Genomic DNA, 69,862 nt, shown 5'->3' on the forward strand with positions numbered 1-69,862 from the left:
ATGGGTCATTTAAAAATGGCGACACTACGACACTACCGGACACAATTGTTTATTGCCGTTTTTAAAGGAGTACTGACACGAAATTTCTCGCTTTCAGTTTTTATGCTGTAAAGAATACCTATGGTCCCAGTAATTACGAAAATCGAACCGAAAGGCGTCAGCCACCAACATATAATTAATTATAGCACGTTTATTGCAACCACTTTCAAATTCGGTCGCCGCGCGGGAAAATGGCCGTTCGAAGGAGAGCCTGCAAGCGGACTGCCTGACGTCACGGTCTCCGTGACGTCATGGTCTCCGTGACGTCAGGGACGTTCGCTGCATCGTCTGCTACGGATTGCACGCGGTTCACACTAAAGCGCTGGACACATGTACGATTTGTACACTCGATTCGCATGCGACTGATCGTTACGACTGTCACCACGACTAGTCGTACGCGTGAATTTGAGACACATGACCCGATGCGTGCATGCGATGCGTCGTCGGCGTCGCTCCGCCCACCGTTTTTGCTCCATGGTCAACTACGACTATCGCTGAGCTGAATTTGTAGATCCCGCGCGTTTAATTGCAAAAAATGGATAAAGCAGGCAATCGTGAAGCGTTTCCTGCCTTCGGAAACAGTTCGCGCACACGCCGGCCGCGCCTGCCAGCTCGGACACTCAGCGGCTCGATCCGGCGCAGACCACGGTAGCAAGACGGTAGCAACCGCTTGTCGCTGCTCTTCTGAATCAATCTGATCGTTAAAATGAAGTTCCACATGCGAGAAAGTAGGTGTTAGTGTGGTGAAAAATTGTGCTTGGGATTGTTATCAGGGCTTATTTTAAAAGCGGCGATCAGATATCTGCCGCGATGCAAGCGTATACGCTGACCGGCCCCCCGCGGCGCGCGGCGGGCGGTGCGCCGACCGGTCGAGAGATGGCAATACCTGCGCGGAAACGTGAAGTGCGCACTTCGCAAGCCTTGCTCACAGCGGTACCGCAGCCAAGCCAAACCTCCTATCGAAGCGAGACCGCCCACAACAACAGCGCAGGCTATCGCTTCCGGTTCCGGAAACAACTGTATGACGTCATGCTGAATCGGCCGCAAAATCGCGGATAGCCTGACGTCACACCCTAAGCGATTTCGCTAGTGCTGCCGATTTGTAATAGTTCGCGGCCAGGGCAATTAAAATCGATTTTTGATGCGTTTCCAGCCTCGGATCGCTCCAAAAATTTCTGTGGGTAATCTGTACAAACTACTGAAGCCAATTATATCGTTATTTAGGCCTCTAAATTTGGTGTCAGTACTCCTTTAAAGGAGTACTGACACGAAATTTCTCGCTTTCAGTTTTTATGCTGTAAAGAATACCTATGGTCCCAGTAATTACGAAAATCGAACCGAAAGGCGTCAGCCACCAACATATAATTAATTATAGCACGTTTATTGCAACCACTTTCAAATTCGGTCGCCGCGCGGGAAAATGGCCGTTCGAAGGAGAGCCTGCAAGCGGACTGCCTGACGTCACGGTCTCCGTGACGTCATGGTCTCCGTGACGTCAGGGACGTTCGCTGCATCGTCTGCTACGGATTGCACGCGGTTCACACTAAAGCGCTGGACACATGTACGATTTGTACACTCGATTCGCATGCGACTGATCGTTACGACTGTCACCACGACTAGTCGTACGCGTGAATTTGAGACACATGACCCGATGCGTGCATGCGATGCGTCGTCGGCGTCGCTCCGCCCACCGTTTTTGCTCCATGGTCAACTACGACTATCGCTGAGCTGAATTTGTAGATCCCGCGCGTTTAATTGCAAAAAATGGATAAAGCAGGCAATCGTGAAGCGTTTCCTGCCTTCGGAAACAGTTCGCGCACACGCCGGCCGCGCCTGCCAGCTCGGACACTCAGCGGCTCGATCCGGCGCAGACCACGGTAGCAAGACGGTAGCAACCGCTTGTCGCTGCTCTTCTGAATCAATCTGATCGTTAAAATGAAGTTCCACATGCGAGAAAGTAGGTGTTAGTGTGGTGAAAAATTGTGCTTGGGATTGTTATCAGGGCTTATTTTAAAAGCGGCGATCAGATATCTGCCGCGATGCAAGCGTATACGCTGACCGGCCCCCCGCGGCGCGCGGCGGGCGGTGCGCCGACCGGTCGAGAGATGGCAATACCTGCGCGGAAACGTGAAGTGCGCACTTCGCAAGCCTTGCTCACAGCGGTACCGCAGCCAAGCCAAACCTCCTATCGAAGCGAGACCGCCCACAACAACAGCGCAGGCTATCGCTTCCGGTTCCGGAAACAACTGTATGACGTCATGCTGAATCGGCCGCAAAATCGCGGATAGCCTGACGTCACACCCTAAGCGATTTCGCTAGTGCTGCCGATTTGTAATAGTTCGCGGCCAGGGCAATTAAAATCGATTTTTGATGCGTTTCCAGCCTCGGATCGCTCCAAAAATTTCTGTGGGTAATCTGTACAAACTACTGAAGCCAATTATATCGTTATTTAGGCCTCTAAATTTGGTGTCAGTACTCCTTTAAAGCGCAGATATTTTTATAAAAAAAAGTAAAATTTTTCTACCTCAGAAATGCAATGTGACAATTTTAATTTTTATGTTTATATTTTCAAAACATAAATATGTTTTGAATATTTTTGTCAAGTTGCTCCGAAACTACCAAGGCGACACGTATCATGTGGTTTGTGGTGGTGTGTGGACGAAGTCCGTGAGGTCCCCTTTTCTTCCGCTTGTTCTCACGGCCTTGTCAGGAAATAACGTTCGATCAACAATGTATTCAAGTTATATCACCGCGTATCGTGCCCGATAGTGGTGCCGGGTGTGTTTAGACGTATTTGTGTGAAGGAACAGAACATTGGGTCAAGGATAGGGGAGTCATCCCAGCGATTTCTTCCTACTCGGTAAGCGTACACATCAATCGTACCGATTGTTTACACTGCGTTCACACCTACACTTCCGTCGTTGTCATGCGTTGCAATTTCAGCGTTAGCTACTGCGCCAAGGGGTAGTTCGTTCGAGGTTAAGCACCGTTGTCGAGGCGATCTTAGTTTCAGTTTGTAGCGGAAACGTGTCCGTTCGTTAATGCATTACCATGAAGACTCCGTACCCGAGCCGCACCTACCCGCTGTAGAAAAATGATCGCCAGAAGTCGTGGCTGTGTCTGATATCAAGTATAAAGAGTCAGCGTGACCGCCGACTGTGAGAAAAAGCGGGAGCGCTGACCTTGTGCGTACCCGGAAAATAAAAGTGTCGAGTATACACCATTTGAAAGTTCGTGTTAACCAGGAAAAGAAAATCTAAAACCTAAACTAGTCGACAGAAGCGTCACATATTCCTGTGTGGCTAGCCGACTGGCGTCAGTACACGCAATAAGTTTTCTTGCTGTGTGCCAACTGCTTTGAAAGATCACTCAGTCGTTCCGAAACCGGCGACCTCGTAAAGCTGTCTACGCGACGTCGTTCGAATAAAAAGCGTCATTGTGTAGAAATAACGCGGATAGTTTCTGTAGGGCTTCCGTCAAACTAGCGTATGCTTGGCGCGAAATCTATTGCTGTTTTCCTTCAGCAGTCATTGACATCAATAAGTCCAATGTGTCAAAGTATTAAATCGTGGTATTGTAATGATGTTAGACTTCTGCCATCAGCTATTTCCGGTCGTATGCTTGATAACGTACCTCAAAATAAAAACAATGAATTGGTTTACCCGAGTGAGCATTAAAACTAACATCCATGGGGCCTATTCCTCAATGCTCGGCACTGCTTACGGAATGTAAAAAGTAGATCATGTTCAAACATACTTTGTTAGCTTGAGATACGCACATTTTGAACACTAAGGTATGTTTTTCTGCTATGGTGTCATACAAGTAGTGTTGTCACCACTTGTAAATTCTAGAAACCCCAAAATACAATCCTACTCTTTCTTTCTTCTGAAGTTTGCAGCTTTTCTACGTGTAGATTTGGTTCGCTCCATTTTTGCTACTCCCTTTCTAGTGCTCACACTTTGTCTGGCATTCAAGATATATGGTCATAACAGTCTTGTGCTTTCTTGGATGTGAGTACCGTACAACTATGCCACCAAATGAGTGACAGCTCGCGTGATAGTACTCATGTCCGAACCAAATACGTCGTAAGCACACATTACGGTTCTGCAAAACTTTAGTTGCTGGAAAGATTTGTTTGGAATGTATGTCGGTGCTTGAATCCATGCCTAGAGCACTGTACATGCAGCGCTTGAAGAGTTATCAGCAGATGTAATGTGATAGCTGTCACAGAAGGCAGTAACAAGCATGAATTCTTCAGGGGTTGTAAAAATCAAGTCATGTCTCCTTGTTTTCAAACTTGTACCATGCCCTTTTTGTTGTTGCAAACCAAACGAACCTGAACACGGGAAAAGCTTTGAATTTTGTTTCGTGTAAAAGACCTCAAATTCTCAGTCTGGAAACGAAACCAAGTGAGGGGCTTTTTTTCGTTTGCGGAGAAGGCCTCTTTTTTTTTTATTTAAATAAAATATTTCTTTACATACAAAGTCTGAGCACTCCCTTGCAGCATGATGTGAGTGTACAGTAATACAATAGTTCATCTGGCCTGTGGTACACTTGAAAGATTCATGAATGATTTGTGTCATGTACAAATTTCACACTTACACCAGAAGGCGTTATCAAGCATTATAACCGTGTTGTTCCCATTGCTTTAACATTGATAACTTCCACCTGTCGGTGCTTGTGGTGTTCTTTTTTTTCACCTTAGCATCAATAATTATTTGCCCAGCTTACAAGACAGGTAGCGAACTCTTGTTTAATTTTTCACCAGTGCCGTTTGGCTCGTTTTGCACTGCAGGAAGCCATGTCGTGGTTCAGCGACATTGCGGGTCGGGCGGAGGACTTCCTCACCAAAGTGGACCAAAAAGCGGCGTCGGCGCTCCAAAAGCCGCTTCTGCCCAATGCCACCAAGAACAGCTTCATGGCTTACGCCAAGAGCCCCACCACGCGCGCCGCGCCGCCGTCCGATTTTCCCACCACACCTCCGCCGCTGTCCTCCACCAAGTTCTCCTCGACTCCCAAGCCATCCTCTAGGGGCCTGTCACTAGCCGGCAGCTCGTCCAGCCCAAAGCCGAAGCGAGCCCAATCCGAAGCCAGCGACGAGAAACTGCTCGAGTTCCTCAACAGCTCAGAACCGGCGCCGGCGGCTCCGAAGCGAAGTTTGTCTCAGTCAAAACTCTCCCCCGAATCACCAAATGATGCAGATGACGCTGGTGGAGTGGGCGACAGCTCATCTCGGAAGGAACTCGGTGAGCTTTTTTATCGCAGAATGTATTCTATGCCTGACTTGAACAAAAGGAGTGGTAATAATTTATACATACATAATTATGTTGCAAAGCATTCCCACGGCCTGCTCCTTACTGTACTGGGTTGCTGCTGAAAGATGAGTTTAATTACGATCTGACTCTGCATAGAAGAAAATGAGGCTGTTGACATTTCAATGAGGCAGTGTGTTTATGTGGGTATAAACACAGCCATCAGTTGTCATCACATTCTGTGTTCTTGACGATTCCACCAAAGAGGAACTAGCCCTTTATTTTTTGTCATAGGGGGTTTACAAGAAAATCCTGTACTTTGATTATAGCAGCACATCGTTCAGTCTTGTCTGCCTCGACCTCACCTTTAAGTTGGCTTCTCTGTATGATGTCACAGCTGCACAAGAAAAGCCAACTTGCAGTAACTGTGGATAAAGTTAGCATGAAAGTATTACCTTGAGCACATTAGAAAGCCACTCCAAAATCAAAAGCGTGCATCAGCATCCTCCCTTAATCTTTGACAAGTTGCTAAACTTTAATCTCTGTTCTCCTGCTATGTATTGAATGTCAAGAAATGCTGTGCTGTCGTTTTACGCAACGCTGATAATGCTGAACATTTTTTAGTTCCGTGTCCTTTTAAGCACCTATTCCAGTCTAAATGGTGCATCAGCTAATACAAGGCTCATTCATGACAGAGGCAGCACCAGAGGCATGCATAGCTGAGGAAGGAACGAGCGTCTTGTCAGCCACGGATCACGACGGACCAGGCTCACGGAGGTCTTCACTCCAGCAAGAAGCACTCCAAGGCGCCGCGGCAGCTTCCGGGAGAAGCGTGGCTGCTGATACGGTGGAGAGCAGCCTCGCGGAAGAGAACAAGATGCTCCGGAAAGAAGTGGCGACGCTGAACCAGGAAATCGCGTCCGCTCTCGAGAGAGCAAAGAATGCGAATGCAGGCAAGTGTGGCTATGTAAATAGCTCGCGGAATGTTGATGGGGAATGTTTTCATAAGTTATTAATCTTATTATTATTATTACTATTTAATCGATGTTATTAAAAGCCAACTGCACTCAAAATTTGAAGCTTTTGAAAACATTATTTCCGTATAGTACAGTAGCTGACCGTTTTTTTGGACTCCAAAAATTCGGACTTGCTGGATATTACGGACTTTCCCCGAGGAACCGCCAGTTGCCCCATAGGAGTAATGACTTGTGGATTTTTCGGACTGCTCTTTTATTCGGACTATTTTTCGTTCCCCTTCAGGTCCGAAATATCGGTCGGCTACTGTAGCTTGTCTAAAAAGACTGCAAGGTACTAAATATGACAGCTGAAATATGCGTACCCGTGGTGCAAATGACCATAAAAAGTTGGCGATATTGAAACTGAAATTAAGAAAAGCGCAGTTGTTACGGCCAGGCTGAAGTGACGTTCCAGCCAGCGCAGCCGGCGAGCGAGTGGCCGCATGCGTCTGGCCGGCCAGAGCAAACCTGCGCGCAACGCTTCGCCCTCGCCACAGCGCTAGAAGTATATCCAGCAGAGGTTGACTGGTTCTCCTGGCTGGCCGTTGGAAAAAGCGCAGGGCTGGCCACAAGGTCACTTTCGCTTCATAGCTGTTTGCGCGATCCGCCGGCAGTTGCAGCATTGCCTGCGACGGAGCTTTTTTAAAGGAGCCATGAAGACAAAATACAAGTTGGGCTTATTAGAAAGACTGCTTGGTCCCGATAATAATGATACCAATATCATCGCAATCTTCGAACAAATAACGGAGATATTAAAGAAAACGTGTGAAGCAGTCGCGACCCCCTAGGCAATTCCCTCAACTTTTCTATGACGTCACGGAACCTTGCTTGTGCGATTGGCGGCCGCCTAACTGACCTGTTGCGACGACACACGACTGGACGTCTGTAATGGGGCCTCTAGTTCCATTTGACCGCATCACTTGAATGCTAACGTGCAGTTGACGCACTGAAAATTATGTTTTATTGTTGGCCCGTATGACGTCGCTCTTGCTCAAAACACGTCACTGTGGTGCAAAATTTGAAAGTTTTTAAATACTTCTTGCTTTTCTTTGTCAAAAAAAAAACATATTTTGTGGCTGTAATGGAGCTGAGTGAGATACTGAACCCTAGTTCTTTCAAATTAAACGAAGTTGTATTTTCTCTTCATGGCTCCTTTAAGCACTTATAACTTATTAACAACACATTTCACGTGGCTACCAGCCATGTCCCAGTTGGTTTGAGGCTACGTACTGGACGTTCAAAGTAAATATAGCCGAGGTGAAGTTTGAGTGCAGTTGGCCTTTAATGACAGTTTTTTACGCCCCTTAGGCCCATATTGTAGGAGGTAGTTTACAAAGAGTATTCACTACATCAATGCATCAATTAAAAATTAATAACACGATGAAATGCGTAGTTGAGCAGTACAGTAAAACCTTATTACAGGAGACACTCAGAGGACCTGGAAAACGTGTCTCTTGTTACCAAGGTCTCTTGTATGCAATGTTGCTCACATAGCGAACATAGGAAAACCATCCAACTGTTTTCATCCAGATGTCTCTTATTACCAAGTGTCTCTAGAGTCTCTTGTAGTGAGGTTTTACTGTACAACATCACCTTTAACAATGCGAGGTATCCGTAAAAAAAATCAGACAATATTGTCCATAGTGTCAGTGAAATTTGGGGCAAAAAACACTCCCTTCGATGAGTTATTGCAGTCATTAATGGTGTTGGGGAAAAAGAATGTTTGGATGCATTATTGTAGAAGTGATGTTCCTTAACCCTTTGTCTATTGTCTCAGCGTGCTGACATGCTGTGTGTCTGTTTTGCGAGTACTGCATTTGAAGCTGATGCAAGCACCTTTGACTTTGTCACTAAGTCGCAAGCAGATGAGTAGTAATAGAGGTAGCGACTCAGTGAACAGTGTGTCACTAATTCATAAGCACATGAGCAGTAATAGAGGTAGCGAAGCAGTGAACCAGCCAGGAGGTTTTTAACTTGTGGCTGTTTATGGTTCACCTTGTCCGATGTGTTGTCCTTGGTCTGTTTGGTGTAACATTCAGCGACCTGTCACATCGCTTGTGACCTCGTCTATGACCTATGACCTTGCTGGTGTGCTGCAGAGAAGAAGCACCTCCAGAACCGGCTGGACCTGTGGACAAGCCAAGTGTCGTCGAGCGACTCAGCCCTGCGGGAGCTGCAGGCGCGGGAGCGGGACCTGACCTCGGCGCTCGAGGCCAAGGACGCGCAACTGGCCGTGCTTCGTGTTCGGCTCCAGGAGGCCGACCAGGAGCTGGGCTCCAAGCGCCGCCTCGTGGAGGACCTCCGCGATGAGAACCAGAGGTAGGTCGTACTGGGGGTTGAGGTGGGATTGCAGAAGTCTCAATGTAGTGGTATAGTCTGCCGTCCGAGGCTTTCAGCAGGGTTCTTTTTTGTGATGAAAGCCTTGGGAAGACAACACACCGGTCGACTGCTGTGCCTTCTCATTGTACTGGTTCTTTTTTGCTACCACGGCGTTTTCCTAAAAACTAAATATTTGTTTTGATAGCTTTTCCTGATGTTATTATTTCTTTGCATTCCTTTTCAAATGTCATTAATTTCATTTGGGAATTTTAGAACTGTGAACAGTACTGTGCTCGCCTCTGATCATGTGCTCACTGCAGAGTGCAGAGAGCACAGCTAGAAGCGGTGTGCAAGTAGATGACACTGATATCTCTCTTTTAATTCTGTAAAAAAAGTTATGCATGCAAAAAAAAAATTGAATAAATAATTTTACAATGAAAAGCTGTGAGACCAGCAATTTAATTCTTAAAAATGCCTGATTGGCAAACGCGGTCAGTGTGGGGAAACGGTGCTACAGTTGACTGGCGTGCCTTTCTCTGCCTGTTTTCATCACTGGAGCGACACACCGTTGTAAAAACGCAAAACTAGCCCCAATGGCAGACTAGCCCAATTTCTCAGTACTATAGTGGTGGTACCAGAGAAGGAGTGGGGGTTCTAAATGCTTTCTCTTTGCGCAGGCTGTGAAGTAAAGTGTTGTGTGTGACGCAGAAATAGAAAAAAGAAAGGAATTTACAGGCCAGTTGTATTTCCGAGCAGCATGGGGTGTAATATGGGCGTATTAATGTTCATGTGAGAGAAAGACATCCTGCTCCTTATTCTGCTCCTCAGGAGTGGTGCGTCCCTGTTGTTACTGAGAGAGGCATCTTTAGGAGTGGAACACAATGTTCCACTATGTGGAACATCATGAGCTCTTTTTTTCATCTAGCAGTTTCCTGAACAAATGTGACTAGGAGGGGAACATGATGTTCCACCTAGGGGGGAACATGATGGTGCTAGTGGTCACACTGCACCATGGTGTAAGGGGGGGGGGGGGGGGGGCAGCCCTTGCTTGGACTCAAGCACACGTCCCATTTCATGATAAAAGAAAACACTATGGTGGAGGTTCAACAAGCGTTCTGCATGCATATTAACCCACATAGACTTTTATTAAGGTAAATGCATTGTCTTGCAGCTGTACGGCTCAGATGGATGACAAGAGCTACTGAACCTGAGGCAAAACCGAGGGGTGTCCAGTAAAGTTGGTTGAAGCGGTGGGGGCGTGTAACACTGTTTTGTTTCTGATTGGAGGCGTGATGTGGGCGCCATCCTTGCCCCTTCCCATGTGCACGCATGCAGGCTGGCCCGGGACCAGACGGACCAGTCCCAGGTGCAGGGCAAGACGGTGGACGCACTGCGCGACAAGCTGGCCCAGGCTGAGCAGGCTCTGCGCAAGGAGCAGGAGGCCCACAGGCTGGCTCAGGTGAGTGGGCACCACTCCTTCCCCTCCGCAGCCCCTTTCCCTCTTGGGCACTGTGATGGTATTAGGGGCTAGAACTTGAGACTTGCGTCGCACACACGAGACAGGCGCTTGAAAAGGGCTTACGAGACGGAGACTAACATTCACTGAGATGGCACGAGGTAACGAGACGGATCTTACAGTCACAAAGTGAATGCGTCACTAAAGTCCATCCTAAACTCGCACTGTTCTGCAATGGTGGGAAAAACTATCACCAGTTCACAGTTCATTTTAGAAAACACACCTGTGATGGATTAAATGGCTCACGTTGTCTGGTGCAGTCGATGAAGTCGGTGCTGCTATTTCCCGGTTTTCGGCGACTTCTTGGTGGTGGTCACGGGGTACGCAACGTTACTTAGTCGACGCCAGTGATTTAATGTGCGGTCAACGAACGGCTGGCACTGCAGCCTGGCTGGGTCTCCGGCCGTCTTTAACGACGGCCTCGGTGGACCACGGCTACCGCATCTTGCGGATAGCCCTCCTAACCGTGTTCCTCGAATCCTCCTCCTTCGTCCGCAGCCGCGGTCTCCTATTCCTCCTTCTCAGACGTCACTTTTTTCTACCGGCTATGCTGGCGGTTTCCTGGTGGCGACACCTAGGCAACACATAGTCCCACAGGGTGATTGTCCACGTTAAACAGTTGAACTTCGTCGTCATCGATGCCTTGTCCGACGCACACACCAGCACTGTCCTCTACCTCATCACAGGCACACACTCCTCCCTGCCACTAAATGGGCACACTTCGTACTCAGGTGGTTCAAAAAGGAGACGCAAGCGAGAAAGTTTTGGGGGGCACGCACCATTTTACCCGAACGATTGAGCACTTTGTTTTCTGAGATTTATGTAACAGATGTCAGAGAGAGGCAACCAGTCTTACTGTGACGGAAGAGTATTTGACCCAGGCCTGCCGGGTCAAATTGCGGCGTGGAATGCTTGCATTGCGATTTTTTCTGACATTACAAAGCTACGCAGCAGCGAGTCTTGATTTATCGACACACTGCCTACCGTTTTGCCCCCCTCCATGACAAAAAATATTTCAGCGAGGCAGTTTTTGGAGGAGTAGCAACAGCTGACGAGGGACGTGAGGGGTGAGGAATGACTTTCTGAAAACAGAGTATTGAGACGACGCCAGCTTGTGGTTTTAGCACACGCACTCAAAGGGAGGGGGGGTTGGGGCTTCAGCCTCTGGGCTGAACACTCGCCTTTCTTATCAGTGTCCTGCTCTAAGAACGCCCTGAAGGGAGTCTTGTAATTTGCTCTCTCTCTCTCTCTCTCTCTCTCTCTCTCTCTCTCTCTCTCTCTCTCTCTCTCTCTCTCTCTCTCTCTCTCTCTCTCTCTCTCTCTCTCTCTCTCTCTCTCTGCCCTCTCTCTTTATCTCTCCCTCCCCTCTTGCTCTATCTCCTTCCCTCCCTCTCTCTCATCCTCCATCTCTCTCCTCTCTCTCTCCCTCTCTGCGTTGCCATGCATCGCAGCTAACGCCGTTCTGACGCCTCCTCCCAGGCGGAGTCTATGCAGCGGCAGTTGAAGATGGAAGAGGAAGTGGCCAGCCTCTCGGAGAGCCTCACGCTGGCCCAGAAGCAGCTGGCCGACCAGAAAGGTGGGCGCACCCTGGAAAATCCACCTCGGCGTACGACTCTCAAAGTTACAGCACAAATGTAGGGCAACTGCCTCCACCCCTTGGGGAGTCGAAACTGAAGGGGTCGGGGAAGCTGTGGTGAAGCCCTATAAAAGAGCCTTCCCGTTATCTCGTATTTTCCCGTTGAGAAGAATTCTTCTGTCTTTTGTGGGCCTGCTTAACTCTGTCTCGTTAGGGTGTCAAAATATCCGATTTTGAGTGCTTCCACAAATTATTTCCTCTTGAGCTAGGGGACACATTTAACATGGCTGTGCATGGAATTGTAGCTTATAGATTGCTCTTTCAAGCCCATAACAGCAGTTTTGTGAAAGGTACAAATATTTACTGTTTATTGGTCAAATAGAAAAAAAATGCACAAAGAAGTATGCACGCAATACATATAGGCAATATTCTAGATATGCAAGTTGTTTCTGCATTCCTTAAGTATGATTCAATATGTACATCAACGCTGTACATCTCATGCAAAGGCAGAGTTGAACTGACAGAGAGACTCTTGATGATATGGGGCCATGCGTTATAATTGGTCCAAGAAATAAGTGTTGACTTTTGTATGCAGTGGGCAGTGTACCTAGAGAGTGAGGTACAGCTTCTGGGCTTTCAATTACAACAATCACAAAGTGATCCGTTACGTTCTGGTGGTCACAATGGAAGGAGTTTACATCACCCCTAATGTTGCCCTTAATGTTACCCGTAATGGTAACATTTGATGTTACCCTTAATGACCAACAAAGGCAAGATAACCGTTGGTCATTAAGGGTAACAGAGTGGATCCCTAGAGAAGGCAAGCGTGGCAGGGGGTGGCAGAAAGTTAAGTGGGCAGATGAGACCAAGAAGTTTGTGGGATAAATTGGTCGCATTTAGCACAGGACCGAGGTAATTAAAGATTATGAAAAGGCCTTTGCCCTGCAGTGGCCGTTGAGAGGCTGATGATTATGATGACGGCGGCGGCGATTATGATGGTGATGATGATGATGAATTGAGGGGGTAAGAAGATGTTAGGAAGAAGGGTTAGGTGATTAATGAATTGCACGCAGGGGGAATAATAGCAGGGCCTCATGATGATGTGTCTCTCTCCCTTCTCTCGTAGCGCTGGCCAGGGAGTCGAGCAGCCAGGCGTCTTCCCTGCGTTGCAGCCTGGACTTGGCGCGCCAAGAGCTGGCGGACTACAAGCAGAAGGCTCAGCGCATTCTCCAGGTAGGGGAACACACCACACCTGTGGGTGTCGCCTGGCATTTTTAGGAATCTGTTTCGTCCGGAGCGGTGATTTCCCTGCAATGGGGGTCACCGTTATGGGCACTCGAGTGCCCAGCCTTTGCAAGCCTACCCCTTTCGAAGCCTCTATCTCTCTCTGGAACTAGTTGTCGTTTTGTTTTAGGTGGCTTTTGGGGATTTTTAGGGCTGCTCCCCATTCGGCAGGACCAACCATACCTCATGTGCAACTTTATGATGCTGTTTGTGATTTGTGCGACATTGCAAAGCACTGATGGTCGTGCACTGTCAACCTGTACTGGGTAGGCACTGTTGTTTTGTTGTTGGAGTGAAGTGGTTGGGGGTATCTGTCATCTTGTGCGCAACTTCAGAATGCTAATGCAGTATGAACCTCTCCTTTATGTATCTGGCTGGGTTGTGTTGCGCATGCTCACTTCTGGCTCATGCAGTTGTATTTATAACGGGCTCTATTCCATCGTTTTGCAATTTTCTGCTTTGCCGCTGTGAGCAGTGATTACTAGTATCAATACAGCAGGTTCTTGATTGCAGGGGACGAGAATTTTTCACTCTTTAAGACGACTGAACTTCTTGCGGGACAGGGGAGCGGATATTCTGACAGATAAAATACTGCAACAGCGTTAAATTGTGCTCAGCCTTAAGAACTTCTCTGCAGCAGTGTATGTTGCGCACCTTCTTCTGCCCACTTAACTTGGTTCGGCTTGGTGAGCAGACGGAAGTCACCGGATCGCTCACTTAACCGCAGAAATGGCAATGTGCTTTACATGGCCTTCACATTTGTCACCCTTCTAAGCGTTCTTGATTCGCGGCTGCAGCGCTTAAATGTGATGGGTTATGTTCAGAACAAAATGGGAACAGAACAAAATGGTGGCAAGGTTCTTAACGAAAACTCACCGAGCTGCTGTCATGAAAACGGAAAGTGACATGAAAAGGAAGAAATCGTGCGTGTGAAGTCCAGGGTTTGACGGAAGCCCGTCTGGTCGGGAGGCACGTTGAAGTGAAAACAGAGGCACTGACCAAAAGAAACTACTAAAAACATTAAAAAACTTCAAAAAACAACCAACAAGACGTTTCGGCTTCGCTACAAAAGCCTTGTTCACAATGGCTTTGGGAACGAGGCTTCTGTAGTGAAGCCAAAACACCTTGTTGGTTGTTTTTTGAAGTTTTTAGCAGTTCTTTTTGGTCGGTGTCTCCATATTCACTTCAAAATCGTGTGTGTGGATGAATGCAGATGAGAGCACACTGACCTCACCCCACCACCGGTGCATTTCCTCCTCATTTGTTTGCATTCAGTCGAAGGAGAAGCTGATCGCCAGCCTGAAGGATGCCAACACCAGTGGATCGGCTCTGGACGGCTCGGATGCTGGCTTGAGTGCCGCTTCTGTAGCCGAGTTGGAAGCCATGACGCAAGAGTGCGAGCACCTTCGCAGCGAGCTACGACGGGTGCAGAACCACGCAGACTCCTTGTCGGTGGAGTTGCACGAGCAGGAGAGCTCCCTACGCAGGTATGCCGCCAACTTTTAAGTGCAGAGCACTTTAGGGCCGCTTCTTGTCATCGTAGCTCACTTGCTGGACCCAAGTGGAGCCACATGGCGTTCTGTCGTAGCGGCTGTCGTAGCGGCGTGACCCGGAGGCTTCGAAAGCCAAGCGGTTTATATAGTTATAAGTGTTAAAAACTCGTGAACTGCTGGCGCTTGTTATACATCTCTCCGTCATGTAGCGCAAAGAAAACTGCAGGTAGGTGGCAAAATATACGTAATTAACCGGCAGTGCCCGTGTTCATTTAGTTGGGTTGGTTTTTACGATAGTTAACAAAAAAAAAGTGGCAGTGCAACGCCTGCACGTGCGGGAGGAAAAGCAACAAGCACAAAAAGAACACAGCTCCCCCTGGCACAGTTTCAGGCAGGGGGCACGCAAGCACTGCGAAGGCGGGAAATTTGAAATACATTGGGTGGTAGCAGTGAGCGGATGACGGCGCTACAGCCCATTATGGCAGATCACTGCTCTGCGCTTCCGACCGCTTTCACATTTAGTGGAACGGCTTTAATTTTTTTATTTTCTATCCCTTGGTAGAAATTGTGTGATGCTTGATATATATGTAGGAGCTCAAAGAAAGGTTTCACCTTCCATTCGACATCAGAAATAGTTTCCATGTCAAAGGGGAGGTGAAACTTTTTCTTTGATGCCTAACGGGTATAAAAAATAATCTAACAGCTTCCTTGCACACAATAGGTCTTCCTGATCACACTGATGTAGCAATCTTGTAGAGTTTTCGCCTAATTAGTAATTAGTAAATCTTCGGAATGACTTTGTGAAGGCAGTAAGTCTTGTAGCTTAAAAAGTATAAAAAATATCCTTAAATCAATTTTGGCATTGCTTTTAGGATGGTTAATGAAATAAACGCTTCTTATCTGATTAATTTAGCTCATAAATAAAAAGTGGTTTTATTTACAACGTCAGCCCCTCCGTAATTGGTTGATTAATTGACCAGCTCACTGATTGAATGATCAGCTGATCATCGCCAACTCGATTCGTTGCAAGTTCTCAATTAGACATAATAAAGAAGACGCCGACTGCAAGAGAAAATAAAACAATGACGGTTCGGCCCCCCTGAATGGAAGCCTTGTTCACAGGCTCTCGTTTGGTTGGCCAAAACGTCATTGTTTAATTTTCTCTTGTGGTCAGCATCTTCTTTATTATGTTTTTTATAGACATTCCCGACCAGACGGACATCCGTCGAACCATGATTTTAAGTTCCCAATTGTTGCCCATTCTTGTCTATCTGGTGACATACGTGTCCAGAAAACTCGTTTCCAGCATGTTGATTTGTATGCCAATCACGATGAAAGCGGTGGGTGCATAAGCACTCTTAAAACAAGAAAAAATGAAAAGACAGGAAAAAGGGGGACGATTCATTGGGGTGTGTAATCCTGTATCACTGCGTAAAAAAAAAACTTGCACCTGGACTGTGTAAGTGTGGTCGCAGATCGGTCCATGCTGTCGCTAGTAACAAGACATCTTTCCAATATCTCTTAAAGGGAGCTGGAGTCGCTGCAAGAACAGCAGCGAGACCTCCTCAGGGACCTCAAGCAGGAGAGGCATCAGCGGCAAGAGGTGGAACTCGAGGCACGCCAGGCAGCTGAGGTGAGACAGCTATCGCTTGTTTTACAGTTGCCTGTGAGTGAAAGTGAGGCAGGTCAGATTTGTAGACCGGGGGATTCTCAACTAAAATTCTGCAGTCACATGAGCGCAAATTGGTGAGGTTCCCTACAGTGGTGTTCCCTCCCCTTTATGCACTATGCTCATTGTGCACGTTGTGCTGCTTTCCCAACTGATGTACACAGAGTGCTTCTTTTCACCACCAAGGGAGTGTCATTGTGCTTTGTTTGTACAATTTCTTTTTTCTACCAATGTTCGTTTACTTCTCTTTGCTTCAACATGACTCGGATGTTTGCAACAAAATGCAAGAGTTGTGCCTATCATCCTCTCTGGCTTTTGGGGAAAAAAAATTGTTTAATTTTGCCTTCTGAGGTGAATTCAAAAGCTGAATGTATGCGTGTGTGCATGTGCGTGTGTTAGCTAATCCCATTTTCTTTTTCTTTTCTTCCTTAAAAACCAGATTCTTAACATAAAACTCGCAGTTTTAGTTTGAATTTAGTTTCTGAATTACATAAATTTTGTTACTTTTTGCCAGCGCTGCCAAAGCAAACTCATCTCCTTCTCTTCTGAAAGAAAAAAAATATGTGCATGTTCTTGCAACGGTTTCCCTTTACAAATGTGAGAATATTCAGCTGTGGAGCTTGTATTTAGAGGGTGACAGCTGAAGGACCAGTGAGTGCCGCTGTCTTTTCTCTGGATCTACTTACTTCCTTTTTCTGCCACCTTGGCTGCGACTCTTGTCCAAAAGGATTGCTCTTGTATCTGTAGTGCTTCCATTTTCTCTGCATTAATTTACCGTGAAATTGGGCCCCGGCTGTTGAGGTGTGGAGCAGTTGCGTGACCAAGTTTTTTTTTTTTTTCTTCACCCCCTCCCTGTGCAGGAGATCACGTTTCTGAAAGAGGAGCTTCGGCGCAACAAGGAAGGCTTGCAGCAGAGGCTCAGCGAGCGGGAATGCGAACTGGAAAAACTGCGGAAACAGGTTGGCTCCTCTTTACTTTTGTGGTTTGTGAGCATTTTTATAACAACTGCAGTAAAGTTACAGTGATACAATCGTGGCTGGTACGAATTTCAATGTGATACGAATTCGTAGTATTCACCGGCTGAAGTGCATTGCTTTTTTTTACAATACAAAAAGCGTGGGTTGTTCCAAACGCATTGCTGCGGAGCTGCGAGTCGTACGAACGCATCATCAACTGCCGGCAGTCGCGGACCGACAAAAACGCAAGCTGCGCAAGGATCTGGCGTAGAGAGCATGATCTCTGGGCGGGATTCAAGTTTGCCGAGCCCAACCGGCTACATCACGTGGCTGCGCGATCTCTCACTGGTCACCTCCGTCGAGAGGGCCGGACCATGCTCAGCGCCAAGGGGAGGAAGGTAGAAAGCGTCCTTGAGCACACTCGAGCGAGCGTGCGTTTAACAGCGCGTTGACTTGTTTTCCATGGGGTGAGCGCAGTATGATCCCCACCCCCACGTAGAGTTAGCCCGACCCTCGCTTCTTCTTCTTCTTCTTTTTTTTTTTTTTTTTTTTTTTTTTTTTTTTTTTTTTTTTTTTTTTAAGGGACGCTTGGATGCTTGTTGTCGTTCTCTCTCTGCCTGTCTGTCTGTTGTTGACCGGTGTTGGCTTGCACTTTTCGTCTCGGGGAGGGTCCGCAATCGCGCACTTGCACGCCATTTGGTGGCCTTTGTTGGCACGCCGTTTGCTGCCGACATGACCAGCGATCAAGACGACGATGACTGCGGCAGGAGCCACGATGGGATGCGCACAACGACTGAAATGCATCCGGTGCTCGACGTGCAGTGGCAGGCGAAAACATTCGTAGAATCACGTGCACACAGTTTTACACCTTCCGGAAGTCGGTCGTTGAACACTAGTAAAAAGGAAATGCAGACGGATATAAGGAATTTTTTTTCTCCCACAAATAAATTTATATATTTCGTTTTGTGTATGTTTCGATGATACGAATTTCGGATGATACAAATATATTTCACCGGGATACGCGACATTCGTATCACAGAGCTTTTACTGTATTTTGGAGGCCCACCTTGTTGACATTCAACGGGCAGTGATTTGGTTCAAATCAAAATTGTAGGATTAAAGGAAAGGCCCTGGGGTGTTAAACTTGTATCCCCCCGAATCCTGTGAATGTTGAACAAAGCATTAGAAGGGGGGAATTCTGTTTTAGGATAATTTAGGTTACTTTGACCTTGTTTGCTTATCCGTGGTCACAATAAAAATAATGGTGTGAGTTAGTGCATGATGCTGTTTATTTTAACTTTAAATGGGCTATGTGCTCAAATTTTTTAGTTCGGCATTCTCACCACTGCTTATATAATATAAGGAACTTGTCATTTAATACGGTACGTTTTTTTCCCACTTCTTGTAAGAATTTAATTTTCGCAGAACAGGTTGGCTAAGTGCTTAATTTTGTCACAGTTTGATAATGCAACTTCTCAAGTTGATGCTTATTTTTTCTGTGTGCACAGATGCAAAGATGGGCGCTCTCCATATCTGGGGGGCTTAAAAAAACACTGCTTTTGTTCTTTTCAGATCATGACCAAGTCCATGAGCACGACAAGTGAGGAAGAGTTGGAGGCGCGGCTGCACGCACTCACCGAGAGCCTCATCCAGAAGCAGACCCTGGTCGAAGCCCTGAGCACCGAGAAGAACTCCCTCGTGCTCCAGCTGGAGAGGCTTGAGGTACGGCACAACTGGATTTGGTTGAGGGAAGGGCTACCCCTATGTTTACCACACGGGTAACCTTGCTGCGTCCTCACTAGTTGCTCTTATTACTTATGATTGCTTAAAATTAGGCAGCGGGGGAAACTGCCAAGTAGCCAAGGGTGAATGCGGCTGAGACGGCCGAGTGAGAATTGTGTGAGGCCTTGGCAGCTCTGTCCGTCACTGGTAATGCAACGTTAGGTGAACTCGCATCATTTACCCGTCACTTGCAGCGCCAACTGAAGGAGTCGCAGATCCACACCCCCAAGCCACACACGGCCATTCCTGGATTCGGACAGTCGGAAGAGTGTAAGTTGCCGCAATGTTCTCTGACCCACCGGACCATTCCGCCATGTTCCGTCATCACGGTTTTGTGATGGGTTGCAGTGGCGACAGCAAAACATGGCGGGTGAACGCGGAAACTTTCAACTGCCTTTGAGAATTGTCGTGTACATCGGCGGAACTCCTTCCAGTTCGAAGGGAATTTGAAATTTTGAAGGTCATTCGACTCGTATGTTTTTTCAAACGCTCGTGCAGCACAGGTATTACACACGAGTTTAGTTTAAATACCCAACTCAGTAGCTGGTGTTGCATGCATCTTGGTCGCTGACTTGCCTCAGGCATTCTTGCATGTACTACTGTTCATTGTAAAAGAACAAATTGCGCGGAACTAGGACAGCAGTCAAGTGCTTTACTAAGTGCTTTACTTCAAAGCTGTTCTCTATCACTTCGAAGCACTTACAAAGTTTTGTGTCCTTCCCAACACTGTTGTCCTTTCAGCTGACGACTCCGGGGGTGAGTCGTGTCTCTCAGTACGTCTAAAAGTGGCCTGCCGATGGATTGGGTCGGCTGGTTTGTGACTTTTGGCTTGTTTTTTCTTTTTAACAGATCCCAGGGCTCGGCTGCCGGGTATATTTGCTGAATCTCCTTTCGACAGTACTGTGACGCGCAAGGTGAAGCGAGCGTACGGCGTCATCGACTCCTTGAGGTGAGTCGCGGTACGAAGGTGCTTGCACATGTGTCCTTTCATTTAAATTCGCAGATAGAAATTCGCAGATCGATTGGACATAGCCGATTGTGGGAAAAAAGTAACTCCATGGTACTCTCCTGGTTCGCAAGTTTGCAATTTAGTCAAGTATGCGTGCAAGCCTCGCTTCTAAAAAATTAAAAAATACGTAATTCCAGCCATTTGAGTGGCATACACCCTCAAATCGGAAAACTTATTTGTAACGCAGTCTTGGCACTGAACTAGATTATTAAAGCAGCGTGGTGGAAAACGGGCTCTCAAACTTTGTAACAGAACGGTGCTTCTTTTACTTGTTTCGTGCAGCATACGTGCCGGAGTGTTCCTGAGGCGTTACCCCCTGGCTCGCATATTCATCCTGGTCTACATGGTAAGGAACACGTAGCACGGTTGCCCCAAAATGGCTCGATTTGTGTGAATTCTGTCTCGTACGCTTGCCAAAGTTGAGTTGCGAAGCAGAGCGGGTGATTTGTTCAGATCATGGTCACCCGTTCACAGCTATCATCTATCCCTCTCCGAGCTCCTTCCGAATTTCCGAATTACAGCACATTGTTCCAAAAGCTGGCCTCATGAGGTGTGTATGTATCGTGAGTGGGATTGTTTGTTTGCCGTTGTCCCTGCAGTTCTCGCGCGAGTCTCGAGCAATCTGTAATTCTCAAGTTTGACTGACGGATACAACGTACACCTGTTTATCTCCCCGTCTCCAGGGCTTGATGCACTTCTGGGTGATGATTGTGTTGTTGACCTACGAACCCGAGATCCATGGACCACACTCCAAGCAGACGGCAGCCGCCATTTCCAAGAACGCCTGACCATCGTGGACGAGCAGACCACGTCTTCCCTGTTGTACATTGTGTTTATATGAGAAGAAGAGGCACGCGCCTTGTGACAGCCTTTGTTTTTTTAACTGCTCTCTGTTTAGGAATAAATGCAAAGGGGAAATCGAGCTCTACCTATGCAGAAAGCATTGTCAAGTGATGCGTACTGAACTAGACGCGAGTGAAGTGGTGTTGAACGCGGGTGAACATAGAGGTCACAGCTTTGAGAAAACTGTAGTGATCCAGTAGTGTGCAAAGTAGCCCCCCTTCACTTTTTCTTTTCGAAGAAGACAAGGCAGCCGTGGGCGCTGGGTTGCTGAGGGAAAACGATTCACACCGTTACCATCGACTTGCCTACATCGAAAAACAACACAAACAGGCTGCCATTGTTGGCAAAACACCAATTCAAATGTTTGACACGAACCGGTGCTTTTATAAAGCAAAAGTGGCAGGTAGTTAACTAATTGGCACAACATCCACTAGGGAAAGAATCGCCTGAATATGTGTAAAAGGGGCTGTAAAGACAAAATTCAAGCCTGCCCAGTTTGAAAGAACTTGCCTTTGGTAACTCACTCAGCTTTATTGCAGCCATGAAAGATGTCTATCCAGAAAAAAAATGCCAGGAATATTGAAATAATTCTAAATTTTGTGCTGCAGAATGTCAGCTAGATGCAGTGGTGGCAGCAGTGATGCAGTAGTAGAAAGAAGCCCTAAAAAAAAAAATTCCGGATTATCTCTACTAACGTGAAACCTGGGGAGGGGCAAAGCATGCGGTGTACAAGTTTATTGGCGCCTTGGCGTTTTTGCCAACGGAGATGAAACCGTTGGGGGCGTAGAGGTATGCAGCTTTGCTGCAAAAGTCTCTTGTCTTTGAAGCATAAAGCTCTCTAGCGCAAGGCGTAAACGAGTGTACCGGTGTTTTTTAGTACTGTGACTACATGAGACGACGATCACGACGACGACAGGAGACACCAACAGCCCCAGCCCTTAAGGGGCTTCATGATGCCATCTCCATGATGCCAGTGCACAAAAGATGCACTGCCATCATGGAGACCTGACCTGGAAAATGAGTGGCTTCACTTATTTTTCATTACATCTCCATTATTTGTTTGAAGCTTGCAATAACGCTGGGACTACTGTTATCAGGACAGAGCAAACTTTTTAATGAACGAAACTTGTGTTCTGTCCTCGGGGTGTCCCTTTTCCACTGTGCTATCGATGGTGCAGAAATGTAGGCTACTCTTCCATTGCCTTCAAGCATCCCTTCCCTGGTATGCGGGCTCCGAAGGACGCGTTGCTGAAAGTGGATGATGGGATGCTTAGGAAAACGACCAGTAAAAATATCAAAAAATTAATGCGGACACACTCGCAGCGTTTATCAGCTTTTTTGTATCATTCCTTGCCGCTGCTGGAGAAAAAGGTCAGTTTTTAGTAGCAGCATATTTTTTCAACAGGAAGAATCAGAGATTCCCCTCTAGGAGTTGTGCCATCACAAAAAATTTACGTTGCTGCAACAGACAAATAGTGAAGAGCTCAGTTGTGCAGATGACGTTACACGAACATCTGCAGCACAAAAGAAAGGGAGGAATGTGATCTTATAGATAATTTTTTTGAGACTGAAAGGTGCTAAAAGCGAAAACGAAAAATAAATATGCGAATGCAGTATCCACTTATGCTTGTAGAACACTGACCAAAACCCCACAGTGGGTATGTCAAACCGTGCTTAGCATTGCATATAATGGCCCTTTCTGCACAAGCAAGTGGTAGAAGTGACGAAGATTCAGCAACTTGGCAAGACTACAGACTAAATTGCATGAATGATTAGGAGAGGTAGTAACAGACGCAGAGGAATGAAGTGAGATGATGCCCTACAGCTGATGCATGCCTTCGTGACCTCCACAGTTGTATAATGTACTGTGAAAGGTATTAAGGCAGAGCCGGATAAGCTTAAGGGGGGACATGGCTCTTAAAACAGCTTCTTTTAATTGTGAAGTAAACTCAATGTAAAACTTGGCAGCTTTGCTGCTTTTTCCCCACTTAGTTCAAATATGCCATTATTTTTTCAGGCAGTCAATTAGTTCCAACGATAATTAGAGAACTAGCCATTTTTGGTCAAACAATAGACAAAACAGTGTTACCCGTAAAACTGCTATCTTTGTATTTTCCGATACTATGAACCCTGGTGAATGCAATAATCGAAGCAGTTTTTTGATGCATCGCTTGGAACTAGTTTTACAGCTCATTAAACTTTGGTGGCACCAGTGGCAAGGAACCATTTCGAGTGTCTATTTCAAGCACCAAAGTTTGTTGAGCTGTAAAATTAGTTCCAAGCGATGCACCAAACAACTGCTTCGATTATTGCATTCACCAGGGTTCATAGTATCGGAAAATACAAAGATTGCAGTTTTACGGGTAACACTGTTTTGTCTATTGTGTGACCAAAAATGGTTAGTTCTCTAATTATCTTGGGTACTAATTGACCAACTGAAAAAATAATGGCATATTTGAAATAAGTGGGGGGAAAAGCAGCAAGACTGGAAAGTTTCACATAGTTTACAATTGAAAGAAGCTGCTTTAAGAGCCATGTCCCCCCTTAACCGAGGAAATGCAGGAAATGCTGAGAGTTTCGAATTTTGCACTACAGTGACGTAATATGGGCCAGACAATGACTGGGTGAACGGTGTTCGCTTGCATGGAATGGTCCCTCCCTGTAAACAATGGAAGAACTAATTTGTTCTGCCCAAGAACACGAATCCAATAAGGGATGAGAAGGTGCAGGAAATAAGGTGTTAGGAAAGATGTGCAATGATAGGGGAGACGTCGTATACGTGGATGCAGCAAGTATCCTTGGAGGAAAGGCAGGATGGTTGCCAGGGAACAAGAGCTGATGTGTCTTGCTGCAAACGACCAATGTTCGAGGGCCAGGAGAGGTAGCCGTAGCTATATATATTGCCATCCCTGGTGAAAATATTTTTCTAGCTGGATTATTGAACCAGAAATTTCCTCTAGCTAGAAATAGGCGGAACTTCTGGCTAGAAATTCAGTTTCTAGCTCATTTCGAGCTGGATTGAGATTTTGTTCCGGCTGGCAGCTATTTCTTCCAGCTAGCATTTGTGGTTCCAGCTGGAAGAAAAAAATTTCCCCGCATTTCCCCGAGGGGAAGAATGTGAAAGTGCGAATGCAGGAGTTGAATTTGCGCGGTTCGGTAATGATCGCGAAAGAGAGATCACACACACACACAACTACAAAGAAAGATGCATTTATTCACAGACACCTATTTGTGTTGTCGTTGTACTTGATTGCTAGAGCGGATCTCAGCTTTGAAATTTCGTGTCAGTACTCCTTTAAGCGGGTGCAGTAGCCCTTCTCACGCCCGATTCCTGGCCAATCCCCCACGTGGGTATGTGCCATGCACAGACACCTATTTGTGTTGTCGTTGTACTTGATTGCTAGAGCGGATCTCGGCTTTGAAATTTCGTGTCAGAACTCCTTTAAGCGGGTGCATTAGCCCTTCTCACGCCCGATTCTTGGCCAATCGCCCTAAGTGGGTATGTTCTAAAGAAATTAGGAACTCTTCTTGGCCAATCGCCCTAAGTGGGTATGTGGTGCGCACGGACGGACGGCGGTGGACGCGTGATTCAGATTACTTGGCCAATCGCCCTAAGTGGGTATGTGCTAAAGAAATTAGGAACTCTTCTTGGCCAATCGCCCTAAGTGGGTATGGTGCGCACGGACGGACGGCGGTGGACGCGTGATTCAGATTACTTGGCCAATCGAAGTGGGTATGTGCTAAAGAAATTAGGAACTCTTCTTGGCCAATCGCCCTAAGTGGGTATGTGGTGCGGACGGACGGACGGCGGTGGACGCGTGATTCAGGGTCGCTTAAGAAGTGCATTCGCACTTAGAACCTGCAAGCTATTCGTCTCTGGCTAGACTAAGCATTTTTCTAGTTAGAAGCTGTCGATTCCAGCTAGAATCATAAATCTAGTCAGAAATGAAGCTGGAAATTATTATTTCTTGCTAGAAATGCTCATTCTATTTTCACGGGGGATATAGCTCAATTGAGCTATATCCTTGAGCTTAGGTTTAAACCTAAGCTCAAGTCACAGGGGGGACTTATAAGGGTCATGCAAGAGTTCTCTGTTTGGCTAGGCGGCTCCAATGGCAGCAGGAACTTAGAGCGCAAGGGACCGGAATGGCAGGTGAGGCGGCTATTGTTGCAGGTTTGCCCGTGGTCAAGATAATCGAGAGCGGCCAGTGGAAGAAGTGGAGGACACCCTCCTTATCCTCAGTTAAGATAACATGCAACACTAAAGGGTGGCTAGGCAGACGTATCCTTGACCAAATCTAGCATTGAGCAGAGGTCAGGAGTTGTTCCTGAGAGAGGTGCGAGCCAACGCCTTTTGGTCGTGCAGTTAGAATGTGTCGATGTTTTGTACGTATGCAGTTCGAGCGCACATGCAGATTCCGTTCTTGGGAAGGCAAGCTCTACAAAAAAGTTTGGAAGCGTAAGAAAGGAGTTACCACCAATATCCATCTCCCTTCCCCGCCACGCAAGCAATGGGAGACTGCTGTCCAGTCTTTGGAAGAATCGGCATGTACTGATCAGTGTGAAAACAGCAAAGACAGCACGTAAATTTCCATAGCAAGAGACAACTCTCATATGACTAGCTTGTGATAACAAAGTTCATTTTCTCCTTCTCTCTAGCAAACTGTGCTTGCTAGAGCGGGAGAAACAGGGAGCAAGCTGTGCTATAGAGAGGGGGAAATAGGGAGCAAACTTTGCTAGAGAGGGAGAAACGGAGCAAATTGTTTGCTAGAGAGAGGCAGAAACAGAGGGAGCGAACTATGCTTGCTACAGAAAGGGAGCAAACCATGCTTGCTAAAGAGAGGGAGAAACAAAAAAGGAGAAAACCATGCTTGCTAGAGAAAGGGAGCAAACTGTTTGCTAGAAAGAGGGAGAAACAGAAAGAGCAAGCTTTGCTAAAAAGAGGAAAAAATAGGGAGCAAATTTTGCTAAAGAGGGAAAAACAGGGAGCAAATTGTTTGCTAAAAAGAGGGAGCAAACTATGCTTGCTACAGAGAGGGAGAAACAGGGAGGGAGAAAACCATGCTTGCTAGAAAGAGGGGCCGAAGCTAGCGGAATTTGCCACAAAACTAATGGTGCTTTGGAACTCTGCTTATAGTTTACCAACATATGCGTCAGCAGGTAAAAACTATTTGCAGTTTTATTTGCAGATTAGATTCAGCACACTCTAAATTCCTGTAATATTAAGCAGCAGCCACAAGTCCGTATTCAGCCTTTCAACGTGCTAGCAACAATGGAACATGCAATTAACTGCACCAAACGATATTTAGACTATAGATCCAACAAACACAAACAAATACTGTCTCTTGAGATAACATTCTTTAATTATATGTATATGGACATATGCTCAAAGCCAAAGCTCTGCATGGCCAATAGATACAGACATCCCTTTGTAACAGCGACATTTTGGACACAAAAAGCAGATCTTGAAGAACAAGCCATGTTCTCTAAACTGAACCTGGAATGGAATGCAACAGGGTCTTTATTTCCACACGATGGCAGGCCCCAGTCACATGTAGTCTGCGGCTACGGATTCTACGCTGCAAATCAACAGCCAACACAAGCCATGCACTTCTTAATATTTCCATACCCACGCTGCGCACGCAAGAGAATTAACTGCTGAAAGAGAAGCGAGGGGTCGTAAGCTTGAAAAAGTCTAGCATGATGCGATAGACAATTGAGACACTAAGAACAAAGAGGACAGAAAGGCAACACTCAATATTAGTATTTGTGCTCATAGCTTGTTTTTCTCTTTACATTATTTACAATGCAGAACATGAAGCATCGGCGCTCGAGTGCTCTGCATGAAATCTGCACACGTTTCTTCGAAGCACAGTCCAACAACTGGTAGTGTAGCTACTGGGTATCACGTCAAAAAAAAAAAAAAAAAAATTACATCCAGACTTCAATTTCTGCTATGCTAGTCACAAAATGTTGAAGTGAAGTGCAATGTTCCAGCACTATGTGAACACACATGGAAGTAAATAGAGCAGTGGCTGCATGCAACACGCACATATTCACATAATGCGTATCTTATCGTGTGGTACAACGCTGCTGCTTTCCCGCTGAATTCAGGCACGCTTTCAAGCTTAAACATTGCCAACTTGCATGTCGATTGCACTCCAAGAATGTTAGTCAAGCAATGTGCAAACAAGCAAAGGCTTAACTCCCACAAACGTTCAAAAGGTTAAACCTGCAAAGCACGCAATTGGCAATTTGCACTAGCTGCCCAGAATGGAGTAATTTTCACATTCAAAACACTGCTTCGCTGAAGCCAAACAGCTGGCATGACAACAGGCATCCTTCAAACACTGCTAAACCCCAAAACAGACCAAGTCGCTATTTCGAGCGTAATTAGGGGCATTAATTATATACACACAAAATGGTATTCAGTGTTAAGTCTAAGGCTTGCTAAAGTACACACCAAAGTAATGACCCCGGTTCGATTCCTCTGCTTCGATACCCGACACTGCAGTGCTCGCAAAGCTACTGCACACAGCAGCCCACAGACACTGCTCCACTGATTGACCTGGGCATGCACGCATCTTTCTTGCCGGCTGTAGCCTTGACAGCAGTGCACAGATATTTGCAAACCACAATGCAATGTGCACGGCAAAACATGCAGCAAGCTTCCCAAGTAGTGGCTCTCACACTCTTTGTGAAAACTTATTGTCATGAGAAACTTCCTGCACGCAAAAAGCTAGCTCACACTCTATCTCTTCTGCACGCAACTAGCACCAAAGCTCACAAATCGGAGAGGGCACAAAATAAGGGGACGTATAATAACTTGCTACGCAATCATCTTGTAAGCATGGGTGTTAATTTGTTCTGCTGATTAGCCCTCCTCTGATAACCAGATAACGGTCAAATAAGGTGACTTTTCGACCAATGACGGCCCACACCAGCGTCTCAACAGCGAAACGTGGTACGCGCACACCTCGAGAAAAGCCATTTAACTCGAGCAAAGTGCAAAAGCATAAAGTGCACCCGAAGATTCAGTCACTAAGTACACTCAAACAATAGCCCAAATATGAACCAATGTATGCCCGAAGTGAGGATTCAATTGTGCTCGACTGTAGAGTTGTGAAGACCAGATCTCGCTAGGACAGAGCGTTCCACACTTTTGGAAAGGTAACGGGCTCGTGCAAACGGCATCATAAATACTATCACACACGTGCGAGGAAAAGGAAAAATAAGTGACACCTACGTGCTACGAAATATACCACAGCTTGTTAAAGAGGACACGCCACTCCCGGTTGAAAAATGGCACGAAATATAAACGAGAGCAGTGAAAAATACCCTTGAAACGAGGCCTCGTCTAGAGCCCAAACCGTAAAAGTAACAACCGTACGGGCGTCTAGAACGCAGGACCAATGGTAGAAAGGAACGGAACCGACTGAGAAACTCTAAGCACTTAACAAAGCAGCGACAAATACCGAAAAACTGCGCTTCAGCAACGTCCGCCAACAGCCGAACCATCATGCACCAAAACAAATTTTTTTCTAGCATCAACAAAGCCACGGTGGTAATGGGGGAAAAAGCACAAACAAAAGCATCCCACAAGAGATTTTCTGCAGTACAGCTTCAACGGATGTTGCAAAATCAAAGTGAATGTTTCACTCTCATCCACTTGATAAGCAGCTTTAAACATGCTCAAAATCAATACTGCACAGAAATGAGCAAATCGGGCATTCAAGAGCTGGATGTGAAACGCAACACAAGGAGAAGCCAATTCTGCATCACTGACTGGACGCACTGGCTCTGAAGTTGCACCACAGAAAGGTCTTAGACATCGCAGGATTGTAATGGTCTGTGGTAGTCTGTGGTACAGCCTGTGGCACTGTACAGACTGTGGTACTGTACTGTGGCACTGTACAGGAGGAGCCAATTCTGCATCACAGACTGAACGCACTAGCTGTGAAGTTTTACGGCAGAGAAAGGTCTTACACATTACAAGTTTGTAACGGTCTTTGGTAGTCTGTGGTACTGTACAGACTGGTACTGCACTGGAGTAGCCAATTCTATATCACTGACTGAACGCACTAACTCTGAAGTAGTGCCACAGAAAGGTCTTAGACGTTGCAGGTTTGTAAGTCTGTGATACAGTCTGTGGTACCATCTGTGGTTCAGTCTGTGGTACTGTACAGACTGTGGTACTGTACTGTGGAACTGTACAGGAAAAGCCAATTTTGCATCGCTTACTGGACGCACTAGCTCTGAAGTTATGCCACAGAAAGTTCTTACACATTGCAGGTTTGTAACGGTCTGTGGTACAGTCTGTGGTACATTTGTAAAGCCAGCTAGCAAGGTGAAGCAACACGCAATGCGTCTGGTGCCAGCCGTGAAACGTTGTGCGACATCACATGAAAATGAGGTTCAACCAGAATCAACCTTGCCTTTCCTTCGATGACGAACAGTGTGAAAACTGACTCAATTGCCGACTCTGCTCGCTGGCAGCCGGAAGCTTTTATGTTTCCAGCACTGAATAGAGGGGAACCCAAAGCGGTAAAACGGCGACACTCCCTTCTCGTTAAGCCTTTTGGGGACAAATACACAAAGGGACAGACATCACTGGCGAAAATTTGCGAACGAGCACCTACAGCTCTGGGAAAGGAACGAGGACGCCACAATCGCCAGACATTGCTTCTTGCACATCGTTTTTTTCTCTCTCCATTCCGTCTCTATTGCGAAACGGAGGTGGTGGTTAGCGGAGGTCGGGCGTCTCCTGCAGGGACTTCTTGATCCGGAGGAGAATGTTTGTGTACCACTGGTCCAGCCGCGAGATGGAGTCGTATTCCTTCACCGTGTCCGTGAAGCCCTCGACGTCCTGGTCCTCCAGCTTCCCAATCAGGGCCTGCACACAACAGGTGTAAGAAAAAAAAAAGGAAAGTTTCAGCTGATCAGCAATTTCTTTATCAGTTTTTTATCTGCAATTTTCATTAGTTTTTCCATCAGAATCTCTTATTTATATTTCTTTATAAATTTGCTGAAAACTTCTTTATCATTATTTTTTATCCACAATTATATTAGTTTCTTGATCAGAATTTATTTATATCTATAAGTTTTCTGAAAAGCAATTTCTTTATCAGTTTTATCAGTTTTTTATTTGCAATTTTTATTAGTTTTATCAGAATTTCTTTCTTTTATTTTTTTATAAGTTTTTTGGTTATCAATTTTTTTATCAGTTCTTTATCAGCAATTTTGTCAGTTTATTTCAGGTAGAAATTTTCTTATCCGTTTTTTATCATAATTTTTAAGTTTCTTTGGCAATTTATCAGTTTCCTGATCAGCAATTTTTATGAGTTTTATGATGAGAAATTTATTTATCCGTTTTTATCAGCAATTTTTATCAGTTTTTTTATAAAAAATTATTTTACCAGTGCTTACTGGAATTTTTTTACTCATAAGTTTTTCACATTTTTTTTCACACAAGCACGAAAAACAAACTGCAGGATAGCAGAACAACATAAATAAATACAGTCGACTTGCCCCAAATCAAGCTCGGATAATCGGTACATGGGGTAAACAAAAACATTGCTAGTAATCTGAAAGACAATTCAAACAAAACTTGTAGGCCCCAGAAGATCAAACTAACCCAAGGCAACTACAAACGGAAAACATGCAGAGAGAGTTAACATCAGCCCAGCTAGTCTCTTGACCTTAGTTCTTTTGTTCTTCTTGATTTCTTTTTATTTTCAACAGTTTCTTTCCCTGCATATCTTTGTTCTTGAAATAATAATGGTGCTTCAATTGCTATTCAAGAGCTTCTCACAGCCAGACCTGCCAAACAGCCCCTTTCATGTTGTAACAGCATCCACCACCGGGTCTAATCACTTATAAAAGAGAGCCTCCAAGATGGAAAAAAGGTGCACTTGTTGTTGTAATTCAAGTGAGTCTAATCATGCCACGACTCATCTCCCTTTTCATACACACACACAAGTATGCACAGAGAAAGAGAGAGGGAGGGGGCACCCACCTTGACTAGCTTGTACTCCCGGGAGTCTATAAAGGATGGGCACATTCCTTCGTACTTCTTCAGTGCGTGCTGGAAAGGAAAGAGTCACAAGGTTCGTTACCCGAAACCAATTCAAACTCTTCCAAAAACGCTTCTCTGCTGTGCGCTGCCCTCCACACACACGCACCAATGGCTTTCCAAGGGATCTCTTGCCCCGCCTTCTCACTTAACTCGACATGCCCCGCACAATTACAGCCACTCCCACCCAACGCCACAGGCCATAGTGAGACCCTAGATTCGACATGTGCGCAAAAGGACAAAGTAGAAGCATAAACACTGTTGTTAAGCGGACACAGGCAAGCAACACCGACTGTGGCTTGCTGGGATGAGGTTGTGACAAGATTTGCACGTAGGGCTAAAGTACAGTCACCTTACCCTGTAACAAACCTTGGCTCGCAGGAATATTGAAGAAAATTCAAAGATAGCAAACGAAAGCAAGCAGTACGAGCAAACGAGGACTGCTCAGACCAACAAAGTCATCAAACACTGTGTTTGTACCTCTCATGCAAGGCTTTGGCCACGTACGGCCAGTGTAGAAGGCGGAACTATGAGACCTTCGCCAAGTTTCTAGGTAACCGTTCCGGCCAACATAATGGAGGCTGTAGTTGTAACATCATCATCATCACCACCACAATCATCATCATCATCAGGCTCAGGTCCACTGCAGGACGAAGGCCTCTCCCATTGACCTAGGGATCTCTTCGGATCTCCCTTATTATGAATCAGAATAATGTTGGCCTTTTTCCAGGCTATCGGCACTCTTCGAGTCTTCAAGCATTCCGAAAATAGTACGGCAAGCTTTTCCAGTACAACATCCCCTCCCTCCTTGAAAAGATCTGCGCTTATGCCGTTGTCGCCTGAAGCTTTTCCTATTTTCCTGCCTTTCAGAGACTTATACCCCTGTCACACGGGCACTTTCAATCGCGATTGAGTCGATCCGGATCGAGCTCAATCCGGATCGGGTCCCTGCTACACGGCAGTTTCAATCGCGATCGAGTTCGATCCCGCTCGAACTCAATCCTGGTTTCTCAAGCGCGATCGAGGCTTCCGAGCGCAATCGAACAAAAGCGGTGATACTCTCATCCCCGCTGAGTAATGGCACAGAATGTGATAACTTTAACTAACACCACAAATTGTGTCAAATAACTTGACCCAAATAAGCGTGAGGTAATATTTACATAGTTACGTATAGCTACGACCGCACGAAGTTACCAGACGCCGGCCGCAAGTACATTGTTAGCACCATCTGGCGTACACAAGTGCAACCCGTGCAACTTCTCGATCGCGATTGAAACGTGTTGTGTAGCAGCGGCAGTACGTCGAGCGCGTTTGAAAACTCGATCGCGATTCACTTCAATCACGACTGAAAGTGCCCGTGTGACAGGGGTATTAGTTGCAACAAATAACAGTTAAAAAAAAGACCCAGAAATGTAGTGAAACCTTCAACTGGAGGTTTGCAAATTTCTAATCTCTTTTTAGCATTTCTGCAACGCCCCTGCGCCTGTTTCCGAAGAATCTTTAAAGCCAGCTTACTAACTACTAGAATAAATAGTCTGCACAGTCTCTGAAGGACCTCCACCGAGTGCAAGTGTCATCAAGCAGCAATCATTGACGGGGCATGCTGACCTGCGCGTTGAGCAGGTCGACGCACAGGTGGCAGAGTGCAGCGCGGAAGAAGTACTCCTTCGAGCTGTACTTGAGCAGCGGGTTGTCCAGCGACGATGCTGCCACCTACAGAGGGGGGGAGGAGAGAGGAGAACAGTTCTTTCTTCCTTTTTTGTTTTCTCACAGACCATGCAACGCGAGTTCTCGGCACACCAAAAGGATCATAACAATCACAACAAAGAAACCTTCCTCAAACACCAGCCAGAGATTGAATTTCACTTCAAGATCCCACTTGCAGCAGCAAGTAAGTCTAAGGCTGTTCTTTCTGGTAACAACTTTCCGTTTGACAACTGTTTGCCGTAACAACAAGTCAACAAAATCGCACTTCCTTCTGGATTGTCGGGCAAGTTGGCGGGTGCTCATGTTAAAGTGGCACAGCGCAAAGAGACATCCCACGCTTATTTCGTCTCTTTGTGATGGACCACTTCAACACGAACACGCTTCCTTGACAAGTAAGGCTAGGCACGGCCTGTTTAGAAATGCCCCCTTTCCACTGATTGCAGCCGTTTTTCTGCCAGCCGTGGGGTACATCTGGGTGATGCTGTTGGTAGTGGGGTGGATAGTGGGGTGCACCCACCTGTTCGTAGATGTCCACCGCCTTCTCGTATTGCTCCAGTTGGGCCGCGTAGGCAGCCACCTTCAGCATGCACTTGTTGGCAGAGCTGCAATGGGAAAGGGCAGTTGAATGAGAGGCTGGCCATCAAATCCCACCACACTGAACGGGTGGGGTACTGGTGATGGGAGAACGACAGCCACAAGGGAGTGAAACCTGGATGGGTGAAGCACTACACATGGACTACAAATGAAGGGCTATGTCTGGAGTGCTGTCCAACGGTACAATAAGCACTCCACTTAAAGCACCCCACTGACATTTCAGGGAGAGAAAAAAAAGCACCACGTCCAGTGCTACTTTGCCCTCGCTAACATAACGTAACCAGCCATCAAAATCCGAATTGAAACTAAAGCAGTAAAAAAATAGACACAGGAGGCAATCGCCAGACTCCAACCACCGCCTTTGGTATTGGGAAGCTAACCCGGAACCTCTACATCACAACGACAGACGCTGTGCTCTGTTTCAGCCTAGTCTTAAAAATTCAAATGTTGTCGGGCAGCACTCTAGACACCAAGGAAAAGAAACAATGATGCAACTTCTTTTTTTTCGCTATTATTCTTATCCGAGCACCGAGTCAACGCACAACTTGCGTATCTTTGAAAGGTTGTGCAGCTCATACGTTGATTATGATTATACTCGACGGGCAATGATGCTGCCGTCACTTCAAATTCAAAATCACCCGCTTAGTGTGCCATTATGTGAAGTGGAAATAATAATATGCAATTATATAATAAAATGATGATGATCATTATTATTATGGTGATGATGATGATGACGACGATGATGACAATACCAACAACCACAACAAACTTGACACCCGTACCTTGTGGACTCCTCTCCCTTGAAGTAGTCCGCTGCCTGTTCGAAGTGGGACATGGCCTGCAGTGGTCGAGGGAGGGAAGAAGGGGGGGCGACAGACCTTTGTTTGATTCTCGGTAGTAACTTCACTGTTGAATGCTTGGGGCATTACAAATACTCAAATGGGGTTGAGTTTCCCACTTCAGGTGCCATTTCGATGAAAGGTCAATCTCGTCATTTGCCCACAATTGAGGGATAAACCGTTTAAAAGAAAAAAAAAAGAAACTCTTCTGCCACAGCCTGCGCTCTCTGTTACAGCCAGTAAACTTACTTTTGATGACATTATTTCTCACTGCGCTAATACAAGCTGACAGCAACAAATGGGGCAGGTTCTAATGACTTACGTCCCGTTCGGCAGTCATTACTTTAGAACAAGCAAAGCAAATTTTTTGAGAAATGAGCTCTGGCTGGCTGCTCAACCTCCCTCTTTTTTTTTTTCAAGGTTAAGTCCTCAGAATGCAGACGATACCATTGCCCACCTAAGAGCACAATCCCATCAGATTTCAGTAACATTTAATACTCTTAGATCTTTAGGACACTTTTATGGATTTTTTTTTCCCTGCACAATCAAATCCTGGAACCAGCTTCCCCGGGACATCATGTACGTTGCCAGCAACAACAACTTCCTCGTGGCTTTGTGCGAAGGCTAAAATTCGTACGCTATTGTTTCTAGTGCACATGTTTGCTTATTGCATACTTGTTTTCTTTTATATGGGAGTTTCTGCATATGTTTCCGCATACATGTTACGCTTTGAATTCTGGGCAGTGTTACTTTTTGTGCAGGAATTCTTGTCTGTTATTTGTTCCCCCTATTTCTTGTCATTCATTATACCTTTCATTCTTTTGTTGTTGCCACATTTCATGTGTGAAAATGCGTTTTTACCCTCCTACTGCAATGCCCTCTCAGCAAAATGTAGGTATATGAATAAATAAAATTAAAAATAAATAAATAAATAAATAAATAAATAAATAAATAAATAAATAGGCTATCAACATTCCTTGCTATCAGAACAAATTATGTTCTTTATGAAGTCCCTTGCTGGTGTCCCATTGTGTACACACACACTTGCACGCGACAGTGGCAGGGCATTTCGCGGGATACGCTTTCACTTTGCGCTACAAAAAGTGCCACTACAGAAAGAGCATGCATTTTTGAAACAGTTGGCTTGCTTGCATTCGTGCGCTCACCTGTGCCCTCATTTTACATTTGACCACTTTTTTTTCAACAGCAACAAGCTACGCAAAATGTCACTGCCAGCACTCCAAATTCTTCCCGGCACAGCTCTGCCAATGGCAAGCAATCAGCACCAGCCGTGAAAGGTCACTCACCTTCTCGATGTCGACAATCTCAGCCTCGTATATCTCCGCTATGGTCATGTGGTGCTTGGCAGCTATGGTGAAGCGACCCTGCAGGGCGGGGGAAAAAGAAATAAATAAAGATTTAAATCAGCACCATCTAAAAGCACTAACTCGTCACTAAAGTAGATTGCTGTGCCAGTTAGTTCATGATTTTCGTATATATAAAACCAGCAGAAAAAACAAGCTGCACCAACAAGGACTGTACGAAGATTTAGGGAAAAAATGTATTTCATGGGGAAGTTTCATAAAAAAAAAAATAACTGTTAAGTCCAGTGGTCCACTGCGTTTTTAAAGCTTTTTTTTGTACTTGTAAAGACCATAACTGTATTGCTACTGCAAGACATTGACCGCTTTTCAAAGGGCTCAGAAAACATTTTTTTTTACTTATTTGTGTGGCACAGTAATTTTGGATGACTGACTGCCCTCTCCAAAAATAGCGGCGTTGAAATTTGTTTGTCAACACTGCCTGAAAAACATTGGTGAAATCATAATTTTTCGCAGAGACTTCAGAAAAATAGAAAAAAAACGCCGCAATATCTCAAAACCAAGTGAAAAGAACTTCAGCATATACATGTTGTACGTACAGTCGCTCAAATAAGCTACACAATTAGGAAACAAGGGAATGGCCATGCGACCCACTCGCTCATTTCCTGCAACAGAACCTATGATGTCATACCAGCCTGCTCTGCGATTGGCGGAGGCCGGCAAAAGCAAACGCAAATTAGGCTGGGCCAGAAGGAACAGCCTAGCAGACAATGGGCCCAGCTGATCACGGTTTCTGAGCATGCACCTAATCTCGACCTGTTTGCAGCTTGGCTTCCGTCATACGGAGCTGAGGCATGAAAAAGAGCAGCCCACGCGCTAGTTAAAGATTTGGCCGACTGTACTTCTTTCACAAACACCTCTAAGAAAAAAAAAAAATGAATTTGTACACAAAGCTTCCAGATACAAAAGGAATTTTAGCACTCTCAACGCCTGCACCATACAGTGAAAGCAGCGAGCGGCATGTTATTGGACGGTAGTCTCGAACTAACTGGACACTCATCCACTACTGGTGGCTGCAAGTCCTTTCTTTGCATGCAATGTGAAAATCTCGTCAACGTCACTGACCCAACTTTCCACTTATATATGCACAATGTTCCCAGATAAGAGCACGCAAACTTGTCTGCAAACAGCTGGTGGCATTCCGGACGGTTGTGAAACGTTGTCACTGCCCGAACTGATACCCCTCGACTGCCTGCTATCTGTCGAATGACAGCTGGAGCTCTTACCACAAATATCAAATGCATTTTGGGGGAACAGAAGGTAACGAAGGCATGCATTGGAGTTTTAGCACTGGTGCCAAGAAGGAATTTTCCTAATTTTCCTCTTCAGAAGCAAAACTGTAATTTATCTTGCTGATATTATTTTGCATTTCGTTGATTGATAAATTTGTGCTTATAACGTGTGTTTCCGTCTGTTTAATGGATAACACGAGGTCCCCCCTACAGTCTCTGACTCTGGGACCTCCTTCTGAAATCTTGTATTGTACATTGTACACATTCTTATTGTCACATTCTTATTGTAACACAAAATGAAATAAATTCAAATTTAAAAAAATTCTCACAAGCTGCTTTGCAAGTGGTTTAACGGTATTTAGGGCTGCCACAGGATTTCAGCCAATAGACGCCAACAGCAATAAAACTAACTGCAATTTATAAACCACGTCACTAACAGACACTGGTCAACATTTCTGGCCAGATCACCACTGTCAGAGTGCAAATCCAATGACTGAAAGTTGTGTTCAGATTTTTCATTGGTGCCTTAAATACCAAAACCAAATGCTGGTGTGGCAAAGGTACGAGTGGTACACCTAATATTTAGTTTTAACCAGCAGCGCAAAATGGCTACTGTTTATTTTCAGCCACAGCCAATTTTTAACTTAGCGATACAAATGTGTGTCAAAAAACGTTTTTGCTTTGTGAATGAGAGCAAAACCAATTATAAAAGCGCATTTTCTTAGCTAACCATTAGGCAGTGCTATCAGCCTTCGAATGCAATGAAATTGGGTGTTGAAATCATCGACCAAATCCCCCAGCAGAAAGGTTAAAACCCAACGAGACAATCTTTTTTTTTTTAATTAGGGTACTTCGTCAACAACTACCAGCTCTGGCATTCCACAAGAAAAACTTGAATGGAACAAAGGACAAAAGGTAATAAAAGAACACCATTTCTCGTTATATCCTGCATTTGTTTTTTTCACCCACTTACTGAGCTGGTCATTTTTTTCCTCAATGTAGCCCAATTTTGAGACCACGGAAGGTTCTTTCCAGGGCACTCACCATGTCTGTGTAGATCTCAATGGCCTTGAGGTGGCAGTTGACAGCCTCTGAAATAACAAGAAAGAAAAAAAAGAATAAATTTAATTATTTTGACTCCTAGCTACCAAACAAATAATCAAAATGGAGCTCATCAATCAAGCTTCCCATACCGTGCCATTGTAATGCGTTTTAATGAACTTTTAATGCCGTGCATCGCTAAGCTCAGCTGGCAAAAAATGCAGCGTCCCCCCCCCCCCCCCAACCCCTGTTGCCATAACAAAAAACTGTGGCAGCAAGCTCCTGGCAGAATTAGGCCTGCCGGCGATTAAAAACCCAACACACGCTTGCCAAGGCGGGTAGTTTGTTCTTAAGGTTTACAAATGCAGCAATAGATTATCTGATGGGCAGAGCTGTGATGTGAATATCGAAGGTTGCTTGTGGCGGAGACTCGCTCTCAGCACCCCTTGAGCACAATTTTTAATCGCGTACAACTTGTGCGCTACTGAAAGGATTCGAAAAACCTTCGGGGAGGAGATTTGTGGGGCAACAGACTTCACCCCCAAAGGCATTTCGAATAGACGGCAAAGTGTTGCAGGGCCCCTTTAATGAAAGAATGAGCATGGATGAACACAATATTGCGCAAGCGGGTTGGAGGCCACACAAGTTAAGAGTTGATGTCAACTGAAAGTGAACAACACAAAAAAATCGCCCGGGTTAAGCGGAAAGAAAAGCTCACATATAGTAGGAATTTTTTGTCTGTGACGCGTAAGCACAGTACAAAAGATGGAGAGGTTTGAAAATACGGTCAAGGAAAGGGCAAAAACAGTGCAGCCTAATTGTGACCTTCCTGATGTTCATGAAGAAGTTAATACTTAAATCGCGCGCCGTTCAGCGCGAAACGTCACAACTACGCCAGTTTATCGACCACGTCCAAACAGGTTGCACAACCCTTCAAGCATCACTAAATACTTCAACACAGGCAGCGCAAGACACCATGCACTGGAGGGTCGAAAATTACCCTGGGGGTCCGACTTCTTGTAGCAGGTGCCAGCGTCGACGAAGCAGGTTGCCGCGTCGTGTCGACTGCCGTTCTTCAGGTGGAGGTTCGCTGCTTCGCAGAAGGCACTGCCGGCCGCTGCGAAAGACGGAGGCCACGGCGTTTCAGCCAAAACACTACCATGCGGTAGAGACAACTTGGCACGAGGTGCCATCAAATCTAGGATCTGCAGTTAGACACACTCGAAAAATGACCGTGTACACTGTGCAAAAGCGACCCCCCCTCATCATCAGCAGCAGCAGCAGCAGCAGCCTATCTACGCCCACTGCAGGGCAAAGGCCTCTCCCATGAATGAATGAATTTATTGTCAAAGAAAAGGAAAGGGAAGTCCACCAGCAGGCGTAAATTGTCACACCTAGGGGTGGACACCGGAACGCCTGCTGGTGGGGGGTTGGGGCAGAGGATGACAGATTCATAGAGAGGAGAGACAGAGGATAGAGGTGACATGGACGTCCAATTATTCTGGTCCTGTCTCCAATTATCCCCCCCCCCCCCCCCCCCCCAGCACTATACAAAACAGTAATCACTTATCTATTTCCAGGATACAGCAAGCCCTCATCATAAAGATAGCTTTATTTTAAGTTTTTCATAGCCCCAACACTTGTGCATAGAGAGCAAATTATACCTGATTTTAATGAAACGGCGCCTATAATGAAGTAAATCTATTTTCCTGAGGACTTAATTATATGCGGCGGCCGCTTTTCTGATGGAGGCGAAAAGCAAAAACGCCCGTATGTACGACACTTCGGCACACGTTAGAGATCCCAGGTGGTCAAAATTAATCCGGAGCCCTCCACTACGGCGCGCCTCATCGCCTGTGTTGCGTCGGCCCTTTAAACCCTACAATCAATCAATCAATCAATTATAGCAAGGGTTTACTGTATGTTAATTACATAGGTCATCCCAATGGCTTTATAGTACGTATACCCCATTTAAAGAGCACTGCAAGGATCCCACAAATATTCTGTGTTTGACTGCTTGTTCATTCGCACTTATTTTTGATTAGTGAATCGTAGTTTTGATCCCACTCTCTCTTTTTTTAGGGCAGCAGGCTTAATTTGCAACAAATTAAGATGTCTCATCATACAACCATTGCCCAAGAACAGGGATCCCACATCTACAATGCTTGTCACAATGTGAAATGGATTTCCCAAGAAATATGCTATTTTGTTCCATACAGCTTAGCAACTAATGTAATTCAACTAGGCATTTAAAAACATAGGTCAGAGAATGCGATGCGTGAATAATGGACTTTTGGAATCTCAGCAGGAAAGTGGGGGAATATATCATATTAGGACATCCCACAGAAACGCTGATCTGGTCTGTAGGAATAAAAGAAATAGCTGTGAAATGTTGAACAAGCAGGCTCTTGTTCAGTTTCGTTACTTTTTTGTGAAAGATTACAATGACACTGTAATCACCGGGACAGCGCAACTACCATTTGCTACCGTAAACACAAGCGTGTAAACTGCTAATTCTGGCAATGCTCTTAATGTACGCCAATCTTCCCAGAAAAGCAGAACAGTGAGTATCAAGTCGTACGCACCACTCCATTTCTTGGCCATCTTAAACATGTTCGCTGCGCGTGCGTACATTTCACACGCTTCCTCCATCCTCGATGAGCTCCTGCACAGGAAAGAAAAAAGTCGGGAAACTGAAATGGTACGTCACCATAATTATCATCATCATCAGACACTCGTGCCCACTGACTAAGACCTCTCCCAAGTTCCTGCAACCATGCATTCTTATCATGCAATGTTCTCGTCTATTCTTTGCCTCCAATTTTTCTAATTGGAACATATTACACGAACTCAACCTTAAATTGTGCCACAAAGAAAACAAGTATGTGGGGCAGATTTTAAGCATTTGAAGTAAATTAGCCTTATGATCGTCTGCTGTTATCTGGTGATTCTTTAAGTCCCACTTTATATTTATACACGTTTTTTTATTCACCCGAAACAAAACAGAAACAACCCTTTTCTTCCCCCTTTTTTTATCTCGTCTGCTCGAACAACATATCCCCGATAGCAAACTGTTTACACAGAAACGCAGACTGATAAGAGTTAGATTATTTTACGCCGCGACCTAGTGGCTTCACGGGGGCGGAACTCGATCGAGCCCGACGGGGTAAAAGAAACATGCAATCCAAAGCAGATTTTATATAAAGACTACTCAACAATGCATTGTTCAAAAATATGCCGCCTAAAGTGGGTCACAACCCCGCGATGTTCGTCTGGTTTCGTTTCCCCGGTATTCGCTGGATTATTAACCAGTGCTAAGCGGTCACCAGATGAGCCGTTTACAGCGGCATCGCCGGATGCAAACGAGTCACTGGCATAGCGGAAACAAATCTATGCGATCGGTGATTCACTAGGATAGGTTTTGGCGCAGCCACCTTCGATCTCCACACTTTGAATGTTCTTTGCACAATGACTGGCAGTAGGTAGCGAAAGCAAGTTATACCAGCATATCTTTCAAATGAGGCGCTGGTCATGCAATTCTCTACCTGTGCAGTGTACCAGTTCAACATATTTTCGAGAGAATGCAATGATCACTGCACAACTGAGTTGCCGCAACACGAGTGCAATGCAGGAGCGAAACCAGCTTTGCGCGTTCTTGTAGTTGGACATATTCACCTCCCAGGTGCGAAATGGCCCATGTGTTCAACTATTCGCTCTCCGCGCTTTGCACGGAGTCGTAAAAACGCACGTTAGGCGGAACCTCGTAAATGTCAACCCCGAAAATGACTGCGGTTCTCGTGGTCAACGGTTGATCGCTGCGCTAAGACTACCGCTGCTGACGACCGGGCAATACGGAAAGAACTGTCCCCGCCGCCGAGGCGCAAAGGATAGTTTGTAGCCATACGTTACGGCGACGTCTCATCGCAACATCACGCGATACACGGCATTTGACGGCTGCTACGCTAACCCTCGCGCACTGCGGATGGACCACCTACCCAAATAACGATCCAAGGAAGCCCTGGGCCGACTTTATCTTCTTTTCGGCGTCGGCCACTAGCTGCATGGCTTTTTGCTCGTTGTCTGCCATTCTTGAAGACCACGGAGTGGACTTGAGTTAACTACCACAGGCTCGGCGCCTCCAACGCAACTCCGCGTACACGGCAAATCAGCACAGATCCGGCAAGTCTCAACACACACAGACACACTTCACGCTCGCGGAGCGGTTTTTGCTTCGCTTCGTGTTTCTCTGCAACCGGAAGTCGCCGCGATCACGAGCTCCTGTGCGTCAAAGGAAATCAGCCGTCGATTCGCGGCAGCAGCAGGCAATGTTTTGAAATGTCGTGCGACTGTGCAAAATACCAAACGTAGTTCAAAAAGTCTCTAACGTTAACGTACACTTTTAATCGCTCGCAGTTTTAAACACGCTGGAGGGTTTAATTGTGGTTCCCGCGCGACGGGCGCTGGGTTTCGTATGCAGCTTCCCAGGGCTTCCCTCCCTCAACATTAGTCGCTTGGTGGATAAATTTTTCGTCAAAGCATCGTCGCTGGACGTGATAATCCGGAACGAGCAAGCGTTTTTTTGTCGCCAAACACCTCGAAGCGTGCGTACCGTTTGTAACGTTTCGGGCGAGCGGCGGGATTAGTAGGCTTGGGGGACATTTGAGCTCTCTCCGCTACGCGCTTGTGTTTCCGAGCCCGTCGCTCCAAAAAGGATCAACAACATAACAAGAAAAGAAGCGAAGGCGAAAAATGATTTATTCGTACCTTCGGCTGGTGTTCCTCGCTGGCCCCAACGTCCCCATGCTAGGAAACCCGGCCGGAGGCTGTTTGCGCCCGCATCGGAGCCCATTGCAAGGCTGAACGTCGCTCGAGTCCGTCCGTACGAGCGGGTCGAGATGTGTGTCGCCGAAGACCGACGCGGGCTGTCGAGCGGGAGCGCGTCGCTGCCTGGGACGCCCGAGCCGAGTTTGTGGCCCTGTTGAGGAAAGCAGCTCCCGTGTCAGTGCATCGAGGGGTTCGTTCCCCGAAACGAGCCCCCGTGAGCCCCCATGGCTCGATCCGCAAAATGACGTTCAAAGTGGGTGACTACGGCTGGGTCTGGGACGGAGTCCAGTGGACTTCTTGGCGATCACTCAACTCGGACCGGGACCAGCAGAAGCCGTTGCTGGGCTCCACGCTGTTCATCTGGATCAAGCGCTTCAAGCTCGACGAAGCCGAGCTCTTGAGGAACATACAGGTGCTCGGCGGGCGCGTGTCCAAGTTCCTCGACGACGCGGTCAGTTTCGTGGTGACGGACCAGGACCCGACCAAGGTACCCGCGCCGCAGCACAAGCCCCCCCGCGAGGAACCGTTGGCCCTCTCGCGCGGCCAGCTTATCCTCAGCCGCGCGCACAAGTCGACCGAAGCGGCGGCGGGCAACACCGAGGACTGCGTGATCGACAGGGTGCGGGAGGCGCGTATACGGCTGTGGAACATCAGCCAGTTCCTCCGCTGGGTCGAGGTGCACCTCAACATCCAGCCGGCGCCCGCGGCCGAGCCGGCCCCGTCGCGAAAGCGGAAAGCGTCGCGTCTTCCGCGGCCCCTGGTGAAAGTCGAAGACGTCGAGCAGGAGTTCAAGCCCGTGTACAAGGTCTTCAAGTCGGACCCGGCGCTCTACGTCAACTCCCTGTACCCGTCGAGCCCGTTCGACGACCCCGCGGTTCAAGACCGCTACGTGCAGATCAAGAAGTCCGGCCGCGTCCCGTCGTGCGACTCTGATTCCTCGGATAAACCGGCGCCCGTCAACGCGGCTACTAACAAGCCCCAGCAGAACGCCACGCCACCGGCGCCAGCCAAGCACCAGTACTGTGAGTGTTGCAACGCCTACTTCTACAACCTTCAGCAGCACATTGGGCCGGACGGGGCTCATCACCGCGAGTTTGCGCTGCGCGAGGACAACTTTGAGTGCGTCAAGGAGCTCATTGACTGTTTCCCGAGCCTCGATGAACTGGTGAGCAACGGTGATCATGGCATGGAAAAAGCATTGAGCGAGATGCATCCCTCGGCGTATCACTTTGCCATGCTGAACGCGGCGGGCATGCAAGCGTCTGCTGCTGCCTACCACCGACCGCCACCCGTTTCCTTTCCCTCGCGGCCAAGTTTTGACCCCGCACAAGTAATGGTAAAGCAGGAGCCACAGGATGATTCACCGCCGAGCACGATGCACCACCCGGGTCTCATGTCCGGTGTCGGCGAGGCCGGTGCCGCTGTACCGCTCGACTTCTCCCGGACGAGCCAGTTGTCGGACATTTGCGGGCAGAGCTTTCCACGGGAGTACGTTCACCACCACCAGGGTCCGCCTCCGCTCATTCCGCATCCGCCGTACCTTCCGGACAAGTCCGAGGAGCCCCAGTCGTGCTGGATGTCCGGTGCAGCCAAGATGGACACGGGCAGCGGTGGCGCAGCAACCATGCCTCCGCCACCGCACTTGTCCTCACACCACTCCCAGGGGGCACCGCAGGTGTCGACCGCCCACCACTTGCCGCTGGAGAACCTGAGCTTCCTGGACCCGCCGCAGCAGGATGCGATGTTCACGAGCGAGCTGCCGCAGCCGGACTTCTCGTTCGGCTTGCAGAACCTCCTGCACAGCATCTGCGACGAGACGGAGGACGAGCACAACCAGAGGAGAAGCGGCGGATCGCGGGGCGTCGTCGACGGTGGCAAGGAGCACCCCGAGAAGGTGGCGGAGAGTGCGCCTGCTCCGACGTCCCTCATCCCCGAACAGGAGCCGCAGCAGCAGCAGTACCCTCCGTGGCCATACTCGGAGTCCACGTCCACAGTTGCGGAGAACACGCGATCCCACCACCACCACCACCACCAGCAGCCGTCTGTGGAGAACTCCTCTTCCTCGCCGCTCGAGCTGACCGCGCACACTCCGTCCGAGGCCCCGTCGTCGTCCGGCGGATCCAAGCAGGCGGCGGGGCGGCGGCGGCACAGCCGCGACGACGAGGACGCGGCCAGCAACGGCATGTCCGAGAGCAATCCAAACCGCTGGACTGTGGAGCGAACGCGGCGAGGCGTCGGGCTGAAGCTGAAGTTCACGCCGGCACGCAAGCAGAGCTCTTCGCTGCTCAGTCCTCCGACGCCGGTGCAGACTCCGCGGACGCCCAAAGCGGCCAAGAGCGCCTCCTCCTCGTTCGACGTCTACGACTGGAACGAGGAGGAAGAAGGTGAGTGCTCGGACTTTGTCAAGGTTCAGTGGCGCGTGATGCACACCGAGGACACCAAGGTGATACTGTGCCGGACTAAACAGTTTGCACTGCCGCGCAAGCACGGCAAGGGCGTGGGCGGCGGCAAGCAGCTGGTGTACTGATGCCGCCGATTCGGACACTCGGTCCACCCCGGTTATGCAGGGCGTGCTGCCCGGAAACGTTGCTCTCCTCAGGCAGTGTCCCATTCCGGCGCAGCTTGGCCCTTCTGAACTTTAAAAGCAGCATTGAACTAATCACAAATGCAATATCACCATTCTGCGAGTCCCGTCACCTTGGCTGAGAAAAAAACGTCTGTGCTAACAACAGAAGGGACTTCATCACCTGCGCCCTTCCACATCGCGGTCGTCATCGCTGCAGCGGCTGCCCCTCGGACAGCGCTGCAATCTCCTCATTGAAAGTGAACCCGTCTCTTGTGCGTTGGGACTCGACGTGGCAAAAAAAGAGGGGACACTGATTGCTTCTGTATAGGACTGTCCACAGCCCGTCTCCAGATGCTGCTTGGAACAGCATTGCTGGCCACAACAGACGTTCACGTACACATCTGCGTAAGCTTAACGTATGCTTTCCTTTCCCCTGTCGCTCTGGCATGCGCATTGTGCATCGTACGTCGTAAAATACTCTCAGCCAGCGAGGAAGGGATTGGGCGACCGAAAAGTGTCTGCTCGCGACGTCCGTCTTTGCTTGAAACAAAATTTTGCACAGGTAACGAATTAACGGTACACTTGTTGGCCTACGAAGGCTCTTGGGGCAAAATAAGGCTTGAAACTTTTGGGGGGGACGAGTCAAGTGCACAGTGATCCGTGGCATCCAGTAACAGTTCCCTGTGTGCATTACAGCGTGCTTCATCGTTCTTGGCCAAGTGTCGCTTAACACGTGCTAATACCATGTTCAAAATTATTTTGCAAGGCCAAACACAACCGTCGATGTTTCATTGCCCCGCATTCCTGCGTCGTTGTGCCGTCATGTCACAAATATAAGTCCCAAATAGGTCAAAATTGCGGTGTGGTAGGCATAGCCCAATTTTATTAATGAAGCCGACATTATATTTCACCACTTGGCTCAAAGCTGCTCTTGGGCAAACACACATTTATTAGATTTTTATCGCCGATCAAAGTCGACAGAATGAAAGGCTTCACAATTAGAACGGGCAGTGGGGAACGACATTTTATTCGTGTCTTGCGGACACTGCCTCTTCAGGTACGATCCAGCGTTTTTGTTCCAAAACTGTGGGGGCACGTAGCCCCCTGTCTTCCCCCGATGTGAACAGTGCATGATGGTGCGGGAACCCTCTCTGATTGTGTAGCATTGTCATTGTCGTCTCTCGAGAGGGGTGCCAGTGAAAGCTCTAGATAACGTCAGCCCCGTTGGCTGATATCCCCGTGTGTGCATTCCGTGCTCTTTGTACAGTTGCTTTGCTTCGCTGATTGCAATACCGCTACGTTCCTTTACCTTTTGTTGATGTTGTTGTTGACCACGTCTGGGCAAGTGGCTTCCGTGCTTGTGCTGGCTTGACTTGACTCTGTCTTGACTTGGCGCCGTTTGAAAACTTGTCACGCTTGTTCGACCAGTGACCGCACCAATGCAAGGCGTTATTGGATGCAGCTGATACTTTGCTCACTTCACGAAGGTCATGCAATTTACACTATGGGAGTTAGTGTTACACCCTTTGGGGTGTAAATTTGCACCTTGTAAATAGAGGTGCAAGTTTACACTGGATGTGTCAGAAATGGGGTCACGGGGGCTAAGAAACAATGAAAAAAGGCTGCCAACAGCCGAAGCTTTCATTTTAGCCTGCCTAAAATGAAATCTAGGTTGGGGTCAGACAAGCAAGGCATGCTTCCGGAGCTGATTTATATAAACTTTGGAGTCTTTGCTCTTTGGGCTGTGGCACGGAAGAAAAACAAAAACGCCGGTGTTTCAGAACTTGGACCATGGAGAGAACCCTAGGTAGTCTAAATTGCACCCCTCCCGTTTACTTGCTACCGCGGCTCAAGGCATTAATCTGGTGAGCCCAAGGGCGTGGGCTCAATCCCAGTTGAGGCAGCCGTTTTTTTTTTTTTTATGAAATCAGAAAACGATAATGCCAGTGTGTCTAGATTTTGGCTAGGTTAAAGATCCCCAGGTGGTCAGAATTATCCCGGAGCCCTCCACTATGGCGTGCCTCAAAGCCCAGGTGTAGTTTTGGTGCGTTAAACACCCAAAATTTGAAAAATTTGCATTTCTTTCCTTCCCCTTGTCTTGTTCCTCATATCGCAGGTGCTGCTTTAGTGAAGCCTTAATTCGAATGTGACTTTTTGAAGCCAAGTTTGAAAGAAAACTTAAGTCACTTATGGTACTAAGTAACTTAAGTAACTTATGGTACTAAGTAACTTATGGTACTAAGGTTACAGGTGTAATGTTTACGGTTAGGGAATGAGCCACCCTTGCTCAAGTAAGGAAACAATACTAATGGAGTTGGGTTGTACATTTGATGTAGAGGAACAACTATGCTGGTCCACCCGAGCCAGAGTGGCCATCAAAGGATTGAATTAGAATTAAATGTAGAGAGAGGCGTGGGAAATGAGGACAGGAGTGCATGTATACAAGCAGCACAGTGTTCTTGCATCGTCATTTCTCGCACATTTTTCCAAGTACGAATCTTCAACTCACCCAGCTGTCTCATCTCGCGCAGAGAGGGAAAACTTATTCCAACGACTCTACTCCGAGTTGTGCCGAAAGTCTTCATCCACTGTGGCGGATGATAAGCGTAAAGATTTCAAGGGTCCCAAGAGCCCTCGAATATGCTGCACGAGAAGTGGCCACAGTATAATAGGCAAAGACTTCGTGAAGGGAACTTAAACGAAAGGCAGTGGAGGCGGCGGCCTTGGTCCTGCAGTGGTCACCGGTAGGCCAGACAGTTTTGGAAGCCACTTGTCCAGCTGAGGGCAGGTGTGTGTTCTGTCGCGTACCTCCTGAGAAGATTTACTATTCCGGGGAAGCGAGCTTCTCGGGAGACGGAGATGTTTGTGCTCACTCTGCGTTAGCTTTGGTACGAGTGCGTTGTGAATGCGAGTCAAAGAGTGGCAAGTGTACCTTTTCTGTGGACCGGCAGTCTCCTCACTATGCGTTCAAGGTGCTTGGTGAAACATTAGAGAGACCGCTTTGTTGTGCAACGCGACTTTCTTGAAAGAGGGTGCCTGTTATGCTTTTTACTGGGGATCATGCTGGCTGCTTCATTATGGTGGTTATTTTGTGCAGCAGCGGTGGGATTCATTTTCTGTGTCGTATTATTTTTTTTTACCGTTTGAAGTCATGAATGGGACCTATCGAGGAATGGTGAGAAGAGCCACTTTTACCAAAATGTGAAGGCAAAGAGAGGTTGCGTGAGTTTTCAAGCGCCGTTTTACGTTCAGTGTGAGAAACAGGGAAAAAAGATTAGCTGGTGTTAATATATTGCTTCTGGGAATTAACTAGCTCAGGGGGCCAATTTCTGGTTGCGATTGCTCATATTTGCTACTTGACTGATTGCTGGTGATGGCTGTAACTGAATCAGTTAAAGGGATTATGAAGACAGCAAACACCCTTATATCTTTATTTTGTTTTTGTTCTTAAAAACTAGCTTTTGATAACTCGCTCAATTCCATTACGGCCCCAAATAGCGTTTAAGTCCTCAACCTTTTTTGTTGTGCACATCGCTGTGGGAGCAGCTAGTGTTGTGGGCGCTTCCGGCTTCGACTGTATCCACAAGTCTCAACTGTCATGGCAATACATGTCGGACGCCCGACTTGGTGACGAAATTGGAGATTCTGAACGAAATCGAGAAAGGTGACGGGTTGCAAACTGATAACAATGCTGTTCTGGTGATTTTTGTTGGGAATTCGGTTAATTCGAAGTGTTCTGCGGTTCGCACGGATTTCATATTAACAGAAGTCGACATTACTTTCAAATTTTTCGCTAGGCAGTGTTAGTAGTGACATCGCTGTTGAGGTTCCAAAAGCAGAATAATCAGTGTGTTAACTCCATGTTGGAATTCATCCGTGGAAATTGAGCAGAATTGGGTGCACTGCTACTATCGCACAATCATGCTTGTTGGGAGTCACTGGCCACATTAACGGTCATTGGGACAGCATAAGACAGAGGCTGGTGAACTTCAACTCTTCTATGTTCCTTACTCTATAGCTTAAAATTTGTGTTAAAATTTGCATTCTGACGTGGCAGTCTTTAGAATGAACCACACATGAATGTTGTCTTATTGCTCCCTTTAATGGCCATTGGGGGCCATACCAGTCATGAAATGGAGCGAGGTGAAAATTTGAACTTTTTCTTAAAACTAGTTTGATATTTTTATCAATGCTGCGTAATGATCGGTTTGACATAGTAACTACCAAAACTGATGGCAAGCTTCCTTAATGGGGAACCCTGGTCTTTAAGGTTAGATAATCGCCAAAAGTGAACTTTGTGTACTATTTTTCTGTTAACGCTGCAAGTTATAAAACGATACAGTAAAACCCCATTAATTCAACCCTCGTTCATTCGGAATTTCGGTAAATTCAGATGTGGCGTCTGCTGCGGTCCAAATTCTGCATTGTTGTTCTACGGCTGAAAGCTCTCATTCGGACAGATTCAGTCACAGTACGGTTAATTTGGACTCCCCACCAAGTTCAGGTGGGAAAACAGCAGCGCATTCTGCTGTGGCCGTGCTTCAGCTAATTCGGATTTGCAGCAAAATCACAGGCGCACCGAAAGAACTCGCAAAAGGTTCGCAAAATGGTGATTTCCTCGCACATCACCTCCGCGAAGGAAACAACAATCACCGACTTTTCAAGAAAATAAAAGTTTGGTGATGTTGATTTTCCAGTTGTATGGCTGTACTCGCAATAATTTTGACACTGTTGATGCGGACATCCTCTGCGGTCCCGTGAAATCCGAATGAACAGGGCTCTACTGTTTCTACAAAATATTAGTCTTAGCATAAATATTTAACATGCTTTCGCACTCAAGCTTTTAAACATCCATTTTTGCCTACATTTATAAACTTCATTTTGGTTTTCTCGAAACTAGCTCAATTTTCGTGGTCTATGTGTTCCTCAAAGTAACCTGGATGTACCGGCCAGATTTGCACTTTGCTTGCTACATTCAGGAGCTCATGAATTGGGTAATGTATCAAATAATCTTTAAAAATATGACAGTTGTTGCACACATAAAAGCATTCTGCACTTTGTGACCAAAATGTTAGTGCTTTATAACATTTAATACTTGGGCCACACGTACACAAAAAATGAAATTAAGGGCTCAAGGCCTTAAATTTTAATGCCGTTAATTCGCTGCTACACGCAAAAATCTAATGCCATTTGCTCTGATGTCCTTTTTGGTTTAAGGAGTTCCGCACAACTGATTTGCCTTCATGAACGCCTTAAATGTGCCTTCTCTCAAACGCCATGGGCACCAAATGTAACCAACAAAACTCTCGTCACCAGTGTTGACGCGGAAACATAGCTGAACTTCGAAATGAGACAATTTTTTGTGCCCTCTTGGTGGTAAAGTCTGAAGAAGACGAAGTTCACTAAAACAGCTTCAAAAGGCGGAATGTCATGCTACCCATCATTTTGAATATTTCGGATTTGGCTACCGCTGGCAGGTGACAGCAGCTGCTGGAGCCGTCTATATAAACGTCTTACACCATTAAAAAAAAAAAAAACAATATTTCTAATAATGTTTTCTTTGGCAAAAAACGTTTTAAAAAAAACCCTTATAAGAAGTGTTTCTCCACATTAAAAACTAAAATTTGAGCGCATTTTTCATTTTAGTCATTATCACCTTCATGCCTAACATCTTTAAGCGCCTTTGTGTTTTTGTGTGTAGCACGGCCCGCCCAAATAATGTCATTTGGTTTCTGAAGGCGTCAAATACTTAATGTCATTTTTTGTGTGCGCGGGGCACGTGTATGACATGGTCGCAATTTTTTGCAGTGAAAAAGCTAAAATTACAGCTGTGGCATAGTTGAAATTTTTGGATTTTATGGAACACAATTAATTGTAGAGAAAAGGAGGATTTGGAGCATACCTAATCAAAAACGGTGGAAAAGTGTGGCATAATATATTACAAAGCCTCAAATGTACGCTGCATAGACAAAAACTGATTGCATATTTGTTATCAGCTTGCCGAAACAAGTAGTCAATGAAAATGTTCAGTGTGTAGGTAAAAAAATAACAGAAGCGGCTTAAAGACCAGGATCCCCAGCTTGAGAATTCGGTGGCACACTTTGGTGGAACCTTTTCAGTGGCACTTTTTTTTCATGCCCTACACTGAAAAAGAAATTTCAGTAACCACTGAGCAGACAGGGGCAAAATTTATTGCACTCGAAAATCAATTTTAGTATGTGGGGACAGTTTGAAAATTTTTTAGGTGCATCCTAAAAATTGCGAATTTTGAAAAATATTAGAAACTTGGAGCACCAATTTTGTAGCATCGTAGGTTATGAAGACCACTCTTGAGGGTAAACATCCAGCTACTAGGGTTCTAAATTGGCATATATGATGACAATATGTCTTACAAAACGGTCATGTTCGTTTTTTTTTTAATTATTATTTATGGTGACAATACGTTTTACAAAACAGTCATGTTTGTCTTTTTGGACTATATGGTGACAATACGTTATACAAAAGTCATGTTTGTCTTTTGTATTATATGGTGACAATACGTTTTACAAAACAGTCATGTTTCACTTTGCAACTTTTGAAGACCTACATAAGCACAAATGCCTGACTATCGGTTTAAAGCTTTCTCAAATGCTTGACAGAACATTGATGTAGCTTATTAGCCAGTGAGGCTGATTTGTTTCAGCCTTCAAAACTAGTGTATAAAATTTTACCAATTTCACAGTTATTGCATGTCCAAAAAAATTTCAGTGACCACCAACCACTACAAGCGTTTACTTATTTTATTGTGCCCCACAAGCTTCAAATCGTTCATTCATTAATTTAGGACATAATCTCCGTGATTAGGCTCTCTCGTGATCCTAAAGTTGCTTCAGTGCAGTCCCCAGTTTCTTGTGGTAATTAAAAAGAAATCTTTGTGCAAATATGCTTTATTTTCAAAAAATACAACGCCACCAGCGTCTCTCGTGTCACTGGTTGTCTGAATTATATCTTCCAGGCCCTTTTACTGTGAGGGTGTTGATGTATTGCTATCTATTGCTCTAGTGGTTTTTTTTTTTCCTGCTTTCCAGGGTCTCCCTCTATTCTTTCAAATTTAGTTTGCGTATTCAAATAACCAGTAAGTAAAGTAGTGCTGTGCTAGCTCAAAGCAGACAGATCTGACTTGAAGAATGAGGTCACAGGATGGGAGCGGAATGCGCGGCGTGTAAGAATCAAAGATTTTTGCCGCGCATTTCCAGTGAACACAGGTGTACTGAAGAAGATATTGCTTTGTGTAGAGTATGTGTCATTGTTTTGGTTGCCTAGGTATCGCGTGTTACTATTATTTCGTTGTCTGTTTTGAAAAAACAAAAAACCCCTTCCTTAGGGGGCTGTTTTACCTTTTTCTGTTTGAAAGGTTTTATTTTATTTTCTTCCGCGTTGTTTTTAGTTGCCACCTAAGGTGGACATGTATATTTATACACAAAACTGAGCATTGCCTTCTCATTTTTAAGTTATTTCGCCTCTCTCTAGCAGCACGTTTCACTTCCAGCTGTGTGTGTCGTATAAGTTATTACTCTTGCATTTGACAATAATAGTGCTGCGTTTGTTAGGCATTTCTGGTGTCGTGGCAGATGTGAGGCGTCAAAAATGGTTAAAGAACTTTGACCTTTGACCTTCCTCTCTCTTTTTTTTAAGCTGTGATCATTGAACCGCGGTTTTACGTACGCGTATACTTTGTTCCTTCTCTTCAGAGACTTTGTTTGCGTGTATCTACAAATTGATGCTTACGGATGTGAAGGTTTTTTAAAATGTAATAGAAGAGAGATTGGCTGTTTTGGGCATTTTTGACGCACAAAAGGGGTAAGCGCACACACGTTACATGCAATGATGTTGTCTGCTCGAACTATCTGTCGGGAGAAAGAGGTGTCAATTCTGGAGCGAACGCTTTCTTCTGTAGATGTCTCTCTCTTCGGAGTGTGTGGGGTTGTATGTACAACTCGGCTGTACACATTTTCACATTTTTTGACGATGTGAGCAGAGAGCTTAAAAGAAAAAAAAAGTTCTTCCGCCATCACCCTTTTCCCCGTGAAAAAAGGACAAAGAGTATTTCGCTGAGAAGTGTAAAGAGAGTGGTGTGCCGGATTTCTTCGTGTGTTGCGTACTTGATCACAGCAACGGTTTACATGTGCCATGTGTGTACCATAAGCGTAACGTTCTACGCTTTAAATAGGTTATCGTGCTTCGGCACCAGAACACTGAGGCTGAAAAAAACAAATAAGGCGTTTAGGATGGCGTTAGCCCGCGAGGAGGGACGACTAACTTGGGACTGCGTCGCGTAGTCTCGGCATGCCATCGTGTACATAGCAGAGCAGCGGAGGTGCGAAAAAAGGTTGGCGTTGCATTGGCGTAGCAGCGCCTTGCAGACGACCTCTGCGGCAACCTTGTACATAATCTCTTGATTGTAGTGTGCTGTTTCCTAGTGATGCCATTATAGTAAATAAAGGCTAGTTTGTATCACAAGATGGCCTAAAAAAACTGTGTTACCGTGTTGTCTCTCTGTCGTCTGCTGTACACATTTTTGGAATGCTGTTGTGGCCATCGAAAGGCAGGGTCTTTTTTTTTTTTTTTTTTCGAGATGGCATTTGGTAGGTAGACCTTGTTTCCTGCTCTTGTGACGTCTGCCGGATCGGTTTTTTGTTGTCTGTAGAGTCGTACAAAGCCAGTCTGGCAGGTGCTATTGTTAGCCAACAATGGATACTTATGTAAAATAACGAGGTAAGTTCCATCTCCAACGATTGTTGAACCAGACAGATCACAAAATGTGTAGCCTTTGTGGGTAATCTGAGCACAAGCAAGTGAGAAATTTTCACAAAAAATAAAATTAAACTATAATATCCCTATGCTTTGCATTCTGCAACAACAACAAAAAAAAACACGGGTTTGGGGGAAAATAGTTTGACGTTTGACCCCACAAAATTTAACACTATTGTGCTTGGACATTAAAGGTCACACAAGTGACCTTTCGAATGTGAGGCCAGTTTCGCTAACGTCGGGCATCGGCAAAGTTTTGTAAAAAATTTAACAGATGTGGATGGCACTTAGAGCACTTCTGCCATCCACGCTTGTGGGATAGTGCTGCCATGTTTCAACCCAGGATGTGGCGCTACTGATTAAGCAAGATGTCTTCGTGAGAAGAAGCAAAACCCGAACCCGCACCATTGCCATATTGGGTGTCCGTAAGGTGTTTGACAACATCAAGCACACTGCACTTCTGGAGGAAATATACAGCTTCCAACCAGGCAAATTCTTCGCATACTACGTGCTTTCTTACTGATTGTCAAATACGCATTTGCCTGGGTGCTGCCACGTTTACCCCTGCAAGGCACCCCCTCACACGAGGCATGCTTCAAGGCTCTGTACTCTCGCCCACTCTTTTTAATGTCGCACTCAAGGATATTTCACCACAACTAGACAAAATCCGGGGCTCAAGCATGTCATCTATGTGGATGACGTGCCACTTTGAAGCTCAAAGGAACCCAAGTGAACAGCAAGGAATTAATCTCGTCACAGCATACCTTGTCACTATTGGTCTGAGATTTTTACCTGAGAAGAGTTAACACATATCAGTTTTCGAGGTCCGAACAAAAACAGGAGAAGAAACACGACATCTCATTCAACTCCCAGTCAATGGGCAACCTCTACCACGAAAGCCACACTTGTGTATCATTGGATTCTACTGACAGCCGAATGACAGAGCAGACGTATGGGTGCAGACACTACATCAGATAGCAGTTTTGCTAAAAAGAATTTCCCACAAGATCTATGGTGCGAGGGAAGCAGAACTCTGGCACATTGCAGAAGCCCTTGTCTATACAAGGATCAAGTACGGGCTTCCATACATGCGTATCACAGAGGAGCCACTCTGCCAGATCAACAATCCCTTGAGGCGCATAACCGACATCACACTTGGAGTCCCCGGCTACGCTGCCAGTAGTTTGTTTGATAGTACTACCATATTTGACACCTTAACCGATCGAATCATTATGCACCAGGAAGCACAGTCTCATCACCTCAGAACTTTAACGTCTAGACAAGGTTGTGTACTTTGGGGTCACAGTACTTGCCAAGAGAATAGCCCCAACTTCCACTTCTTTGTTCCTGTACGTGGGAGACTCATGCTGTCACAAAGATGGCCAGAGTAGTCAACTGCGACAATTGCTACCTCCTACTTTCATACATACCGGAGTCGGTGCAGACTGCAGGTTCTCATGATACCTGACTTTCCTTGAATTAACTTGACCTTACTGCCAACCTACCCATCGCCACCCAACGCACCACCATGGGAAGCCATTTTGTATACCAAGAGAAAACCCATACTCCAGCATATGCATCGTGAAGAAAACGCCGCAAGACAAGAGGCACGCAGCCGCATACAGAAACATACCGATCGCTTTGTTACCATGCTGAGGCCAGCGCTAATGCTCGCAATGTAGTCACTGCAAGCATAGACTCTTCAGGCAACGCAGTTGTTAAACATCACCACGATGTTGTCCCCTTTGTGGCAATAGCAGAAACACTGGCCGCAACACAAGCCATCACTAAACATGAGCACCCGTCAGACTAGTGTCATTCGTACCGACTTACAAGCCAGCCTCCCTACAGGCTTTCCTTCATGGTGAACTGCCACCAAATATAAGAGCCATACAGGCAGAGTATGGACAATCACTCTTCATCCTTTGGCAATGCTCGCGTCCATGCTAAAGCCTCGATTGCCTGGTGTTCAAGCACTTCCCAGGCCTGGCCTGCGATACTTTCCAGCAGAGGACAGGAGGACACCAGGAACGAAGAGCCTATGTGAAGACACTCCAAATAGCCTGCAGAGAACTGCCCAGACCACCTGATTGCTTTCCAAGGGTGACATATACAAGCACATCCAGTACCCCACAGTGGGCATGTGCACATCTATGGGTATGTAATACTTTTCTGGGCTTCAGGGTACGCCTATATATACCCTGGTCGACCCTCCTGGAGATTCCACTCAAATAGACTGATTGGTGCATGCACCATGGATGTCGGTGTCAATAGCAGTGCACACTGCAGCAGAATGTATTCCTGCTTACAAAGCACTGTTTAGTAGAGCACTGTGAGAGAGAGAGAGAGAAGCTCTTTATTAAAGAAGGAAATGCAGAGAGGTTTGCCAACATGCGTACGTCGACATGCTACTCTGCAGGAAGGGGAATTGGGAAATGATGGATGAGTAGTAAAAAGAGGAGTAGTAGGTGAAAGGAGAAAAAAAAAAGAGATGGGGTCATATGAAGGGACATGTAATGTAGCGAAGACTGTCCGCATAAGGGGGGGCTATAAATCTCAGCGACGCCAATATCGTCAACATAGCTGAATAAGGCATCCAGGACTTTCTGCTGAGATGATGGAGAATGCCATGGTCCAAGTAGCAGGCTGAGCGTAATTGATCCAGGGTGAAGACATGTCATCTTCTGCTGTAACCGGCTCCTTGCGTCAGTGTAGACGGAGCACGCTAGGAGGACATGCTCAACGGTTTTGGGGGCGCCACAGTTTTCGCAGTATGGGCTTGGACTTTGGCCTATGCGATGTAAGTAGGCATTAGTGAACGCCGCATTGAGTCGCAGTCTATGTAATAGCGTTTCCTTACGGCGAGGTAGTGGGTAAATATCACTTTGCTAGGATAACTGCCGCAACCAGCGAGTATATGCGCCAGAGCTTAAGCCTAACCGTTTCTTTTTGAGGTCTTGCAAATCCATCGCTTGATGTACTATGAGTACTTTTGCCATTGGGTTCTGGTTGACGGTGTTAGACCTCAAAGCCTGGCGTTAGGTCCAAAGTCCTACCTTTAGGCTTAATGGTGAGTGACCTTCAAGTTGAGCCGTATGGCATGCAATTCGCAAGTCCAGTGTTGCATTCTAGCGTGAGACGTAAACAAGTTTCCCCGGTATATTAGTACTGTGACTACATGAGACGATTACAACGACAGGAGACACCAACAGCGCCAGCCCCTAAGGGGCTTCGCCTCTAAATAAAACTATCTGAAGAGCTGGTAGACGGGCGCAGTCGTTAGTCCAGGACTCCATTGGTTGTACCCTCTGAGCGAAATTTTTATCAAATTCATTTAACTCAAATTAGCGTGATGCTGCCGAACAACCGGCAAAAAGTCTCTTCGATTAAGCATGCTACTTTTTGAAGTGCAATGCTAGGCCTATGCAGCGGCTGTTACAGACACGCACCTGATCAGAGCTTGACGTTAGGCCTAATGAAATTGTCCGCGCCTGTGGGCAATTTGATTAGGCCTCCATCTGCTCTTGCAGAGGACTGATGAATCAAAAAATACGGAAGGCTTCGTAAGTGAGGTTTCAACATGTTCAGGTGAAATCGCCCGAGGCAGGCCAATGATACTTTCGCACCAAAGTAACACTCGCTTGTCAGCACTGGGGCAGAAGCCAGGTCAGCATTGTTTAAGGGCGAGACCCTACACATGCACTCAAAATTATTTTGCTGTTTGGGAAGAAAAATTGCAGGGTTTTATGAGCTACTGTGCAAGTCCAAAAGGCAGAAGAATGACAAAAATGCAGGCCACTGCGGCATAGATCTGCTGAATTATCTGGTCTCAAGAAAAGAGCACTGCCCCGGGGGGGAACCCACACAAGGCACTTTGGCTGTTGGAAATGTATGGAGGGTCATTCGAGCCTCAAGCCCTAACCTACATGTCAACACACAAGCCCGTATACATGGAATCGATGAGGTAGGGTCAAGTCGAGTGGTGGGTTCAGCTTACCTCAGCCCCTTCCACGTTTGTATTAACTCCACCCAAAGAACCGAGGTGAGAAGGCCGGAGGGCTTTCCAAAAAAGGAGCTCTTCAGGTTCTCACGATACGTCAAATCAGCCCAATGAGCAAGTCAACCCACCCCCTGCCTGCGGGTCAAACGGACTTGCCCCCGACGGCTTTTCGACTCACCCCACCCGCTTATGCATGGAGCCGGAAAAAATCAAAGCCAGCTTGCACAACGGTGCAAGCCTGATGTTGCGTCCGTGTTCGCCTCACAAGCTAAACTTATGTCACTGAGAACCAATACCTTGCGCTCGTCAGCAGAAGACCAAATCAAACGCAAAGTACATAAGTGCTTTATCTGTACAGTGCCCTCTTCAGTCTTCGTATACTTCATTGTATGCCGCCGCAAGGTCTTCGTCGAACGCTTCCTCATCGTTTAAGACAGGCCTGCACTACTTCTTCTGGGCGATAGCATTCTCGCCTGGCAGCGCTGTGCATTTCCTGATAAGCAACCTCTTCTCTGGGTGTCCGGATCTTCTTTAGTCATCCCATATACCGCATGAACGCGGCAGAGTTGAAGAGAGTTCTGCCGCCAAGCAATGCAGAGCGAGTGACTTTGGGAGCAGACGACAGTCTGTTTTGTCGGCGACGCTGTTGGCTCAATCACTTGTGATTAGCTCTATCTTCATTCAACTGCTTAAGTTTCTAATGAGAAGTTCTGTGTGGCAGGTGCATTAGCCCTGCTTACGCACGATTTCTGGCCAATCCCCCACGAGGATACGTTTTGCCACGCGCTCTCAGAAGCACGCTCATGTAAGTTCTGCATTTCCTTGGTATTTTTCTGCATATGGACGGCGCGACCAAGTGCTTAAACAGCTCTGTTGTTAAAAACCTTTTCTTCTCAACAATTCTCCCTCATTGAGTCCATGTATACAGAGCCATACACACCATAGCGGGGAAAAGGCAACAAGGCAAAATGTGAAACCTCACCTTCATGATAACACATTGCCATTGTCCTCGCCCTTTCACTGCAAAGAAGTATGTCTAACCCCACCGTTTTCATTCCGGTGAAGCCCCGCTCTAGGACTCCTTTTCGCCACCACCAACCCATCTTTCAGTTTGTATTCCCCTCGCCACCACCGATGCCTCTTTCACAGCTTGTGCAATCAGCTGACAACGGCAGAAGCGCCATTATCAGATGATTGCGGAGAACCGACAGAAGCAAGCGTGGGCGTATAATCTACCGAAAGCCGCCACTGCCGCCTCAAATTCCACATCGCCGAGTAGCTTGAACCCCGCCCGGCTGAAGAGCAACATGGCCGGTTGGAACACCGGCATGAGCCCATAAATTTCTTCACGTTGAAAGGTTTTCCGAGCAACGTTTTCACCACTGTATATCACGCCTAAGTATGCGCGCATCACGGGTTGACGGTTTACGAGTGCACAGGTCAAGGGCGGAAGTAGGGCAGCGTGCGCGCACAGCTGGGCTTCATGCCGCCACTGACAACATGCCTGTTGTGCTGGTGGGAGATTTAAACAAGGAAGACTCATGGCTCAAAGCATCCAGTCTGCTGTTGTCCGTTATCTGGTGGTTTGGGTCTGGGTTGGTGTGTACACTGACAGTGCCTACAACAGGGGAGGGAAACGGAGAGCGACATGTTGGTCAACAAGAACAAACCAGGTTTTGATTCGCTATGGGCCGGACGCATGTCGTTCGCTGGGAGGAGGATGAGTGGGAATTGAAGAAGGGTCGGCCCGAACAGAAGTTCGAATGGGCACGAGAACTATGCAACGCCACTGCCGCCACCATTGCCGTCTGATTCCAGCTTGTCGAGTAACTGCGAATCCCTCCCGGATGAAGAGAAACTTGCCCGCTTGTAACGCCAACGGGATCCAGGGCCCTATTCTCGACTGCACAAATTGCCGGCATTTCGCCCAAGTTTTTTTGCGTAAGCACGACGTAAGCAATCAGTGACGTGCTGCACCTATAGCTATGACGACATGCAGTGTAATTTGACGAGTCACTCTTAAAGATCGCTATCAAGGTATCAAATATTGTGCAAGAAAGATATAAAAACACTTGGCATGTACTATAAAAATTAAGACGGCAGCTCAGGCTGACAAGAAAAACACATTTCTGGAGGTCAAATTTGGCGCCAACACCACAAGGCGATCGAGTAACGTTGATCCAAAAGCAAGTGAAAGGCGGATGTCGAGTTAAAAAACATCACACAATTTTTTTTACCGTATCTATTTATTTCTTTCAATCACATTTAGTAACATTGCTGGGCTCTTTGCTTCAATGCAAGCTTTGTTGCGTTATCACCTTCCCTGCCGCCACCGCCGCCACGCCATCGTCTGCTCCTATGTTACAGGTTGTTACAGGTTTATGGTGTGATCACAGAAAAAGACGGCCGCGACCATCGCTTGTATGACACATCAGAGCAGCGAAGCGCTACGCCTGATAACCACGGAGCGCACCGATGTCGCCGATTCACTCATTCGTCAAGCTCGACTGCAATCAGCGCTGTAATGAACCAAATAGTCACTTCTCATTGTTATTTTTCTCTTGAGTTCGATTATGTGACCCAACAGCTTACTAGGACAAGTATGGACAAATGCCATGCATTGGGTTCTCTTTGTCATGGAGAGGCTTGTACTGCCCTCTTATGTTGCGGTTACGCCAAACAAATAATTTTTATTTTATTGCCAAACATAAAAGCAAAATACTGCATTTTATTTGCATGTTCCATGATCGCTGACTTGGAAGGAGTTAAAACTATAATTTGTTTCGGTAGGAAACATGCTTTAAACAGCGCGCATGCGAAACTGCGCCTGCTGCAAATTGCCGCACATTTCGCGGCGCCGTAAGTCGGGGCAATATTGTGCCCTATTTTGCTTGTATTTTGCGACAAAAACAGCCGCCATTTTCAAGCTGTTACGTAGAATTACGTCACTTTTACGCAGGCTGAAGTTGCCAATGCATGACGTAATCGTTCCCGCCAACTGTTTAAATTACGTCACGCCTTCTCAGCCAATCACAGAGGGGGTGTGTATTACAAGCAGTATTGTTGTTGAATAGCGAAGACAGGCTTACGTTGTCATGTCCGCTGCATTTAGTCTGGTTTTTCATTGCCGGCCAAGAATTATGCGTCTTTAGTAACGAGAAATAAGGCAAACTTTAGAACTGGTGTCCGTAAACGACATGAAACGTCAAAATGACGACAGCACACACAACCGCTTTGTCAACCGGAAGCACGTGACCAAAATTGAAAGCCAATCAGAAAAGACTTCCGGAAAATTGCCTGAATTGCCGGCAATTTGTGCAGTCGAGAATAGGGCCCCCAATATTACTTGTTCAGGTAAAGAGCTTCCAGAGAGAAATTTTCGATGGTGCCTTTCACTTCCTAAGCACGTGCACAACCGGTTTCGTGTTTATGCCTGCTTGGGTATGGAGTAGAGGAAGGGGTGGGGTCATGCACGCGCAGCGACAGGTTTCACGCCCTGTCTGTTGTGCTGGCGGGAAATTTAAATGAGGACATCAAACAGCCCAATCTGACCCGTCCAGTGTCCTCAGGGTCGAGCGCATTGAGTTGGTGTGTTACACAAAAACCCGGGAGGAAAACAGACAGCTCCATCTTTGTCCACTAGAATAAAGCTTGGGTCATTCCAAGTTTAATTCTTCTAATTGGTTAGATAGTACGCTCAATCGAAAATTACTAAATTGTTGTTTAAGCACACCGTGGACTGCGGCCAGCTTCTCTGGTCATCCTTCTTCAGCGTGGAAGGGCACTAATTTTTTTCTTCAACTACCAATTGCTGCTGCCTGCATGCTCTTGCTACACACGTTGACAAGTCTCGTATTTGCCATTTTGGACTTCTCAGAACTGTTCCAGAGCAGCTTCATTTTTTTTGCCAAAGATGTTTTACCACCACCCATAGATTTTCTATTGCGACAGCAGTTCCGGACATACCGAGAACTGCTCAGGACTGGCGAATAAAGGAGCCCAACTGTCTATCCGTCTCGGGCCTCGATATGGCAGAGACCTTGACCACGAACTTATTAAGGGGGGACGTGTGTCCTAAAAACAATCTTAGTTTTCCAAGCCAAACCCCGTGAAACTTGTTAGTCTGGCTGCTTTTTCTCACAAATCTCAAATAAGCCATTATCCAAGTCAGTCAATCAGTTCCCAAGATAATTAGCCTTTTTGGGAGAACAATATACAAAACAGTGTTAGCCTTAAAACTTGTATTTTCTGATACTATTCACTAGATACTATGAACACTGGTGAATGCACCACAGGAAGCGGTTTTTTTGATGCATCGCATGGAACTAGTTTGTAACATTAAACTTTGTGGTGTTCAAAATGGGCATTCAAGATTGTTCTTTGCCACTTGTGCCAGCCAGGTAATGCTGCACCCACATACGTGCTTTCTCTACTGCTCAGTTTGCAAATGAGCCCCTGAGAAGACAACAGAGCACATACGCAGGATGGGTGGACAGTTTATTATGAGACATGGCAGCAACATCCTGCCCCCTTTTGTGCTCCTTTCAGGAAGGTGACAGCAAGGTGGGATGGGGTGACGGCGGGTGGACGCACAGCAAAAGGGGGTGGTGCAGGGGTGGTACAGGTCCTTTTCGGTCAAGGCTCCCCAACCACCCAACCCAAACCCAGCCGCCGGGCCTGCTGCAGGTTGTGCCGGGAGCGTGCAGTCACATATGTACAAGTGCAATGGTGGCCCCCTGTCATTGTTATGTAGCTCGTCGCACGGGCTGGTGGAGCCATCAATGTGTCGGGTAGTAGGAGCTTGCTGGGTAGGCGTTCCACGCTTGCTGGTAGTTGTATGCCGCCTGCGAGCAACACGGAAACACTGTCACTCACTTTCTGAAGCATAAAACCCCCATTTCCTTCCAAGTGGACAACAGGCTTACTCAATACCAATGCTAGAACCCGCTTTAAAGCTGCTCTCAGCATGCATTCAAATGTTTGAAACGAGCTCTCCCGATTGTGTAATGAATTGCTCTGAGTTCATTTGACAAGGTCGCACACTGCTGGACTCCCTACCAGACACGCAAGCGAGCAACTGCTACCAAAGTAAGTCTTTTTATGCTCCAAGCATTGCCGGGGTGTTGGTTTTCTGATGTCAAAGGTGCGAGTGCCAACTTGAAAACCAGGCTAGAATAACCAGCATCTCCATCCAAATGAGAGAGAACAAGGACCACAACTAGTCTTGGCTCGGGTACCTGTGGGTAGCTGCCCCACTGCTGGGCGTAGTTGTACTGTGCTGTGGCGTCCGCTGCTGCACTGGACGTGGCTGCGGCTATGGCTTGTGCTGCTGACGCAGCTGCTGCGTCGGCCGCCCCGTTCACTTCAGCCGGCTTCTGCTTCTTCTCTGGCGTCTCCTGGGGCTCCCTGCCATCACAAAGGGAAAGGCAACTGTCAGGAGATTCGTGTGTGCCAAGTGGGCTGCGCTGTCCGACGCCGCCGAGAAGAGTGAAAAACCCTGCAAAACCCGGTGGCACTTTCGGCGCGGGGCAAACACGTTGCCTTATGTTACCCCCCCCCCACCCACCTGGGGATTGCTTTAAAAGGTGAGAACATGGGCTCTGGTTACAGTCCACACCAAAGCCTGCCAATGCGAAGCCGCAATTGACCAAATTACCGAACAAAACCTTGTGCACACAGTCGTTACCTTCCAAAACCACTTTGCATTCCAGCTAGTCAAACGCCGCAGGACTGCCACTTCTTGCAACACGTAGCCAACAGAAGCCAAAACAAGCCGGTCACGTAGCCAACGGAAGAAGTGACGGCTGCCCAAGACAGCCGCCTGTTTCCACAAAACGGTGTCTAGAAACATGCAGCAGTGCTACATGGGCTAATCCGGCTGAAACCGGAATGGCAGAAGTAGCACAACTCTGCCGAGCATCCGCTTCACATATGTTCTTGAGTTTGACGGCAGCCACACTTGGACACGTTAGCCCACCAACTAGCAGCTGACAGAAAAGCGGCCACTCACTCTGCGGGCCTCTTCTTGGATGCAGCCAGCTCCTGTGCCTTAGCCATCTTGGAGTACTCGTCAAAGGCCTCTTGCACCCTGGAGGTCATGGGGAAAGCAAGCATCAAGGGGATGAACTGCAACCAAAGCGCGGCTGCACGCTCCGCGCACAGGGGTGCCAGGCACGACGGTTTGGGGGTAAAGGCAACAGCAAAGAATGCAGCAGGCACTCAAAATTGCAGGCAGCACATGTTGAATCCACAACAGTACTCAAACAGTTTGACACTGGGCACGAGTGGTCTAGTGTGAGGGGGCCCTCAAGGACCCCTTCTTCCCCAACTACTTTTGTTGCCGTTGAGGGCAACTAAAGCCACGGATGCCAAAGCTGGCTTCTGCCATCTGTCCTCATGGCTAAGACGACAAGTTCCTTATTACGACACGAAGAACCTAACAAAGCTGGTGGAAGAATTGGGTTGTGATGCTGTCAGTGTGACCACAATGTTGCTCATTCTCTACAAATACATTACACGTGCTGCTCGTGACACCAAGAGCCCCATTTTCAGTCCTCCCACTGGAAGTGATCACAACAGGGATGATAGGTGGCATTTCTGAAGAGAACACCCGAGAAAAAATGGTAGAAGGCTAGGTTTGAACCATATTGGCTTGGTTCCAACTTTGCCTACTGCCATAAAAATTCTTTAACGAGCTCTCACTCCCACCTACGCACGTTGCAAAAGCCCAATCTACTGGGACACTGCCTTATTACCAACACGTTTGCCCCTTCCCGATGGGCAGACATTTGTGGTCAGCCAGGGACTCTCGCTTCTAGAGGTTCCACCTCCGGACTCTTCCAGCTGTACATCAACAAGCCACGAGCGAAGATGAAGGGGGCCATCCTCACTTGAGCACATCGCTGCCGAAGTCCTCGAGGAACTCCAGCTTGCGCTGCAGGAAGACCAGCTTGTCGGCGGCCGTCAGCTGGCTGCTGCTGCCTGTGGCCATCTCAAAGGCCTCCAGCACCTCTGCCTCCGACGGAGGGCTCTGCTCATAGCCCAGGTCCGCCAGTTGCATGTACAGGCGGCTGTTACCCTGGCAGCCCACAGGCCATTGGCAGCGTCCACAGGGTGAAGAATAGGGATGGGGGCAAAGGTCAAGGGGTCACGGCAAGGGCGGTGGTTGGGTGGGCCAAGTCCACGGAGGAACGGCAACGACGGCAGCAGTCCAGGAACCGTGAAAACGGAAGAGGCGGGGAAAGGGAGAGAGAGAAAAAACAAACGAGAGAAGAGAGCAACAGTTAGCAGAGCGGTCAACCACCACCGCGGATCTGTAGCCAAGTGGCATTCAATTACTCACTCCTCCGCCCCAAGCTGAGTGTGCTTATGCATCCACTTCCACAGAGTTGGTCGGTAGCTGGTCGCAGACGTGTGCGGGGCAGAGGGAACAAACAGGCACTGGCCCTTAACACAACTAGGCCAGCTTGGCAGAAGCCCCCAGGCACACCGTGTGCCTGCCTTTCAGTCACTAAACCCGGCACCCACAGAGTCCAACCTCGGCCCAGGCCTCTCTAGAGGCGGGCAAGCTCTACAGACAAGCTCCTTCCTCCTCTCAGCCCCCGTCTCTTGCCCTTCCCGGTCTAAAGACCCCGCCTTGCCCGACACCCCACACCCCAGCACAAGATGGCAGGGTTAGCTGCAGCGGAGGAGACGTGGGGGAAGTCTTCGTCGACTGAAACCGCTGCGGTTGCAAACGAAGGGAGGAGAAAGAAAAAAAGAAAAAGAAAGAGCGGGGGAAGAAACAAAGGGAGCTGTGTCAGCCGCTTCCTCCCGACAGAGCAAACGAAAGTGCGGGCCGACTCACCGGGTCCCGCTCGATGGCTTCCTTCAGGACTTCCTTGGCTTCGTCCGGCTTCTTTTGAATCTGGTGGAGGGACAGACAGAAGACAAGCCCGAGGGAACCAGTCAGCAACCACCGTGAACAACAACAAAAAAACGGTGCATAACTGCTCCACCTCTGGGGTAAAAAAAACCTCAAGCCCGACAGCTGGTTGCACTCAACCGGCACACAGTCCTCGCAGTGACTCGTGCACGTCAGATTTAAGATTGGATTAGTGCAGAGCTATGAAATGCCCGTGCACTCGGAATCGTGGCAGGGAGACGGGCAGTTGAAATGCGGCGTTCACCGAGTTTCTGCGGCCGGTTGAGGGCAACCAGGCGGTTGCGGCACATTTACCTGAAGGTTTGACTAGACGGAGACTGCACACCGAGTGTCTCTCTCTCTCCCGCTTCCAGACATGGCAAGGACCCTTGACACATCGACAACCTCACATCAGCAAAACTCTCGCCCCGCCCGGCATGCAGCAGATGCGAAGGAGGAGGGTCGTGCCGCAAGCGACAGCGGCCTGCCCACCTTGCTGAGGAAGCGGGCCAGCTTGCCGGCGTAGTGGCTCTTGAGCGCGACGTTGTCCGCCTGCGAGATGCACTTGCGGTACAGCTCCTCCACCTTCTCCGGGCAGCCGCGCCTCCGCTCTACGTTGATGCGGCGAAGCACGGGCTCCAGCAGGTCGGGGATCCGCTCCTCCAGATTAGCCAGGATTTGAGAGGCCTCCTCGAAGCGCCCTGAAAGGGGGCGCACATCGGCCTTGAGAAAACGCGCAGAGCCATGCGCCCAAAAAAAAGCTGCTTTTCTCCTTTTCTGGCCCGTTTTCAAGCACACATCACTGAAACGTGCAAACCAACTCCCTACCCTCACGTCATGCCAACTGGTTGCCACACTCCACCTTCGATACATGGTCGCCACAAAGGCAAAACATATTCAGGTAAAAAACAAATGAAAAATCCACTGATGGACCTTTAAAAGGACACTGAAATGAATTTGTCAAGCTCACATTTCTGCTTGCACTGCGTAGACTGGCTCAAATAAACACCCTTTTCATTGTTTATCCAGGCGATAAGGTGGTATAAATTTTACAAAGCCCGAAGGAAGACAAATTACCATGCGCGGTTTGCGGCAGCTGCACCAACTAACCGCAGTGGTCAATACAAGGTGCTACGCGATTGGACGATGTCCAAGATTAGAATTGAAACCAGTTTCAGTTTCGGTTCTGTGAAACATGCTTGACATCGGACATTATGATGGACATTCTCGATATCTCAGTAATCGGCATGCCGTGATTCTGCCATGTTGTCGGCTGCAAAATGCGTCAGTAAGCCTACCAGCTTGGCTTGGAATCGTAGCAATCACTAGCCAAGGCGTACGCAGTGGATGGACGCCCTCCGCGTCACCGGAGACACTCAAATGCGATGTGCTTTTCCCCCATCTTTGGAGCTTGCCTGGCTCATGTCTGTACGTAGCAGTTTCGCACCAGTCCAATTGTTCGCTGATTTGGAACTGTGCCCACAAGCAGTCAGTGCTTATGGCACCACCATGCCAACCAGAACTCGCCAGCCTGTCAATGTCAGCCTGCACGCATTCTGCGAACTCGCTTGAGGAGCAATTAACGTTACAACTCAAAAATGGTGAATTCAGTATCATCACCACCAGCCTATCTACGCGCACTGCAGGGCAAAGGCCTCTCCCATTAATCTCCAACTACCCCGGTCCTGCGCTAACTGCGACCAATTTATCCCCGCAAACATGTTGACCTCATCTGCCTATCTAACTTTCTGCCGCCCTCTGCCACGCTGGCCTTCTCTGGGGATCCACTCTGTTACCCTATTCTGTTCCATCCTTCCTTGCCCCCTGCACCAGCTGCACACTAAATTTTACAAGTGCACAAGTGGCGACGGGAGTCATACATTGCTCATACAGTAACCGCATACTGTTGCCGCGCTAAGGCTTGATCTACCCTCCCCAACCCACACCTGTTCTTGCGAGCAAGTTGTACTGCACCATCTTCTAACTGCACCTGGCAGCACAAGTCGGAGTGCAGCCCACATCAAAGCAACTCACATCTTGCATCCTATCTCATCCTAATCAAAGAGGATGAAGATCACAGGCCGTCCTCACCGTGTTTCTCCTCGTAGGCTGCCCACGCCAGGCTGATGCTCGGCTTGCGAACCAAATGTGTGGTGCAGGCCCGCCGGAAGACGCTGTTCACCTTTTCCGGCTCGGCAGTGTCCAGGTACTTGATGTACTACAGGAGACAGACAGACAGAGAGAAACGACCCTGGCAGACATGACTTGACCGGCCACTGGCCACGTGTTGTCCACACAACTCCAAACCTACCCCGCAAACGCTTTTTTTCTCTCTCTTGCGCGTGCCAACATCTGAACAAACGAGATACACAGGAGAGAAGGAGGAGGAGAAGAACAGCATGACACAGACGCTTCTTCAGAGAGAGAGGAAGAGGAGAGAGCGGCAGTTCCGACATGCGAAACAGCCGAGCCGCACCTTGAGCCACATGTCCTCGTAGAGGGCGCAGGCGATGAGGCAGCGCTCATAGAGCGTCACTGTGCGCGCGTGGTTGCCGTTCTGGGTCTCGAAGTCCAGGTACTCGCGCCAGTTCTTCAGCTGCAGCCGCTCCAGGGGCTTGACGTGGAAGTACGGCCGCTTGATCTGAAAGACATGCAGGGTCACAGAAGGGCAATGGACGTGAGGCATCGCCAGGTAATACCACCGCATCATGCCAGGGCTTTTGGTGGCACCCTCCTCCAGCTTCCCTTGCCCCAGTGGTGAGCACTAGTCGTTAGCTCTTTGAACGCACTCAATGGCAGCGGTGATTGGTTTAACAGTGCAAGGCCAGCAAATGGCAAAGAGTGCCACCACTCAATGATGAATTCTCAGTTATCGGACAGTTGCTGCGGTTCATTTGGCACAATGTTCTACACTTATCATTCTGCACCTTCCATATGCTGAAATTTAACACTTCCTAGCCAGTCACAAAACCCCAGACCAGAAGTGGCCACCGCTCGTTTAGAACCTGCCTTTTAAAATGCAATAACGTTTAGCTGAATCTGGTTCAGTTACAAACACAGCCTTCCACAACCGCAATGCATTTACTTTGAGCAAAGCAAATCTACAATTGACCTCGTGCTTCCTCAGATGACACCAGCGGCAGAGTATCTGGCACAAGTCAGCCTACCCAAAAAGTGGCCGAACACTCACCCCTTCCTCGAAGGCCCACCTCCGGCCCACCTCAGCCTCGTTGTCCTTGAAGAGCACCCGGCGCTTCTCCACCACTTTGTCCCGGATGTACTTGGCCTCATTGTCGTTCTTCTGCAACGCCAGAGGACACGTGCCCCGGGGGGCCTCAGCGCTCCCTGCTGGGCCTAACGACCGCTTCTGTCCCCGGAAGCAACAACAACCCTAACGCATCTCAACCCGGTGAGAAACAACTGTTTTCAATAAAAGTTTAACAAGATGCTCAGCTAAACCTCGCTTCTAGCTACACAGCGACAGCATGCCATCTTGCAAAGCGTCAGCCTGCTGGGTGGCATAACAAGTCACCTGGCAGACTGTTGCAGATCTTACAAATGGAAGTCTCGCTTGGACGCAAGTCAGATGCAGACAACAACAACAGAGCTATCGAATGGTGTGCAACTTGCGCGTGCCCCGTGTTTAGCTTGAGACATGTGCACTCAGCCTGCGAAACAGTACATGCTATCCCCCCCAAAACGGCAGAGCTGCGAGCTATTACCAGGGCCCGGGTGTCCTCCTTGGTGGCGTCCTCGACCCCCGGGGGCGGGGCGTCGTCCACGCCAGGGGGCGGTGCATCCCCGTCGTCCTCCTCAATCTCCATCTGGGCCGCGCCCCCCTCGTCCCCTACTCCTCCGGCGGAGTCACCTCCCCCGGGGACCGCCTTGCGCATGGACTCCATGTACTGCTGCCGCAGCTCCAGGAACTCGTCCGTCGACAGGATGTCTTTTGGCAGGTGCGTCTTCACGTGCTCCTGGAACCTGCAACGGGGAAGGGGTCAAGAGGAGGCTTGGCATTTTGCTACTAACTCCCACAACGGGGACACCACCGCTCTTGCGGTGCTGCTTCATGCGTGGTGAGGGGTAGTTGAGGACATGCTTGTGGCCACCAACGTCTTAAGTACTCCTGGCTACAGCAACCACACTAACTCAAAGCGT

The 69,862-nt window shown here is 47.3% G+C and overlaps 5 protein-coding genes across 11 annotated transcripts in view; 2 read left to right on the top strand and 3 right to left on the bottom strand.

Moving 5' to 3' along the window:
* Positions 1 to 34, bottom strand: part of LOC144143545 (diphthine--ammonia ligase) — an 11,312-nt gene extending 11,278 nt beyond the window's left edge. Inside the window, exon 1 of one of the 2 annotated variants that reach the window (XM_077675327.1) lies at positions 1 to 34. This exon is cut by the window's left edge and continues 237 nt beyond it. The gene's annotated coding sequence lies outside the window, so the exon portion shown is untranslated. The other variant, XM_077675326.1, reaches the window with a different exon arrangement.
* Positions 35 to 2,665: 2,631 nt separating this feature from the next.
* LOC144143544 (golgin subfamily A member 5-like) lies at positions 2,666 to 20,833 on the top strand. Of its 2 annotated transcripts, XM_077675324.1 has the most exons (16): positions 2,666 to 2,899; positions 4,835 to 5,285; positions 5,987 to 6,244; positions 8,407 to 8,626; positions 9,962 to 10,085; positions 11,622 to 11,718; positions 12,845 to 12,951; positions 14,278 to 14,489; positions 16,023 to 16,128; positions 17,025 to 17,123; positions 18,693 to 18,842; positions 19,097 to 19,172; positions 19,644 to 19,658; positions 19,752 to 19,851; positions 20,194 to 20,257; positions 20,595 to 20,833. In XM_077675324.1, exons 2-16 carry the CDS (start codon positions 4,841 to 4,843, stop codon positions 20,697 to 20,699), a joined length of 2,178 nt encoding a protein of 725 aa, XP_077531450.1. In that variant the 5' UTR covers positions 2,666 to 2,899; positions 4,835 to 4,840; the 3' UTR covers positions 20,700 to 20,833. The 2 variants fall into 2 exon arrangements, with proteins under 2 accessions (XP_077531450.1, XP_077531451.1); XM_077675325.1 differs by lacking the exon at positions 19,644 to 19,658.
* A 5,264-nt stretch (positions 20,834 to 26,097) lies between these two features.
* Alphasnap (Alpha-soluble NSF attachment protein) lies at positions 26,098 to 41,866 on the bottom strand. Its single transcript, XM_077675330.1, has 10 exons — positions 41,617 to 41,866; positions 40,207 to 40,286; positions 38,622 to 38,738; positions 37,625 to 37,671; positions 35,274 to 35,351; positions 33,910 to 33,965; positions 33,051 to 33,135; positions 32,435 to 32,539; positions 30,770 to 30,838; positions 26,098 to 29,647 (listed from the first exon to the last, which is right to left on the bottom strand). The coding sequence occupies exons 1-10, from the start codon at positions 41,706 to 41,708 to the stop codon at positions 29,498 to 29,500; spliced, it is 879 nt and encodes a 292-aa protein (XP_077531456.1). The 5' UTR covers positions 41,709 to 41,866; the 3' UTR covers positions 26,098 to 29,497.
* Positions 41,867 to 41,971: 105 nt separating this feature from the next.
* On the top strand, positions 41,972 to 53,560 carry LOC144143547 (uncharacterized). Its single transcript, XM_077675329.1, has one exon. It carries the CDS (start codon positions 42,687 to 42,689, stop codon positions 44,970 to 44,972), a length of 2,286 nt encoding a protein of 761 aa, XP_077531455.1. The 5' UTR covers positions 41,972 to 42,686; the 3' UTR covers positions 44,973 to 53,560.
* An 8,721-nt stretch (positions 53,561 to 62,281) lies between these two features.
* The window catches only part of Prp39 (pre-mRNA processing factor 39), a 15,041-nt gene continuing 7,460 nt past the window's right edge, over positions 62,282 to 69,862 (bottom strand). For 2 of the 5 annotated variants that reach the window (XM_077675336.1, XM_077675333.1), the window contains 10 exons: positions 69,427 to 69,685; positions 68,895 to 69,005; positions 68,181 to 68,345; positions 67,796 to 67,922; positions 66,197 to 66,405; positions 65,648 to 65,707; positions 64,692 to 64,879; positions 63,812 to 63,889; positions 63,039 to 63,207; positions 62,282 to 62,645 (listed from right to left, as the gene is read on the bottom strand). In XM_077675336.1, the coding sequence (XP_077531462.1) occupies positions 62,580 to 62,645; positions 63,039 to 63,207; positions 63,812 to 63,889; positions 64,692 to 64,879; positions 65,648 to 65,707; positions 66,197 to 66,405; positions 67,796 to 67,922; positions 68,181 to 68,345; positions 68,895 to 69,005; positions 69,427 to 69,685 (1,432 nt within the window). In that variant the 3' untranslated portion in view covers positions 62,282 to 62,579. Of the gene's footprint in view, positions 62,646 to 63,038; positions 63,208 to 63,811; positions 63,890 to 64,691; positions 64,880 to 65,143; positions 65,525 to 65,647; positions 65,708 to 66,019; positions 66,093 to 66,196; positions 66,406 to 67,795; positions 67,923 to 68,180; positions 68,346 to 68,894; positions 69,006 to 69,426; positions 69,686 to 69,862 lie in introns of those variants that run through there. The other 3 variants (XM_077675332.1, XM_077675334.1, XM_077675335.1) reach the window with 3 other exon arrangements.

This window comes from Haemaphysalis longicornis, unplaced genomic scaffold, assembly GCF_048455015.1.
Source record: "Haemaphysalis longicornis isolate Haplotype H1 unplaced genomic scaffold, Haemaphysalis longicornis Haplotype H1 scaffold_6, whole genome shotgun sequence".
Classification (NCBI taxonomy): domain Eukaryota; kingdom Metazoa; phylum Arthropoda; class Arachnida; order Ixodida; family Ixodidae; genus Haemaphysalis; species Haemaphysalis longicornis.

Coding starts and splice junctions, on each gene's coding strand:
- Alphasnap (XM_077675330.1), bottom strand. CDS start 41,708: ATGGCAGACAACGAGCAAAAAGCCATGCAGCTAGTGGCCGACGCCGAA. Junction 33,966..35,273: donor AGATTGTCGACATCGAGAAG/GTGAGTGACCTT, acceptor CGACCACTGCAG/GCCATGTCCCACTTCGAACA. Junction 29,648..30,769: donor GGGAGTACAAGCTAGTCAAG/GTGGGTGCCCCC, acceptor TGTTGTGTGCAG/GCCCTGATTGGGAAGCTGGA.
- LOC144143547 (XM_077675329.1), top strand. CDS start 42,687: ATGACGTTCAAAGTGGGTGACTACGGCTGGGTCTGGGACGGAGTCCAG.
- LOC144143544 (XM_077675324.1), top strand. CDS start 4,841: ATGTCGTGGTTCAGCGACATTGCGGGTCGGGCGGAGGACTTCCTCACC. Junction 12,952..14,277: donor AGGCTCAGCGCATTCTCCAG/GTAGGGGAACAC, acceptor GTTTGCATTCAG/TCGAAGGAGAAGCTGATCGC. Junction 20,258..20,594: donor TATTCATCCTGGTCTACATG/GTAAGGAACACG, acceptor CCCCGTCTCCAG/GGCTTGATGCACTTCTGGGT.